Here is a 72,089-nt window from a genome sequence, read left to right as displayed (position 1 = left end):
AAATGGACTAAAAGGTTACAGGATGAGGATGGTTTTCCACAAAAGCAGATTTTTTTTTTTCTGAAATAAGGCAAAATAGTGCAATTCCCCATAGCAATAAATTAGGGGAAAACAGGCTGTTCAAAGGCAAATCATCATCATAATTCATTATTCATGTAAATTTATATTTTTTAAGCAGAGTATTGACAAAAAAGCTACTAGATACTTGGGCAATCATCAAAATTTACTTTCACAGCTTTTAAGCACCTATATTGTTTGTATTCCTGATCACACTTTTAAGTTTACTTCAAGCTAAATGACGGTTTAAAAGGATTTTCTATTGCCTCCTTTGAATTGTGGACAGGAGTTAGTAGGAGAAGGAGGAGGAGGGAGGTAGAGGGGCAGCATCTCTGGTTACTACAAAGCTTCCAATGTTATAAGGAAGATTATATTTTTGATAACACTCAGCCATTTTCCAAACCGATAGTTATTTATATCTGCAATTAGGAATTTAGAAATCCTCTAAAATGAATGATTTTATTTTTCTGATAAAAAATCGAGGGAGGATTCTGCAGATTGCAGCTTTAATAAAAGAGCCCTATCCTTGTATTGGAAGGGCCCAGGAATACTAAACGAAACTGCCAAATAATCTGAGGGTGATTCTAACACCATATGCTCACATCCATAGTTCTTATAATTTGCCTACGTAGAGAGTCCCTACAATGTGCTCCTGAATCCACATGATGAAATGGATCATGGAAGTGGATCCTATTTCCCCATAAGAGCAATGTCATAATTGGGGTAGGGGCTATCACCAAGGACTCAGAAGTAAATAGATTATAGAGGTGAACAAAATGTGTTATGAAGGCAAAATTATAACTATATACATATATATGAATTTAAATAGTTAAATATAGTCCATGTCCTTAAAGAATGGGTATTCATACATTATGTACTTTCCTTATCAAAGTATTGTAATAAAAATTTATTTCATACAGAAAATGAAATTCTAGTGAAGCATATGACTTAAATTTTAAGGCTTTATAATTTTTATTTAAATATTCCATAGATCATTGAAAATTAGCACCAAGATGCCCTGGTCTAACTGATTCATTTTATACATGAGGAAAACTAGAGTCCAGAGAAGTTAAATAAATTGCCAAAGATACCAGAGTCAGGACTAGACTGTAGGACCACTCACTAACTCCTAGGATGAGATCTCTCCACCTTATCCAAGTCAAACAGCTCAGTGATATGTTTATTGGTCTTCATAGCAAATAGAAGAACTGTTGGGAAATTACTTGAATAGCTCAGGTCATCTTTAAAAACTACATGAGAAAGTGTGAAAATATACATTTTTTTCTTAGTCAGTTTCTCCATGGTAAAGAGATGGGATTAAAATCATGGCTATGTTTCAAAAAAAATTGTCTGTTTCAAAAAATTCTTAACTCTTTCCACTAGATGGTAAATTTCTGTATGGACAAATTGTCCAACAATTTAAGCAAAAGCAGAGAAAACTGAGCTACGGGTCTAAATTAAAACAAGTAAAGATTGATGGTGAATGTACCAAAATGGATAAATCTTAAAAATATGAGATTAAGTAAAAAAAAGCAAATTGTAGAAGGCACACACAGTGTGGTGTTAATTTTATAAAAGGTTAAAACATTCATTTATCTATATATTTTTTGTTTTTGTTTAGAAATACATACTTACATTGCAAAATATAAGAACATACATGGGATGATAAACACCAAATTCATGGTAGTGGTTACTTTTAGGGCGGGATGATGGGGAGTGGGGTCGGGAGAGATGTTACAAGGGATTTCATTTGTACCTGAAATGTTTTAAATGTTTTTTAAAAAAATTCTAGGTAAAGAGATCAGGCAAATAAGGAAAATGTTAAAATTTGACATGGCTGGGCTTCCCTGGTAGCACAATGGTTGAGAATCCGCCTGCCAATGCAGGGGACACAGGTTCAAGCCCTGGTCCAGGAAGATCCCACATGCCACAGAGCAACTAAGTCCGTGCACCACAACTACTGAGCCCACGTGCCACAACTACTGAAGCCTGCATGCCTAGAGCCTGTGCTCCGCAACAAGAGAAGCCACAACAATGAGAAGCCCATGCACTGCAACGAAGAGTAGCCCCTGCTCAAGGGAACTAGAGAAAGTCTGTGCGCAGCAACAAAGACCCAATGCAGCCAAAAATAAATAAATATATAAAAAGTCTTAAAAAAAATGTTAAAGAAAAAAAAATTAACTTGGCTGGATGCTGGGTACCTGGAAGTTCATTATATGATTCTTTATAGTTTTCTGTATTTTGGAAACACCTCATTATTAAAATTAAAAAAAGGAAGAAATGATGGACTCAAATTTCAGAAAGAGGGGATAACATATCTCTACCAATACATTAGACATTTAGGAATATTTAAATAAGTTTTTAATCTAAATCTTTACACAAGGCTAGTTATAGATGAAGAATATTAAGATTTAGCCCCGTTCAAGAGTTATGTAACTCAAATATAAACTGGTGTTCCATGGAGCTCAGCCACTGCAGAGCCTGATTCAACAAAACCTAAGTCTAATCCCAGAAGCCTTGGGAGATTATGAAGCCTCTGGGGTGGAAGTGGCTGCTGCTGTTTGGCTCTCACACTCTGTAAATACTCTTTTTTTCAACAGGAGATATAGTGCAATTGATGTATGTGATAGCCAGAAAAGGGCTTTGACCCATGACTGGGCTTGTAGGGTTTTGTGTGGATTTGTCTTACAGTAGGAGGATAGCTGAGATTCATCCTCTCTCCCCGATCAGCAGTCAGATTCTTTACTCCTCTCCCCTTCTGCAGAGAACTCTGAATTCCATGATTTTAATTCTCTAACTTAGGATCCAAGACCCTACCTTACTTCTTACTCATTTATTTGAACATATTTAATTTTATTATTATTTTAAAAATATATTTATTTATTTATTTGGCTGTGCCAGGTCTTAGTTGCAGCATGTGGTATCTTCGCTGCAGCTTGTGGAATTTTTAGTTGCGGCACGTGGGATCTTTAGTTGCTTGCAGCATGTGGGATCTAGTTCCCTGACCAGGGATCGAACCCAGGCCTCCTGCATTGGGAGCATAGAGTCTCAGCCACTGGACCACCAGGGAAGTTCCCTATTTGAATATATTCTAAATGATGTATTCTCTAACTCATGACTGTATTTTTTCCTGATAAGGTGAATTTGATACTTAAATTCTACTTTCCCACTTGGAGTTCTGTAATCTACACCAAGTTCTGTTTTTAGTTACTCTATTTATAGTTTAGAATCAAAAACATGTTCTCTCTCTAATTCACTGTTGTTTGAATTCAAATGTTTTTCATCTGATTCCACCATTCATTGGTTTTCCCCAAGGACATAAGGAAATTAGTTATACAGCTAATTTATTAAAAAACAGTGATTACTAGCTCAAGTATTTAATTGTATTCACATTTAGGGGCACCTCAATCTCTCAAACATTTGTTGGATTTCTGGAATTTCTTTCCTCTGATGGAATGATTCAGGGCTAAAGTAGAATTTTTAAAACAATGACTGTCATTCAGAAATTATGTGTTCAACCTAGCAAATGAAAAGGGACAGGAAAAAAAAAAAAGATAAAAATAGGGATAGGAGATTGCAAAAGGAACCCAAAACACAGAAGTAATAGGTTTAGGGTAGAAAAATTAGAATAAAAGAAGTCAGGATGGAGAAGAAGTTTATCATAAATGCACAAAATGCAAATGTAATAGCATCTAGAAATATAAATTGAGGTCAAGTTTCTAAATTGTGATCAGTCCCAAGGTGTAGAAATGTGACCCCAGGGAGAGTTAGCTTTAGAGATCCCTTATCCAGAGTCCAATTCTATATCTTTGTGGGTTATTTTTATCTCTTTCTTCTATTCACCAGCCCTTACCAGAATACAATGACATCTCTTAAAGATAGAAGCTACCAGCAATGTAGCTTTCTACATTTCCTAAAGGCAAACATACGATATTCCTGTCTAGTGGTAATTTCTTGTTTTTCCTCGAGTCATTTTATTATAGGACTCTGAAAATAATAGCTATCAAAATAGACAAGATGTCATAAATGAAGAATTTTTGGTTCTGATTAAAAAATTAGAATAGGAAATGATGTGATATAAAGGAAAAAAATACAGCTTTGCCTTCCCCTCCCTGGCAAGTCAAATGCCCAGTTATCAAAGAACACAAGAATATATTCCATACATGAGCAGAACTGTTTCTAAATAAAATGTCTAGAATGTAGATGCTGCATCAGTTCCCAATTAAGCATTCTGTAAATAAAGCCTCCTTCATCTCCTGTTTTCATTGGAAACTTCCATCACCAGATAGTGAATGGAGTGAAAAAGTGGAGCCACCCAGTGGCTAACGTGGTTAACCGCAGCAATAGTGCATTTCACGGAGCATTTTGTCCGTTTCCTGTTTTACAAATGAGTGTATTTCCTCTTGAAAATATGACACTAAGTATCTCTAAGAAAATTTAATAATGTAATAGTAAAGATGAAGTTCATAACTTGAATATCACTCCTAAATTAGGTCTTTGTCTAAAAGATTGAAGAATCTGTGAACAAGCAATTTTTAAAAATAGACTAAAAGAAAAATATCACCCAATCCTGCCAAAATTATTTTTTTTTAAACTATAGTTTTTAAAAACATCAAGTAGGTTTCTTTTTTTCAGTATCAATTTTCATTTCAGAAAGCAGTCTTTAAAGAGATTAAAACTTAAAACATGAAATTACCTTAACACTTGAAAATGTCTAATTCCACCCCAATGGTCAATAAACAAAATACATAAATATTTCAAAATATAAGGGCTTGTGAAGAGAACTGATCATCCTTGTAAAATGTATATTTTATTAAAAAAAAAAAAAGATCAAAACTGAGAATAATGCCAACAGGGATTTCTGCTGACTCAAAGGATGAGATTTTAAAAATTAAAAATAATTTTTTTTTCATATCAAAATACTAAAGTAAGTTCATTTAGAAAAATTAGAAAATATAAGCAAAAAGAAATAAAACTCTCGCCACAATTCCAATTCCACTATTTTTTAATTTTTATTTATTTTTTTATACAGCAGGTTCTTATTAGTCATCCATTTTATACATATTAGGTTATACATGTCAATCCCAATCTCCCAATTCATCACAGCACCACCACCACCACCACCACCCCCCGCCACTTTCCCCCCTTGGTGTCCGTACGTTTGTTCTCTACATCTGTGTCTCTATTTGTGTCCTGCACACCGGTTCATCTGTACCATTTTTCTAGGTTCCTCACATATGCATTAATATATGATATTTTTCTCTTTCTGATTTACATCACTCTGTATGACAGTCTCTGGATCCATCCATGTCTCTACAAATGACCCAATTTCGTTCCTTTTTATGGATGAGTAATATCCCATTGTATATATGTACCACAACTTCTTTATCCATTTGTCTGTCGATGGGCATTAGATTGCTTCCATGACCTGGCTATTGTAAATAGTGCTGCAATGAACATTGGGGTGCATGTGTCTTTTTGAATTATGGTTTTCTCTGGGTATATGCCCAGTAGTGGGATTGCTGGGTCATATGGCAATTCCAGTTTTAGTATTTTAAGGAACCTCCATACTATTCTCCATAGTGGCTGTATCAGTTTACATTCCCACCAACAGTGCAAGAGGGTTCCCTTTTCTCCACACCCTCTCCAACATTTGTTGTTTGTAGATTTTCTGATGATGCCCATTCTAACTGGTGGGAGGTGATACCTCATTGTAGCTATGATTTGCATTTCTCTAATAATTAGTGAGGTTGAGCAGCTTTTCATATGCTTCCTGGCCATCTGTATGTCTTCTTTGGAGAAATGTCTATTTAGGTCTTCTGCCCATTTTTGGATTGGGTTGTTTGCTTGTTTAATATTGAGCTGCATGAGCTGTTTATATATTTTGGAGATTAATCCTTTGTCTGTTGATTCGTTTGCAAATATTTTCTCCCATTCTGAGGGTTGTCTTTTTGTCTTGTTTGTAGTTTCCTTTGCTTTGCAAAAGCTTTGAAGTTTCATTAGGTCCCATTTGTTTATTTTTGTTTTTATTTCCATTTCTGTAGGAGGTGGATCAAAAAAGATCTTGCTGTGATTTATGTCAAAGAGTGTTCTTCCTATGTTTTCCCCTAAGAGTTTTAGAGTGTCCGGTCTTACATTTAGGTCTCGTATTCATTTTGAGTATATTTTTGTGTATGGTGTTAGGAAGTGTTCTAATTTCATTCTTTTACATGTAGCTGTCCGGTTTTCCCAGCACCACTTATTGAAGAGACTGTCTTTTCTCCATTGTATATCCTTGCCTCCTTTGTCATAGATTAGTTGACCATAGGTGTGTGGGTTTATCTCTGAGCTTTCTATCCTGTTCCATTGATCTGTATATCTGTTTTTGTGCCAGTACCATACTGTCTTGATTACAGTAGCTTTGTAGTATACTCTGAAGTCAGGGAGACTGATTCCTCCAGCTCTGTTTTTTCCCCTGAAGACTGCTTAAGCTACTTGGGGTCTTTTGTGTCTCCATACAAATTTTAAGATATTTTATACGAGTTCTGTAAAAAATGCCATTCGTAATTTGATAGGGGTTGCATTGAATCTGTAGATTGCTTTTGGTAGTATAGTCATTTTCATAATATTGATTCTTTCAATCCAAGAATATGGTATATCTCTCCATCTGTCTGTATCATCTTTAACTTCTTTCATCAGTGTCTTATAGTTTCCTGCATACAGGTCTTTTGTCTCCCTAGGTAGGTTTATTGCTAGATATTTTATTGTTTTTGTTGCAATGGTAAATGGGAGTGTTTCCATAATTTCTCTTTCAGATTTTTTATCATTAGTGTATAGGAGTGCAAGAGAATTCTGTGCATTAATTTTGTATCCTGCAACTTTACCAAATTCATTGATAAGCTCTAGTAGTTTTCTGGTGGTATCCTTAGGAATCTCTATGTATAGTATCCTGTCATCTGCCAACAGTGACAGTTTAACTTCTTCTTTTCCAATTTATATTTCTTTTAGTTCTTTTTCTTCTCTGATTGTCGTGGCTAGGACTTCCAAAACTATGTTGAATAATAGTGGCGAAAGTGGACATCCTTGTCTTGTTCCTGATCTTAGAGGAAATGCTTTACGTTTTTCACCATTGAGAATGATGTTGGCTGTGGGTTGGTCGTATATGGCCTTTATTATGTTGAGGTAGGTTCCCTCTATGACCACTTTCTGAAGAGTTTTTATCATAAATGGGTGTTGAATTTTGTCAAAAGCTTTTTCTGCATCTATTGAGATGATCATATAGTTTTTCTTCTTCAATTTGTTAATATGGTGTATCACATTGATTGATTTGCATATACTGAAGAATCCTTGCATCCCTGGGATAAATCCCACTTGATCATGGTGTATGATCCTTTTAATGTGTTGTTGGATTCTGTTTGCTAGTATTTTGTTGAGGATTTTTGTATCTATATCCATCAGTGATATTGGTCTGTAATTTTCTTTTTTTTGTAGTATCTTTGTCTGGTTTTGGTATCAGGGTGATGATGGCCTCATAGAATGTGTTTGAGAGTGTTCCTTCCTCTGCAAATTTTTGGAGGAGTTTGAGAAGGATGGGTGTTACGTCTTCTCTAAATGTTTGATAGAATTCACCTGTGAAGCCATCTGGTCCTAGACTTTTGTTTGTTGGAAGATTTTTAATCACAGTTTCAATTTCATTACTTGTGATTGGTTTGTTCATATTTTCTATTTCTTCCTGGTTCAGTCTTGGAAGGTTATACCTTTCTAAGAATTTGTCCATTTCTTCCAGGTTGTCCATTTTATTGGCATAGAGTTGCTTGTAGCAGTGTCTCAGGATGCTTTATATTTCTGTGGTGTCTGTTGTAACTTCTCCTTTTTCATTCTAATTTTATTGATTTGAGTCCTCTCTCTCTTTTTCTTGATGAGTGTGTCTAATGGTTTACCAATTTTTTTTTATCTTCTCAAAGAACCAGCTTCTAGTTTTATTGATCTTTGCTATTGTTTTCTTTGTTTCTATTTCATTTATTTCTGCTCTGATCTTTATGATTTCTTTCCTTCTACTAACTTTGGGTTTTGTTTGTTCTTCTTTCTCTAGTTCCTTTAGGTGTAAGGTTAGATTGTTTATTTGAGATTTTTCTTGTTTCTTGACGTAGGCTTGTACTGCTGTAAACTTCCCTCTTAGAACTGCTTATGCTGCATCCCATAGGTTTTGGATCATCGTGTTTTCATTGTCATTTGTCTCTAGGTATTTTTTGATTTCCTCTTTGATTTCTTCAGTGATCTCTTGGTTATTTAGTAATGTATTGTTTATCCTCCATGTGTTTGTGTTTTTTTACGGTTTTCCCCTGTAATTCATTGCTAATCTCATAGCATTGTGGTCAGAAAAGATGCTTCATATGATTTCAATTTTCTTAAATTTACTGAGGCTTGATTTGTGACCCAATATGTGATCTCTCCTGGAGAATGTTTTGTGCGCACTTGAGAAGAAAGTGTAATCTGCTGTTTTTGGATGGAATGTCCTATAAATAACAATTAAATCTAACTGGTCTATTGTGTCATTTAAAGCTTGTGATTCCTTAGTAATTTTCTGTTTGGATGATCTGTCCATTGTTGTGAGTGAGGTGTTAAAGTCCCCCACTATTATTGTGTTACTGTCGATTTCCTCTTTTATAGCTGTTAGTATTTGCCTTATATACTGAGGTGCTCCTATGTTGGGAGCATATATATTTATAATTGTTATATCTTCTTCTTGGATTGATCCCTTGATCACTATGTAGTGTCCTTCCTTGTCTCTTGTGACATTTTTTATTTTAAAGTCTATTTTATCTGATATGTGTATTGCTACTCCAGTTTTCTTTTGATTTCCATTTGCATGGAATATCTTTTTCCAGCCCCTCACTTTCAGTTTGTATGTGTCCCTAGGTCTGAAGTGGGTCTCTTGTAGACAGAATAAATATGGGTCCTGTTTTTGTATCCATTTAGCGAGCCTGTGTCTTTTGGTTGGAGCATTTAATCCACTCATATTTAAGGTAATTATCAATATGTATGTTCCTGTTACCATTTTCTCAATTGTTATGAGTTTGTTTTTATAGGTCCTTTTCTTCTCTTGTGTTTCCCACTTAGAGAAGTTCCTTTAGCTTTTGCTGTAGAGCTGGTTTGCTGGTGCTGAATTCTCTTAGCTTTTGCTTGTCTGTAAGGCTTTTGATTTCTCCATCGAATCTGAATGAGATCCTTGCCGAGTAGAGTAATCTTGGTTGTAGGTTCTTACCTTTCATCACTTTAAATACGTCATGCCACTCCCTTCTGGCTTGTAGAGTTTCTGCTGAGAAATCAGCTGTTAATCTTACGGGAGTTCCCTTGTATGTTATTTTTCATTTTTCCCTTGCTGCTTTCAATAATTTTTCTTTGTGTTTAATTTTTGCCAATTTGATTACTATGGCAAACATAGTAATAGATAAACCAAGGAGAAACATGCCAAATATTTAAATTTATTTTCAGTTGATTTAAAAATATAATGGACAATGTATATCAAGAGTTCAAATCCTTTGACTTAGTAATGATTCTTCTGGGAATATATTTCAAGTATAAGGGCTAAGCAAACCAAGATGTTTATAGAAGCATTATTTTAAAAAATGAAAAACTGTGAACTCACATATCTAAGACTTGAGAAATGGTTAAATAAAATTATGGCATGTTGATATAGTATTTCATTTTGAAACTTCAGCACTTATAAATACGACTATGTAGAAATAAAAAATAACCAAATAGAAATAAAAAGAATTTATAAAAACACTTTTACGTGAAAAAAGGAATTTCTAAAATTGTGTGTGCATACTACTACAACGTTATAAAACTATATACATATGAATTTCATTATAAATATGCATACAGATATATTGAAAATCAGAAGAAATAAAAAATAATGATAGTTGCTAACTTAGGATGGTTAGGCTACACAAATTAGACTAGAATTTCTTATGAAGTTAAAAAATGTTTTAAATAAAAGAAAATCATAGCTGATTAAAAAAATCTTATGAAATAATAAGAAAAATGGTTTCTATTGATAATAAGTCAAAATGAGACCCCCTATCCAAAATGGGGGTTTCTAAGTGAATTTTGAAAAAAAAAACCCCAAAACAAACAAAAAAAAAACCCTGGAGAACCAATACATAAATGGTGGGGAGCAAAGAAGACCGTCTCTCACATGAATCTGAGAAAAAGTATTAATTTATGCTGAGCTTTCTTTTCCTTCTTTAAGCTTATTTTCTTTCATAGGTTTCTTGGCATCCTCACAAACGCAGGTGGTTATAAGGAGAGTGCCTCAAATATTTCCCTTCCTGAAGTGTTACTCTATAAGCTGCAATTTGGGGTGAGAGTGAATAAAAATGGTTGTGTTAACAAAGAATAACTTTCATAAACACAAAATAAAAAGCTGCAAGTATATAATAATTATAGGAGATTCTAGTCATATGTGCAATAAAATATAATAGATTAAAATACTGAGTTTGGCAGAGGAATTAGCAGGAAAATGCCTGTGGTATAGCTAATCATTAAATGTCAGAGGAAAGTATATAAGAGATAAGACTTAGGTACAATGCTGAAATTCCTGTGGTTTTTTTTCTCTGCTTTTCTGCGTAGTTAACGAGCAAGTTTATAGTTAATCAGGGATGCTGCTTTTGGCTACCTGAGATTCCTAGCAGATGTCTGAAGAGTGATGACCCACCATCACTTCTGAACTTTGTCCCTGTGACGCTTTTGCTGACCTCATAGTACATCTCCTCAATTTGGCCCAGATTTCTGTCCTGTAGTTTTCCCAGACACTCTACTGTCTGCTATTGCATACATGAAAGAGGACATAGATGGTTACCCCAAATCCTACAGATATGGAAGTTAGAAGTGGTGTTAAACACAAACAAATAGGAAATGCCATAAAATTCAGAGGCTTTCGTATCAACAGCTCTATCAATTATTAACTGAGTCACCTTGGGCAAATTACTTATCTCATTTACCTTCTCTGTAAAATGAGTATTATCATTTAGTCAATAATATTCATTGTTATTAAGAAAAAGGGATTGTCCTGGGCAATAGTGATAAAAAATTTGTTTAAGGTATAATATCTAGCCTCAGGGAGCTCACAGACTTATCAAGAGATAATTATCACATGGTAAATGAAATAGATTTCACATAGAAGCACAGACAAAACATCTAAGGATGGGGCAGGGAAAGTTTGCAAGTGAGGGCTCAGGGTTTATCTTGAAGGGAATCAAAGAGATCACTACATAAACACACCTAGCACGCTCCACATTTGTAATAAACACTCTATTAATGTTAAGTTGCTTTGTATTCGTTCTGGAATGATCTTAGTTACAAATTCTTGCAACAGAGCTGAGCATTTTGCACTGGGCAACATCGAAGTTGTGAAACATAAATTCCTTCAGGGAGATAAAATCCTGCATTCTTTAAGAATGAGTGTTACAAAGACTATACTCAAGAAGCTGTCCTATTACTCTCTAAAGCCTGGAATTTAACAAATTTTCTTAGTCAAAGCTAGTTTGCTGTTTCAAAGACTCAGCCTCGTTTACAAACCTTAGGGAGTCATGACACAAAGAAAGAAACTAAGAAGACAAGATTTTTCTCAAGAACTTTGGCCTTTTCTATTGACCAGTTATGAAACGACTTAATTGTTATGCATGTTTTTGGCAATATTTTTCAAGATAAGATAAAAAGTACAAAACCTTTGAAATGTGAAATACTTTGAGTGAATGAATGAAGTGGGTTTCTAGTGCATAGTATTTGAAGCACTTGACTTAGTTGTCATTCCCTTTCCTTACCCATGTCAGTTAAATCCATCAATTATCCCGCTGATCCCAGATCTGGCCTCAGAATCTTAACACAACTAATTAGGAAGCCACTACCAACATAAAGAAATTGCTGCAGTTACTGGAAGTGAAATGGGAGGGATGGTGGAGAGTGTAATGAAAAAGGATGAGGCTGTCCTTAACAATGGCACAGTGAAAAATAGGCCTTAAGAAGGGGGAGGTAGACATGCATGCCTGGTAGTGTGAGGTCCATCTTACCTCCTGTGGCATAGCTAGACCTCTCTGAACTTACAGTGTCGGCTGGGCTTGTGGAAAGGCAGTGGATTGGTTTTAATGAGCATATAATCTGGGGGAAATGTGAGAAAAAGTTGGAAAAAGCTGAGGAAAGGAAGAGTCAAGTCAAATTACTGTTTGCCTTTTGCAAATTGCCCCCAGCCCACTTTGATACAGCAGATCCCTCACTTTCCTCTTCTGCTTTTGGCTGAGACATAAACTGGCTGGGCTGCAGAGGGGCCTGGGATACTGCCCTTACTCTATTTTGTCTTACAGTCATATGTGGGATTGTCTTATTTTCTCCTAAGTTGTAAACCCCTTGAAGGCAAGCACATCTTACTATTGTTTGTGTCCTCTATTATAGTGAGTAGCACAAATATTATTATTGTAAATGGTGAACATTAAGTATTGTTGCAGTTGAGCTAAGAATTGACATTCCTCTGCATATAATGGTCTCTGATCCAAAGGATATACTGCATCCTATGAAACAGATTCTCATCCTTTCAGGGTGCTGTCTTCCAAATGGCACTATAACTAGGGAGTTTATCTCAGTGGCAGCATCCCCTTCAGTCATGCCTGGTCTACAAATGAGAGCAACACAGAGCTTTACAAGGATGTGGGTGCTCCCCTCACTCATGTATTTCTCAATGCCTTAGTGAAGTGAGTGTCTTCTGGGCCTTCTCATGGAACGTTGAAGGGGACAGGTGGGTGTGCAGGTAACACGCAATACATTTAACATACCTATTTCCCTAGGCCCTTGGATTCCTTTATCTACATGATGTAGATAGCTCTGGTATCTCAGCTATATTAAATGTAGGCCATGGTTGAGTCCAAGTTTCAGTCGACCAATCAATCAATTGTGAGAGCTACCTTCAGCTTCATGAACGAACACATCAAGCCTGGAATCTACTAAGTGCACTATATCCATTAATTTGGCTCAATCTAGTGTTGTATTTCACCCTCCGAGGTCTAACACTCTTAGAATATGCTTCCTATTTCTGCTGATATAGATTAGTAAAGTCTTGCAATTATCTTGGTGTGTAAGCTATTTCTTCCTGGGTCACTGTGTGTACCTGTCGCCATGGAGAATGCTGAGATTTAACCCTAGTTTTAGGTCTAGAGGCAATAGCGGGTGGTTATAGTGTGTCTTGTGGAGAATAAATATTCCGTTTTAAGGCATCTTCCCCGGTGAGGTTATCACAGAGTTTTTAAGCAAAGGAAGGCTAGTCTCCAGAGGGCAAACTTCCTTCTTTAATAGAGGTAGCTTAGAGTGACTTGTAGTTTCAAGATGATTAGCTTCATCTGTGTTCAAGCAGCTGTCCCCATTCCAATTTTCAGGGTCTCATTCTTTCTCATTCAATGCTTTAACTTTTATGGAAAAAATGAAAAAAATTTAGCCATTTTATTTTAGTAATAATGATGATGATAATGTTAAAAATGCAGGCTGAATCCTACTTTGGGTTTCCCTTTTTCTTTCTTGGCACACTTTTTCTTCTTGCCTAGTACACTTTGTTTTTTTCTGTAACCCTGGTCCTTCTTCTCTGCCCATTCTTTTCTGTTTTTTCCTTTTAAAAATGTTTATACAATTTTTAAAGGTTACACTCCATTTACAGTTATTACAAAATATTGGTTACATTCCCCATGTTGCATAATACATCCTTGTAGCCAATCTTACACCCAATAGTTTGTACCTCTCACTCCCCAACCTGTATACCACCCGCCCCCGCCACTGATAACCGCTAGTTTGTCGTGTGAAAAATTTGATGGAACTGTGAATACAACTATTGCTACAATTCAGCAATCCATATAATAAAATTTTGTGCTTGATTTTTGACAATATCATCCCTATGTCTGAAAGAACTAAAAGATTCTTTTATAGTTATCATGGAAGCTTTCTGGTCTTAGACTATGACTTGAGCTGAGAGTTGAAAGAAACGAGCTTGTGATTTTCTTTCTATAAGTGCTAAAGGACACTCAAAAGACTCTATGCCATACCATTGTCCTTAGAGACATCTTAACTGCCATAATGGTCAAGTGCAGCATCCAGCTGGGCAATCTCTTGCTTCAGCTGACATGTCATCACGATCAACCACAGATGACAGTTAGATTACTTTAATGCCCTCATCTCACTTCTCAATGGGGAGGAACCCAGCCAAAGGGCATGACCAAGGCAATCCTCAAATTCTTTGTGTGTTTCTCTCCTGGGATCACTACTGATACCAATTCTGTATCAGTTAGGGTCCAATCAAGAGACAGAAATAAAACAATATTTTGAACATGGAAGGTTAAATATAAAGAATTACCATTTATAACAAGGAATTGGAGTGATAAGGAGATGGATAGTAAAGAACTAAGAAAATGCTAAAGAATATAGGAAAATCAGATATAGTGATCATCTACTGCCCTAAGGGCTGAGATAGATCCTCCTTGAAGAAGTCCAGTGACTGTGGCTCATTTGATGTCAGAGAAGTTTGCTGAGGGAGAAAAGCTGCCTAAGGGGTGTGAGGGGAAGCTATTCATGAACAGTGTTGTACTGGTGGTACTGCATGTGAAGCCATTTGATGGGGTTCCAGGGAAAGATGCTCATGGGTGTTGCCTGCAAAGTTGCCTGTTCACGGGAGGTGCTACACACTGCTGGCCACTGGGCACTGCTGGAACTGAGAGCTGCAGAAGCCACACGTGCTGTAAGGGCCTGCCTAAAGGAGCACACTACACTACACAGGTAGAGAATTCTATTCTGCCTCTAGTGTCCCTCCAGTGCTCTTTACTGACAAAGCTTAATATCATGAGAGCGGGAAAAGGAGAAGTATTGATACTTACAGGATTTATTTCTATTATCACAAAGCAGGCAGTGAACAGTGTTTTGGGGCCCTTGAGGCAGTAACTTAGTAAATGGCTCAATAACCCATTTCCTTTAACTGGAAAAACTTTACAATGAGGACTAAATTTTGTTGCTGCTCTGAAAGGCATTACAAATGGCCCCTTCAAGAAGCTGATAAAGGGCTTCCCTGGTGGCGCAGTGGTTAAGAACCCGCCTGCCAATGCAGAGGACACGGGTTCGAGCCCTGGTCTGGAAAGATCCCACATGTCGTGGAGCCACTAAGCCCGTGCGCCACAACTACTGAGCCTGCGCTCTAGAGCCCACGAGCCACAACTACTGTAGCCCGTGCACCTAGAGCCCATGCTCCGCAACAAGAGAAGCCACCGCAATGAGAAGTCCGTGCACCGCAACGAAGGGTAGCCCCCGCTCGCTGCAACTAGAGAAAGCCCGCGCACAGCAACGAAGACCCAGCACAGCCTAAATAAATAAATAAATAAATAAATAAATTTTAAAAAGCTGATAAAAACCATGAACTCTCCCTCCAGATAAATGCACATGTGGACATATGTACACAGTCCTATAGATAATTCAGGGTATGTCTCTGGACCCTGATTAAGAAGCCCTGAGTTAGGCCCATGACTACTCTCCATGTTCAATTTAGTGATTATTCTTACCTTCATTTGAATGTAGTGTAGCAAATTTAATATTCCCAAACTCAGCTAAACTATATTTACTTTTAGCAAAAAAGATAAACATTTATAAACATTTGAGAAATATAGCCAATAGAGTTAGATAGTTCTAATTTTGGGGGGAGGAAATTGGTGAAACATCTCTGGGAAGAGAGAGGCTAAATGCCAGAGGAAGGGCATGCAGTTGTGAACCAACTGCAAGGTTACTGTTGGGATTTGGACTTGGATAGCTGCATACAGAAGGAACAGGGTATCCATTATGACCTGCTATGCTTTGGTAAGGTACATTATGGTAACTGGCCTCCAATATGACAGGAGGTCCTTACCTCCTGGTATTCATGCTCATACTACTCTCCTCCTACAATGACTCAGGGCTGGCCTTTGTGACCAAATAGTGCACCATGTAGGTGACAATGTAAGATTTCAGAAACTAACTCATAAAAGGCATTGCTGCTTCAGCCTTGGTCTCTAGGATTCCCTCATTCTGGGGGAATCCAGCTGTCTGGTTGTAAGGACATTCAAAAGCAGTCCTGTGGAGGGACCCACATGGGGAGGAACAGAGACTTCACACCAACAACCAGCCCAACTTGCCAGCCTTAGGAGTGAGCCATCTTGGAAGTAGATCCTCCAGTTCCAATCAAGCCTTCCGATAACCAAATGCCAGCTGAAATCCTGACTGCAATTTCACGAGAGACTCAAAACCAGAACCAACAGCAAAGACGCTCCCAAAATTCTGACCCAGTTTTAGGGGCAATTTGTTTTGCAGCAATAAATAACTAGTACATACATTTAGGTCAAAATTCTTTAGAGGGTGAAAAATATAAGGGATTTCCCCTTCCCCCCTTCCTCTGATCACCTAAAGAAGGTCAGTGAGATGCTATTTGCTACAATTTTCTCCAAGTGTTATGATAAATAAGTCAGTGGATTAACTCATCAGAGAAATTAGACTTCTGTCTTACCCAAATTGTCACTCTAAGAACTGACTAGACATATAGTTTCTGAAAAGCAGGAAATCCAACTGCTAAACTACCTTATGAAGATTTATATTAATACAGAAATAGAAATATAGATGTGTCCTTATGAAGACTATTCTAGGGAAATCATGTGTTGACATATAGTTTCTGAAAAGCAGGAAATCCAACTGCTAAACTACCTTATGAAGATTTATATTAATACAGAAATAGAAATATAGATGTGTCCTTATGAAGACTATTCTAGGGAAATCATGTGTCGAAATGCTCATTATGGTCACCATAATTGAGGAGGGCTATGCAAACTAGTGTGTTCAAAGGTGAGTCAATGTTTTGAGTGATCTGGAAACTATTCTTAAGGATGGTTGAAGAATCCAGGGATGTTTAGTTTGGATAACATGTAGACAGCATTTAACCATTTGAAGGGCAGACGTGGAATAAAAGTTAACATATTTTGAATTAATCAAGAGGAGAAAAGTGGCCTAATGACAAATTATAGCAATGCAGATTTTAATTCACTTATAATAACCATGGCTGTTTAACAATAGGTCATGCTGTAGTGAAAACTATGGTGCTCCCTTTCCCTGGAAGGGTTTAAGCCAAAGTTGGCTGATTGCCTTTCAGAGATGTAGTAAGAGTGATTCCGGCAGTACTTGGAAAGCTGATCTAGGTGACCTCTAAGATGTTGTTCCTGAAAGCTTTTTCCTCCTGAATGTGTCTTGTTATGCATGAATATCTTTAAGACAGTTCAGTGTAGTGGAAAGAGTGTGTATTACAGAGGAATCAGAATTTTATTTGGAAGTTACTAGCTGTGTGACTTGGGGCAAGACATTTAGCCTTTCTGAGCTTCACTGACCTCACTACCTCTCAGGGCTGTTCTGAAAATTCATTAAATGACACATCACTTAAATCATCCACTTGGCATTCAATGCATGTGTGGTTTTCTTCCTTCCATTTTCTACAGTATGGTTTATAATCAAACATCTGGGGCCAATTAAGATTTTGAAAGTGCAGTGTTGAAATGAGCTAATTTTCCTAGGCTTGAAATGTAGGATTTCACTTGTTTTTAAACAATAAATTTGATTGAGATTTGATTAGATGCTTTGTGGCACAGCATCTTAAAAAAAAAAGACAAGTTTGGTGTAAATAGAAATAGAAGGAATCAGAAGCCAGATGGCTATCATCATCTTTGAAATTTGCAACTGCAAGATCATCACTTGACTAAAGTCTTCCCAAGAGAGTTATCATAAAAACAAAAACAAAAAACCCAAAACACTGAAAACTATATTATTCAACATCATAAAGTATTTTACCTTCCTGGAAGGTATTCCAAATTTTAGTAAGAAAAGCTCAGTAATAAGCAGTTGATTTTCTTTAAAATTTTAAAAGAAACTGGAATCTCACAGAAGGAGTCGATATAAGCTTTTCTAGCTGTCCTCCTTCCCAATTAAAAGAATTAGAAGTAAATATCCCACAAATACTGGAAATCAGTTTTATTATTTACAAATAATTTTCTTTAAGTGTTTTACTTTGTCAACAAAGAAAGTTACTCCATGGGCAGAAATAACCCTGAATTACTGAACTAGCTACTAAAATTATGTGTATTGAATAGTTAATATTGTTAAAGTAGATTTGGCCTTAACAATCACAAATCCTTTATTATCTATTAGCATCCTACCCTTAAGCATTCTCATTAGAGGCTGTCTTTAAGTAGCAAATGGTAACTGAGATGTGTAGTTGTTCTTTCACATTTCCCCTTCTTATGTGCAACATGGACAAAGAACAAACAGCTCACAGCAGCCTCTAAGTAACTGCTATCTTGCATCCCCTCCATACTGTTTTTCCTACTCCAAATTCCAAGTTAAACACTATCAATAGTCTAGGGACTACCCTTTCATACATTTTTCTATACACACATACACGTAATTCAACAAAAATGGGATCATACTTACATACTGCTTTTATTGTGGGCAAGTTCAACAGCATCAAAAGCATTTTTAGGTTGTTAATTCAGGTGGCTGTTAAGCAAAAAAAAAAAAAAAATCATTTCTGTCAGATACTCTATCATCTTTATACTCATACATTTCAAATTCTTGAATGTTCATTACACTTTAAAATGATTTTGTCCATGTTAGTGAACCTTTGATGAACTCTACTTTAGTGTCTATCACAGTGAAATGCACATTCTGTCAATATTAATATTTATTAATATATATCTCATTAATAATGTACATTTCAGAGTGCCAAGGGGGATGGCCACATTACTCTAAGGGGTTCCTGGAAGTGTGAGTCACAGGCATTAAGTGACAGGAGCCACAGGCTTGGGTGGTGGTGCTTGTGGCAGTTGCGGTTGGGGAGACTTCCTGCCTTAAACAGGAATTGGACATCAAAGAATTCTTAGAGCAGACAGCTTGGGACTTATATGGTGGCACACTTATGCCATAAAGGATTCAGCCTCTTTCAGTTGTTCTGCTCTGCCATCCTTGTAATACGGGCCTTTGTTCTCCTGTTTGTTGCCTCAGGACTGAGCTGTGGCTGCCCCACCGCCGGCATCACATTCCTCCAGGAAGAAAGACAGGTGTAGGGCAAGGATGAGCTCTGGTCTGCAGAACATGTTCATCTGAAAGCTCCCCTGGAAGCCCCAGTAGCAACTTCACCTTTCATCTTATGGGCTACAGCTGTGTCGAATGGCTGCTGCTAGATGTAAGGGAGCTAGAAAAAGTACTTGTAGCTAGAATTAAGTTAAGGTTCTATTAAGATGACTAGATACTAGGTAGAAAAAGGGTCTGCTACAGGAAATACAAGTCATAGTAAACTGTTCGCATTCCATGACAAGAAATAAAGGAAACTTCACTCTTATTTTAGAAGAGCATTGAGAGGGTGTGGCTAAGATATAGTAGGTGTCCTATCACAAAGAAAGAGGTGAAGGAGGAGAGGGTGTAAGGGATCCTGGGGCACTAGCTGTTGAGAGGAGGAATTTCCTCTTGGTCTCTAACTTTCACTAACTGCTCTGCAGCTGAGAGGGGAAGAGACCAGGTCCCCAAAGCCCCCTACATTATCTGCTTGTATTCACCTATAAGTGGAAGCCTGGACCTGTGCAAATGCACATCTCAACTTACTGCACTGACTCCTAAACCTGTGCAGAAAATGGAGAGTAAGTCGGCTTTGGGCAATAGCCTGAAACTTCGCATTCCCACGTGTAAACCATAAACCAGAAAAATAACACTGCCAACTGTCTTCATCTCCCACTGTGCTGAACACACAGTAGGTGTTTAGTAAACGAACACTTGCCAACTTCTGAGAAGACGGAGAGGAAATACATGGAAATTAATATTTAGTTGAGAGACTGATATATGCCAGAACTGTACCAGACGGCTTACCTACATAGCTCATTTAATCAACAGCACACAGTCAGGTAGCTATTACCGTCCCCATTTAGATAAGTAAACTGAGGCTCAGGAAGGTTAGCCAGGGTCACACGGAAAGTAGAGGTAGACTTCAGGTTTAACTGAAAGCCTTCTCCTTATGCAATGTACCCACAGTCTCTCCTTCCCCAAAGCTCCAGGTACCGTGCTATGCAGACAGTCGACACAAGAAATTATGGGCAGAAGTCTGAATGAGCATCAGGAAGGACACTAACTTTTGCAGAGACAGCTCTAAGGATGAGGAACACTTCCCAAGTCTTCCGGGTGTGGTCAAAACAGAATGTGCTAACGCCAGCGAAACTAGTGGAGGCCCGAGTGCCGCTGGGGAGGCAAGGCGGAGCCAATGGCCTGGCCGGGCGGGCTCGACACGCCCGATTGGCTTCGAGGCGTCACAGAACTCGGCACGGGCCGCCCTGGGCCGCCCGGGGAGGTCGGCGGCGGGACCTGGAGAGCAGAGCGCCGGGGCGAGCCGCCCCTGACGCACTTCCGCCCTGAGTTTTCCGGCTTAAAGGGGACCCGGACCTTCTTCGCAACAACAACAAAACAGGCGCGCTCGCGGCCGGCGCCCCTATTCTAGTCCCCGCCCTCCTGCCACCTGTCTCCGCCTCGGCCGCGCCCGGCCTTGCGCTCCAGCTGCCCTGCCGGAGGGGTCAGGCGGACAGCCCTTTGGCCAACTTCTCCCGCTGCCGCCGCGCCGCCTCGCGAGATCCAGGGCCGGGCCGTGGGCGCAGCTGAGCAGTAGGAAGGGAGCGGCCGCCGCGAAGGACGCTCGGCCGGACTGTGCGATCGGTGGCCGTGCCCGGGGGCGGAGGGCGGCGGTGGCGGGCCCCGCAGCCATCTCTCAGGTAGCCCTGCCTGTCGCGGCGTCCCCTTCTCCAGCCCGCGTGGCGGGGCCGTCGCGTTGGGGCCTTGTTGCGTTTCAGTTTAAGGGTCGCGGCGGGGGCGGGGCGGTGGCTCGGGCTGTCGCGCCCTCACCCCTCCCTACCTTCTCACCGCTTTCTCTCTCCCCTTGGCCTCCCTCTGCAGTCCGGAGCCCGGCGGAACCCGAACCTGGCGGGGAAAACTGCACCCCCGGCCGGGCCCCCAGACCCCGCCGCCGCCGCCGCCTCTGCCACTGGCCGTCATCCTCGGCACCGGCAATGGCCTTTGTATCACCCGATGCACTTGTGACTGACTTGGACAAGGAATATTAAGAACCCATTCGCTTCCGTCCCCATCCCAGCCGCGCCGGCAGTAACCACCTCGGCTCATTTGGGCTTAACTGCTGCTCCTGTTGACTCTGTTCGCCCTTGGAGGCACCATGGACCAAAATGGGATGGAGATTCCTGTGACCCTCATCATTAAAGCACCGAATCAGAAATACAGTGACCAGACTATTAGCTGCTTCTTGAACTGGACCGTGGGGAAACTAAAAACGCATCTGTCTAACGTGTACCCTAGCAAACCAGTAAGTGTCTAAAAGCTGGGCGCAGCTGCTCTGGCCGGCAGATTTTCGTGTCGTATACTCCCTTACTCCCTGCTTATCCCCACCCCTCTTGAGTCAGATAGGTCTCTTTGACTGCAAAGTATTTTGACCGCGAAGTATTTTGCGTTCCGAGGTTATGCGACTCTCTTGAGTGTCTGAACCATCATTAATATCTTCCTGATGAGGTCCAGTTAATTAGTAAGTGTAATTAGTAAGTGAAATATCAAGGCACATGAGAATTGGCAGGCATACAATAGGACCGTTTTCCTTGGACTCAAAGTCATCAACCTAAAATGGGAATGACAGGTGCATCCTTTAAAAAAAAAAGATAAGCACTGCAATCCATAGTCAAGCTTTTATTGCTTATTAGACTAAAATTCCTTTTTACTTTCAACATCTGGCCCAGAAATTTGCTCATTGCTGAAGAGCGAATTTTGAAATAAGTATGTGACCCCATTAAAGTTACACTTTACACACTAGTATATATGTTTCAAGAAGCAAAGAGTTATACGTTTTAGATTCGCTTTCTTCTGCCCCTCCCTCTCTCATTTTTCTCCTGTAGAGGACACAGAAATTTTCTTCATTTAGAAGAGAACAGTCCTTCCACACCCCCACCATTTGGTGCATCATTTTATTCCTTTCATATAGCCATTTGTAAATCACTGCGGCAGTTTTTCATTCTGAATCACATGTGTGCTGGATATTGCAAAGATAATAAATAAAATAGACAATACGGCTCCATCTGTCCCCAAAGTTAGATTTGAAAGTTATCAATACAGTTGATAACTAAGTCTTGGAATAATTTAGAAAAGTATAATGTTGTGTAGTGTGTATGAAAGTTAGGCTTTCATGTTCTCCATTGTGTAAAAATTTCATTCCTGAATAAGTAGTTTTCAGTGATTACTAAATCTTTTTTTTTTTTATGCGGTATGCGGGCCTCTCACTGTTGTGGCCTCTCCCGTTACGGAGCACAGGCTCCGGACGCGCAGGCTCAGCGGCCATGGCTCACGGGCCCAGCCGCTCCGCGGCATGTGGGATCCTCCCGGAGTGGGGCACGAACGCACGTCCCCTACATCGGCAGGCGAACTCTCAACCACTGCGCCACCAGGGAAGCCCCCTTTTTTTTTAATTAATGAAGAAGCTTGGATTTTTAGGGTGGGAAATATTTTTGGCATCTGGCAAATTTAAGCCAGCAACAAGGATGTGTTGGAAGGCAACTGTGCTTTCTAGGTTTTACTTAACACTTGTTTTATGCAAATAAGTAAGGAAGGCACTTGATCTATATTAAGGCAACTGTGCTTTCTAGGTTTTACTTAACACTTGTTTTATGCAAATAAGTAAGGAAGGCATTTGATCTATATTAAGATGTTAATGAATTAGGACTGTTTCAGTGTTACAGTATTAAGTTTAGTTAGGCATTTAGGCTTCTAGAATAGCTATAGAAATAGGGTGGTTATTGCAAAAACAGGTGGTTTAGAAAAACAACTTAGTTGGCATTAGCTATGTTTGTCAGTACTTTTTGATTACAAATATTTTTAGTAGGAGAAATAAAAACCCTGAAGTATTTAAGTACTTGGAACAAAATAGCCGGAACTCTCATTTATTCAGATCTTTTCTTGAAAGGTAAGATTTACACAGGGGTAACAATTTCTTTTTAAAAATTTCTGCTTTACAAAAGATTTCCTATTGCATATGACTTGTTTTACACATTTTTGAAGTAGAAAATAGCTTTTCAGGATAGGCAGAATTGAAAGCCATAGACTTCCATAGTACTGTTCATAACATAGCCATTCCTAAGTACATTATTGAGCATATATCTAAGTACTTAGTTATATGTTCAAGTGTATACTTATGTGAGGATCTTTTACATTATACGATTAAACCAAAAGGGACTTGGTTTGCACTGTGATAGAACAAGAGTTATCACTTTTCTGAAACTTTTTCTTTTTTAAAAAGTATCTAAGAGAGGAGTGTGAGCCCTATTTGTCTTACCTGCTCTTGGGATAAGCCTGTTTTTGGCAGGAGTTCTGCCATCTTAGCACTTATCTCAGTGGAGTGCTATCAGTGCCCATGTGGATCAGTCAGCTGCTGGAGGACAGATCAGTTGCAAACTTCTCTACACCCCGCCCTCCTAAGCCGCTTGCTTCTAGTAAACACTGGAGGCACTTTTGGAAGGTATACCAAATAATATGCAGCTTATTAATTACCTAACCTTGGGGCAAACCTTTTTTCCTCTTCCAGCAAAAAGTTTTCTCCAAGTGAATTGTAATATCTGAAGTTTATTTCTAGGTTAATGAGGGTGGGGATTGTGTACATGTGTTTCTTTTCTTTTCTTTTCTTTTTTAAATAAATAAATTTATTTATTTATTTTTTAAATTTTTGGCTGCATTGGGTCTTCGTTGCTGTGCGCGGGCTTTCTCTAGTTGCGGTGAGCGGGGGTTACTCTTTGTTGCGGCGCGCGGGCTTCTCATTGCGGTGCCTTCTCTTGTTGCGGAGCACCGGCTCTAGGCACACAGGCTTCAGTAGTTGTGGCTCGCGGGCTCTAGAGTGCGGGCTCAGTAGTTGTGGCACACGGGCCTAGTTGCTCCGTGGCATGTGGGATCTTCCCAGGCTAGGGATCAAACCCATGTCCCCTGCATTGGCAGGCGGGTTCTTAACCACTGCGCCACCAGGGAAGCGCACATGTGTTTATTTTCATAGAACTTCACTGAAAACTTTGTAAGGTTATTGACACACTCACATTCTAACTTTTTTATCAGTTAGAACTGATTTGAAGTATCACAGTTGTTTAACAGACCAACTGTTTACTGATACTCCAAAGCCATAGGTAGTCTTCAGCATAGGAATTGGAGTCCTTAAAGTTTACTTGTAAAGTTGTTATTTAGAACGGAGAAATTTAACAATATAAGCAATATTGTTGATTTAATATAAAGGAAGCTTAGATTCTTATGACCACCCACAATGACTACTTAACATTGATTCTGTTTTTAAGTGTCTCAAGTGCTGTTTGGTGTTTAACAGATCATTTCTTATGCCTGATTCCTTGTGCATAAGAAAGGTGGAGGTGGGTGGACTTGGAAGCAGAGAAGGGTTTAGTGCCTGGTAGAAGCAAGTGTTCCCCAGTGTGAAGTAGAACAGTTCGTAGACACTGCTCTTATTGGATCTGATGGGTCAGGGGAGGTAGAGGGCCTTGATCCCTGTGGACAGTGGCTTCTAGGAAAATAAATGAGAGCTGCTGGAGGGAGAGGAATGGAGATTTGAAGTTGTTCTTTTAGGATCTCTACAAGGATAGGTCACATGCCTACATGCTGTTAATGGAATTCTGGCTAAACTCTGCAACAGTGTGTAAAATCTTAAGATTTTAGCTTTATGGTCAGATATTGACTTCATTTAATCACAGATAATCTCCATTCACATGGATATTTTAAATTCAACCTCCCCTCCCCTCAGTAAACCCACAACAAATATACCCCTCCTTCCAAAGCACACTTTCTTGGGCTTCATTTATTTATTTAGTTAGGAATTTATTGACCTGGCATTTGAAGGTCTAGGTATATACTAAGCAAAAAGGTGGTAAGAGTCCTTTGCTCTTAAGCTCAGGTCTAGTGGGGGATACAGACATATAAGTAAATAACTACAATGTTATGAACTAGTGTTATATAAGAGGGATGTACTTCCAGTGTAGGAGCACTGGAAGGGAATGGTCCACTCTGGAGTGAGGGTAAGGGAATGTGTAGCTGTTTTAAGAAAAGATTCACAGGGACATTTTTCTTAAAGAATTGATAAGTTTTAATCAGATAAGATCATAGTTTCTTTTTCTTTTTTTTAACTGTTCTTTCAGAGCTATTGTTGCACTGATAATTCTAAATGCTGTATATTATTATAGTACTTAGTAGTATAGTACTATGTTAAAGGATTATAGCTCCATAATGGGCTAAAAGGGGAAACTCTTTTCTAGTTAGGAAACAAGGCAATTGCCACATTTATACAGAAGTTTACAAAGTCATTATTAAAAACCTCAGGTGTGAAACTGAGCTCTGGTGGAGTTTTGTTTAACTTTGAATGGTATTGATAATTGGTTTGGTACTTGGTTTAAGAACTGGGGAGTGCACCAGTTCATGTTGATAGTGTATATAATTGTGAATCATATTCTAATATGACATTTGTCATCACTTCATGACTTTAGGTTTTCAGTTCCTAAAATTGGCCTGTAGTGTGAAATAATTATTCTGAAATTTAGGTAATTACTGCTAGTGTGTAAAGATAACCTATCAAGAGGGCCACTTTTACTTGAGTAGTTTCAGACTTTGGTCTAGTTTAGACTTATTTACTAGATATGTAAAAATCAAAATGATTGAACTTAATGTTATCCAGTAGAATGGACTATCCTGGAGAAAACTTTAAAAATAAGAAATAAAATAAAAAATAAGAACCTCTAAATCCAGTTAGGCACCTTTTTCATTATCTTGTTTCTTACTATTTGTTCTTATACACAAACAATAACTACGATGGACCTGACTCACCCTGAATTCAATTTTGAAGGCAAACCTTTCTGGGGCTTGTATCCTTTTGCTTCCCATTTTTGTCTTGAGGTCAAAATGTCTGTTGAACATGTCCCTTAGTTCTGGATAGACCTCCTCTCTCTTGGCACCTTTTCAAATTGTTCCTTTGCTCTGAGATTTGTTAGAATTAAAGAAATAGGAATAGAACCAGTTGCATAGATTCTGTTCTGAGAATATAACATTCTATAACCAAATTGCCTACAGTTCAGATGGAAGTCTTACTTTCATTGTCAGTGGAAGTAGCTTTTATAATATAATTTGAGGTTTATATCTGTCTTATTTTTGTAATTCTCTATTACCTTACTTAGGAAGGTCATTTTTTAAAAAATTGTAAAATATTGGCTATATTCCCTGTGTTGTACAATATACCCCTTATAACTTATTTTATACCTAATAGTTTGTACCTCTTAATCTTCTACCTGTTTATTACTCCTCCCCCTTCTGTCTCTTCATTAATAACCACTAGTTTGTTTTCTATATCTGTGAGCCTGCTTCTTTTTTGTTATATTCACTAGTTTGTTTTATTTTTTAGATTCCACATATAAGTGATATCATACAGCATTTATCTCTGTCTGACTTACTTCACTTAGCATAAGTAAGCAGGTCATTTTTTTTTTTTTTTTTTTTTTGGTGGTACGCGGGCCTCTCACTGTTGTGGCCTCTTCCCATTGCGGAGCACAGGCTCCGGACGCGCAGGCTCAGCGGCCGTGGCTCACGGGCCCAGCCGCTCCGCTGGCATGTGGGATCCTCCCAGACCGGGGCACGAACCCCCGTCCCCTGCATTGGCAGGCGGACTCTCAACCACTGCGCCACTGGGGAGGCCCAGCAGGTCATTTTTAAAATTTGCTTGCTTAACCACCTCAGAACTGTTGATTTAAAGGGGCTATAATCCACACACACACAAATAATTTTTGTTTTATAAGACTCTTGTCAAAGGTTGATGGAAAGTTAAAAGTTTTGAATGAGTGCTGGCTGAAATTTGTTTTGTTTAACTCCTTGCCTTTTTCTAATGTCTTTTTTGGAAAAATAACAGTACTGTGAAGGTAGTGTTTTGTTTAATCATGCATCAGTGCTTTTAAAAATAGGATTTTTCTAGAACTTTAAGTTTCTCTCCTTTACATAATAATTTTTTTTTTTTGGCTGCGCTGCGCTGCTTGTGGGAACTTAGTTCCCCCACCAGGGATTGAACTCGGGTCCTCAACAGTGAGAGCATGGAGTCCTAACCACTGGACCACCAGGGAGTTCCCACACATAATAAATATTGATTTGATGGTCTTAAATGCTTTTTTTTTAATGATTTTTTAAAAAAATATTTATTTATTTTTGGCTGTGTTGGGTCTTTGTTGCTGCGCACAGGCTTTCTCTAGTTGTGGCGAGCGGGGACTACTCTTCATTGCGGTGCGTGGGCTTCTCATTGCAGTGGCTTCTCTTGTTGCGGAGCACGGGCTCTAGGTGCACGGGCTTCAGTAGTTGTGGCTCGCGGGCTCTAGAGCACAGGCTCAGTAGCTGTGGCTTGCGGGCTCTAGAGCGCAGGCTCAGTAGTTGTGGTGCATGGACTTAGTTGCTCCATGACAAGTGGGATCTTCCTGGACCAGGACTCAAACCCGTGTTCCCTGCATTGGCAGGAGGATTCTCAACCACTCCGCCACCAGGGAAGCCCCTAAATGCTTTTATTTAACTGTCATATTTGGTGCTGTGATTTTAAACTGCCGTTTACTAAGAGGTTGCTATGTATACCAGGCATTCTGGTAAGCACTTTATATGTTTATCATACTTACTCTTCATAGACAGCTTACACTGTGAGTTCTGTTATCAGGTCTGTTTTATAGATGAGGAAACTGAGGCTTGGTCATTTTTTTTGCCCAAGGTCATAGAACTTTAAAAGTCGTAGAATCAGAATTTGTACCCAGGTTGGTCTGACTTGGCAAGCCTCAGGTCTTAACCATATGATGGTTATATATAATAAGATGAAGAAAGGCATTTAGGGATTTGGCCAGCTCAGTTATATACTTGCAAATTAAAAAGAAGTAAGTGGACTGTAAAAAGGCATGTGTGTTTAGATGGTTTGTCATCTAAAGGCTACAGATGAATGGGTAACACAGTCTTAATATCGTTCTAATGTATGTCAGCTTAGTGTGTGGTTATTTTTGTTTATTTTGATAAATTATAGGAAAGGTATGGGAACATAATATCTTTAGACTTCCAAGTACATTGCTTTGCCCTATCTTTTCACATTTCCTGCTTGTTTGTATGAACCATAGCAGTCATGTATTTTGGCATCTCTGTTGTATGTATACCTGATTTGGCCTGTCAGTAGAAACAGCTAAGCAGGGAATGTCTCTTTGGAGTTCCAGAGGAAATTGTTGTGTAAATTCTGTAAGCTGGTTTTGTTTACTGTTGTTGCAAGGGGATAAGAGGTAGAGGCAGTTTGGGTAAGCTCTGCTTGCATTTACAGTGTTTCTGAATTTCCCGAGGTTTTAGATTGGGTGGATTTAGTGGGAATGGGAGGGAGATACGTTCAGTACAAATTCACTGGATTCATTTCCCACAGAAACGATATTTTGTGCAGAGAACCAGCTCTTTAAAGCTGTTTGACACTTATGGCTGAACTGTATATAAGAGCTGAAATGTTAATAATTACCACTTTCAAAGAAATTGGGCTGGGCTTCCCTGGTGGCGCAGTGGTTGAGAGTCCGCCTGCCGATGCAGGGGACACGGGTTCGTGCCCCGGTCGGGGAGGATCCCACATGCCGCGGAGCGGCTGGCCCGTGAGCCATGGCCGCTGAGCCTGCGCGTCCGGAGCCTGTGCTCCGCGAGGGAGGGGCCGCAACGGTGAGAGGCCCGCGTACCGCAAAAAAAAAAAAAAAAAAAAAAAAAAGAAATTGGGCTGTAGTTGTTTTTACTAATATATAAGTTAACCGTTGCTTTTACTGCGCTATTTGATTATGTTGAAGTTGGATATACTAAGGACATGATTTTTTAAGCCATTCATAATTACGAAAGACCCATTTAGTCCTTCACGTAAAAAATCTAATCTTTTGATACCAACTAGGTGACTTTCCAGAAATATAAAAGTGTTGTTCGTGTTGTAAACTCATCTGTTAGACTCTTGTGAATATTTTAAGTGCATTAGGGATACATGGTATTTTATCTGTTTTTGCTATCTAGTTAAATAAACATTAAACAGTCAGACAGTTTAGATAAAATATATGTAAACCTTTTAGAAAGAAAACATCTTTTCCCAGTTTAGGATTTATTTTTGCATATTATACTAGAAGGTGAGCTTTCCTCACCTTGGTTTTTAGCAACCTCTGTTAAGTGGGTAGCAGAGTTTTGGGGCCAGCTGGTTAAGCAGCTGTTTATTTGGAGTGGTATAGTTTTGTCTCTGGGCTACTCAGAGTGCCAACAGGATGTTTCCAACTTGGTAATTTAGCTGCCTCTGCTCTACCATATATCACCAGGCTTCATCCAGGGTGGAGCAGGGGAGATGGTAAAGTGCTGTACCTATTAAGATTTGCTGACTGTTGGATGTAGGATGTGAGCAACAGGAAGAATGGTGGTGTTAACAGAGGTAGTCAAGTATATTTATATGTTAATCTGTGTAGCCAGTATCTTAACAGAAGAAAATTTTCATTGACAATTTAATTAGTACTTCATTTTAGATTTTCCAATCCTGAGTCTTCTGAATTCTTATATTTAAAGGATACCATGTAACATTTTTTATTGAGAGAAAAATGAACTTTTATTGTGTTAAGCTACTGAGATCTTGAGGTTCGTTATAGCAGCTAGCATTACTACCCTAACTAATACAAAAATAGATTTTTCATCAAGGTAAAAAATACTGTTAGTAGGTCTGGATAAATAAAATTGTGTCACTTTTACAAGTTAAACTGAATTTGAATTTAGATCTCAAAATCTGTTATTTTCCTAATACTGTAGATTATAATCCAAACCAATTGAAAATTCAGTTGATTACTGTGTGGTTTGTTATCATGTCTAACCACTGGTTTTCCAGATATTTAAATTAAATTAACTGATATTTAAACTGAATTCTTTCACTGTTTTTTTTAGTAGAAAAAATTTCAAATCTTCTTACTTAATTTATGCACATGAAAACTTTTTCTGTTTTCACCCGAAGTAAAATTAAAGAATTCTTTTTCCTTCTGCTTATCTGAAGGTATTTGAATATTCAATTTAAAGCAACAATTTAAAAAATTAAGATATAATTCACATACTATAAAGTTTGCCCTTTAATGTGTACAACTCAGTGGTTTTTAGTAGTTCACAAATTTGTACAATCATCGCCACTGTCTAATTCCAGAACATTTTTATCACCCCATACTCATTAGCAGTCACTCCCCATTCTTTGTCCGCCAGTCCTTGGTCACCAGTAATCTACTTTTTGTCTATATGTATTCACCTATTCTGAAAATTTCACATAAATGTAACTGTAATATATATGGCCTTTTATGTCTGGCTTCTTTCACTTAGCATAATGTTTACAAGGTTCATTCATGTTATAACATGTATCAGTTCTTTATTACATTTTATGGCCAAGTAATATTCCATTATATGTAAATGTCACATTTTGTTTATCCATTCATCAAAGCATTTGAGTTGTTTTGACTTTTTGGCTATTATGAATAATGCTGCTGTGTACATTCCTTTACAGGTTTTTGTGTGGATGTGTTGTTTTCAGTTCTCTTTGGTATATACCTAGGAATGGAATTGGATGTATATTGAGTCATATGGTGGCTTTCTGAGGAACTGCCAAGCTTTTCCAGAGGCTGTTCCACTTTACATTCCCACCAGCAATGTATGAGGGTTCTATTTTCTTTATCCTCATCCACACTTGTTTTTGCGTCATGTATTTTCGGAAAGTACCATGTAATTTTGTTATATTCTGCTTTTTTGAAAATTGATGTTCCCTTGCTGTGAAAAGATGTAAGTTTACTTGAAGTTGACTATTAATTTAGAGTAAAGTTAATACTAAGATACTAACATATGATTGCTCCTTCAATAGTATAATAATATGCTAATATCAGTACCATTTGCAGAAATGAACCAAATGAATTTAGCACCAGCAAGTGTTTTAAACTAGTATTGTGATTCACAGACTAAATACTTCATTTCCATTCTAAATGATTACATGTAAAATAACTGATATTATGAACTTCAAATAAGTTGTGTCTTCCAAATTTGTGTAAGCCCTTTTGGACTCATAACACTTCATTTAATAAATTGGCATTTAGCATCTGCTCTGCAGGACACAGTGCTAGGCTCTGGGAGTAAAGGGATGAGCTAGACAGACATGGACCCTCGTTTATTCTTAGCACTTACATTCCACTTAGGGAAATAAACGTGCAGATAATTACAGATTATGGCTTGTGTTATGAAGGAAATAAACCGGGTGTGTGAAAGGAAATACTCTACTTTAAATTTGTAAATCAGATAAGACCTTTCTGAGGAGGTCACTTTAAAGCTAAGACCCAAAAGGTGATTAAGAGCTAGCCCTGCGAGAGCTGGGAGAGACTGTTGCAGGTAGGATGTCTGAGTTGGGGAGGAGCTTGGCACATTTGGGGATCTAAGTGAATGCCACTTTGGCTAGTGAGTGAGGAGGAAAGATTATGATCAGAGGAGGTTGGAAAGAGAGAGAAACCAGATCTGCTGGGACCATCTGGTTATGGTGTGGAATTAGAATTCAATCCAGAGTGGTAGGAATCCATTAGAGAGTCACAGGAGTGATTCACATTTTTAAAAGATCACTCTGTTTACTGACTGTAGAACACAGTGTGAAGACCAGTTAAGAAGCTATTACAGAAGTTCAGGCAAGAGGTGATGGTTTTAGGTTAGGGTAATGGCAATAGAGATGGAAAGAAATGGACTGAGAGGGACTTCTGGAGATAGAGTCCGTAAGATTTGCTGATGGTTAGATATGTTAGACAAGGTGAGAGAAAAATTGAGGATAATGCCCAGATTTTTGGCTTAAACAACTCGTGGCAAGTTGTTATGGAATAGGGAACAAGCAAGAGGAAAGATCTGGGGAACCAGGAATTGAGAACATACTGTAGATGTTTTTATTTTGAGTTGCCTATTAAGATATCTGAAGGTGGAGATTCCCTGGTGGTCCAGTGGTTAAGACTACGTGCTTCCACTGCAGGGGGCACGGGTTTGATCCTTGGTCCAAGAACTAAGATCCTGCATGCTGCCTGGCGTGGCCAAAAAAAAAAAAAAAAAAAAAATGAAAGTGTCAGATGTCTAACAGGCAGTTGGATATCTGGATCTGGATCTGAGAGGGAGAGAGAGGCCTTGGATAGAAAAGCAAATTTGCATCTTAGCTGAAGAAGCTTCCTTAACTTTTAGAATTGGATGGAAAAGTTAGCCAAAGACACTGGAGAGGGACAGTGGCTAAAGATATGAATGAAATGTACAAATGCCTCTTAATGGATTTTCTAAACCTTGATTGCTCTTCCAGAGGTGCAAATGGTGAATGCTGTGGTCTTTTCTTCTTGCAAACCTTTTGCAGGGTGCTGTTGGTCATGCTGTTTCCTCATCCTGCTGAGGGACTTGCTTAGCCATTGCCCAGCTTTTCTGTTCAGTGGGTATAGGCTTTAAAAAACTAGGACATGGGGAAAAGGGATTATCAGCCTCTGGGCTTCTAGTAATGCTGTTTCAATTGGCTATATTTTGGGTTAAATAGATTATGTGCTATTAGGTTTAAAGGTTTGATGAGTATTTGTATTTCTGAAACTGGGATTCATAGTTTTAGGACTAGGAGTTTTCAAAACGTTTAATTTTTTTTAAATTTATTTTTTTATACAGCAGGTTCTTATTAGTCATCCATTTTATACACATCAGTGTATACATGTCAATCCCAATCTCCCAGTTCATCACACCACCCCCGCCACTTTCCCCCATTGGTGTCCGTACATTTGTTCTCTACATCTGTGTCTCTGTTTCTGCCCTGAAAACCGGTTCATCTGTACCATTTTTCTAGGTTCCACATATATGTGTTAATATACGATATTTGTTTTTCTCTTTCTGACTTACTTCACTCTGTATGACAGTCTCTAGATCCATCCATGTCTCTACAAATGACCTAATTTCGTTCCTTTTTATGGCTGAGTAATATTCCATTGTATCATGTACCACATCTTCTTTATCCATTCGTCTGTCGATGGGCATTTAGGTTGCTTCCATGACCTGGCTATTGTAAATAGTGCTGCAATGAACATAGGGGTGCATGTATCTTTTTGAATTATGGTTTTCTCTGGGTATATGCCCAGTAGTGGAATTGCTGGGTCATATGGTAGTTCTATTTTTAGTTTTTTAAGGAACCTCCATACTATTCTCCATAGTGGCTGTATCAATTTACATTCCCACCAACAGTGCAAGAGGGTTCCCTTTTCTCCACACCCTCTCCAGATTTGTTGTTTGTAGATTTTCTGGTGATGCCCATTCTAACTGGTGTGAGGTGATATCTCATTGTAGTTTTTTTTTTTTCTTTTTTTTTTTATTAGTTTCTGCTTTATAACAAAGTGAATCAGTCATACATATACATCTGTTCCCACATCCCTTCCCTCATGCATCTCCCTGCCTCCCACCCTCCCCATCCCACCCCTCCAGGCGGTCACAAAGCACCGAGCTGATCTCCCTGTGCTCTGCGGCTGCTTCCCACTATCTATCTACCTTACGTTTGGTAGTGTATATATGTCCATGCCTCTCTTTCCCTTTGTCACAGCTTACCCTTCCCCTTCCCCATATCCTCAAGTCCATTCTCAAGTAGGTCTGTGTCTTTATTCCCATTTTACCCCTAGGTTCTTAATGACATTTTTTTTTTTTTAAATTCCATATATATGTGTTAGCATACGGTATTTGTCTTTCTCTTTCTGACTTACTTCACTCTGTATGACAGACTCTAGGTCTATCCACCTCATTACAAATAGCTCAGTTTCATTTCTTTTTATGGCTGAGTAATATTCCATTGTATATATGTGCCACATCTTCTTTATCCATTCATCCGATGATGGACACTTAGGTTGTTTCCAGCTCCGGGCTATTGTGAATAGAGCTGCAATGAACATTTTGGTACATGTCTCTTTTTGAATTATGGTTTTCTCAGGGTATATGCCTAGTAGTGGGATTGCTGGGTCATATGGTAGTTCTATTTTTAGTTTTTTAAGGAACCTCCATACTATTCTCCATAGTGGCTGTATCAATTTACATTCCCACCAACAGTGCAAGAGGGTTCCCTTTTCTCCACACCCTCTCCAGCATTTGTTGTTTGTAGATTTTCTGGTGATGCCCATTCTAACTGGTGTGAGGTGATATCTCATTGTAGTTTTGATTTGCATTTCTCTAATAATTAGTGATGTTGAGCAGCTTTTCATGTGACTCTTGGCCACTTGTATGTCTTCTTTGGAGAAATGTCTATTTAGGTCTTCTGCCCATTTTTTGATTGGGTTGTTTGTTTTTTTAACACTGAGCTGCATGAGCTGTTTATATATTTTGGAGATTAATCCTTTGTCCGTTGATTCATTTGCAGATATTTTCTCCCATTCTGAGGATTGTCTTCTCATCTTGTTTGTAGTTTCCTTGGCTTTGCAAAAGCTTTTAAGTTGCATAGGTCCAATTTGTTTATTTTTGTTTTTATTTCCATTACTCTGGGAGGTGGATCAAAAAAGATCTTGCTGTGATTTATGTCAAAGAGTGTTCTTCCTATATTTTCCTCTAAAAGTTTTAGAGTGTCCGGTCTTACATTTAGGTCTCTAATCCATTTTGAGTTTATTTTTCTGTATGGTGTTAGGGAGTGTTCTAATTTCATTCTTTTACATATAGCTGTCCAGTTTTCCCAGCACCGCTTACTGAAGAGACTGTCTTTTCTCCATTGTATATCCTTGCCTCTTTTGTCATAGATTAGTTGACCATAGGTGCGTGGGTTTATCTCTGGGCTTTCTATCCTGTTACATTGATCGATATTTCTGTTTTTGTGCCAGTACCATATTGTCTTGATTACTGCAGCTTTGTAGTATACTCTGAAGTCAGGGAGTCTGATTCCTCCAGCTCCATTTTTTTCCCTCAAGACTGCTTGGCTGTTCGGGGTCTTTTGTGACTCCATACAAATTTTAAGACTTTTTGTTCTAGTTTTGTAAAAAAATGCCATTGGTAATTTGATAGGGATTGCATTGAATCTGTAGATTGCTTTGGGTAGTATAGTCATTTTCACAATATTGATTCTTCCAATCCAAGAATATGGTATATCTCTCCATCTGTTTATATCATCTTTAATTTCTTTCATCAGTGTCTTATAGTTTTCTGCATATAGGTCTTTTGTCTCCCTAGGTAGGTTTATTCCTAGATATTTTATTGTTATTGTTGCAGTGGTAAATGGGAGTGTATCCTTAATTTCTCTCTCAGATTTTTCATCATTAGTGTATAGGAATGCAAGAGATTTCTGAGCATTAATTTTGTATCCTGCAACTTTACCAAATTCATTGATTAGCTCTAGTAGTTTTCTGGTGGCATTTTTAGGATTCTCTATGTATAGTATCATGTCATCTGCAAACAGTGACAGTTTAACTTCTTCTTTTCCAATTCGTATTTTATTTCTTTTTCTTCTCTGATTGCCATGGCTAGGACTTCCAAAACTATGTTGAATAAGTGGCGAGAGTGGACATCCTTGTCTCTTTCCTGATCTTAGAGGAAATGCTTTCTGTTTTTCACCATTGAGAATGATGTTGGCAGTGGGTTGGTCGTCTATGGCCTTTATTATGTTGAGGTAGGTTCCCTCTATGACCATTTTCTGGAGAGTTTTTATCATAAATAGGTGTTGGATTTTGTTAGAAGCTTTTACTGCATCTATTGAGATGATCATATGGTTTTTCTTCTTCACTTTGTTAATATGGTGTATCACATTGATTGATTTGCATATATTGAAGAATCCTTGCATCCCTGGGACAAATCCTACTTGATCATGGTGTATGATCCTTTTAATGTGTTGTTGGATTCTGTTTGCTAGTATTTCGTTGAAGATTTTTGTATCTATATTCATCAGTGATATTGGTCTGTAATTTTCTTTTTTAGTAGTATCTTTGTCTGGTTTTGGTATCAGGGTGATGGTGGCCTCATAGAATGAGTTTGAGAGTGTTTCTTCCTCTGCAATTTTTTGGAAGAGTTTGAGAAGGACGGGTGTTAGGTCTTCTCTAAATGTTTGAGAGAATTCACCTGTGAAGCCATCTGGTCCTGGACTTTTGTTTGTTGGAAGATTTTTAATCACAGTTTCAATTTCATTACTTGTGATTGGTCTGTTCATGTTTTCTATTTCTTCCTCGTTCAGTCTTGGAAGGTTATACCTTTCTAAGAATTTGTCCATTTCTTCCAGGTTGTCCATTTTATTGGCATAGAGTTGCTTGTAGTTGTCTCTTATCATGCTTTGTTATTTCTGCAGTGTCCGTTGTAACTCTTCCTTTTTCATTTCTAATTTTATTGCTTTGAGTCTTCTCCCTCTTTTTCTTGATGAGACTGTCTAAAGGTTTATCAATTTTGTTTATCTACTCAGAGAACCTGCTTCTAGTTTTATTGATCTTTCCTATTGTTTTTTTTTGTTTCTATTTCATTTATTTCTGCTCTGATCTTTATGATTTCTTTCCATCTACTAACTGTGGGTTTTATTTGTTCTTTCTCTAGTTCCTTTAGGTGTAAGGTTAGATTGTTTATTTGAGATTTTTCTTGTTTCTTGAGGTAGGCTTGTATTGCTCTAAACTTCCCTCTTACAACTGCTTTTGCTGCATCCCATAGGTTTTGGATTGTCGTGTTTTCATTGTCATTTGTCTCTAGGTATTTTTTGGTTTCCTCTTTGATTTCTTCAGTGATTTTTTGTTTATTTAGTAACGTACTGTTTAGCCTCTATGTGTTTGTGTTTTTTACATTTTTTTCCCCTGTTTTTGGTGTCTAATCTCATAGCGTGTGGTCGGTAAAGATGCTTGATATGATTTCAGTTTTCCTACATTTACCGAGGCTTGATATGTGACCCAAGATGCGATCTGTCTTGGAGAATGTTCCACGTGCACTTGAGAAGAAAGTGTAATCTGTTGTGTTTTGATGGAATGTCCTATAAATATCAATTAAATCTGTCTGGTCTGTTGTGTCATTTAAAGCTTGTGTTTTCTTAGTAATTTTCAGTTTCGCTGATCTGTCCATTGGTGTTAAGTGAGGTGTTAAAGTCCCCCACTATTACTGTGTTACTGTCGATTTCATCTTTTATAGCTGTTAGCAGGTGCTTTATGTATTGAGGTGCTCCTATGTTGGGTGCATATATATTTATAATTGTTATATCTTCTTCTTGGATTGATCCCTTGATCACTATGTTGTGTCCTTCCTTGTCTCTTGTAACATTCTTTTTTCTGAAGTCTATTTTACCTGATATGAGTATTGCTACTCCACCTTTCTTTTGATTTCCATTTGTATGGAAGATCTTTTTCCATCCCCTCACTTTCAGTCTGTATGTGTCCCTAGGTCTGAAGTCGGTCTCTTGTAGATAGCATATATATGGGTCTTGTTTTTGTATCCATTCAGCGAGCCTGTGTCTTTTGGTTGGAGCATTTAATCCATTCACATTTAAGGTAATTATTGACATGTATGTTCCTGTTACCATTTTCTTAATTGTTATGGGTTTGTTTTTGTAGGTCCTTTTCTTCTCTTATGTTTCCTACTTAGAGAAGTTCCTTTAGCGTTTGTTGTAGGGCTGGTTTGGTGGTGCTGAATTCTTTTAGCATTTGCTTGTCAGTAAAGCTGTTGATTTCTCTGTTGACCTAATGAGATCCTTGCCGGGTAGAGTAATCTTGGTTTTAGGTTCTTCGTTTTCATCACTTTAAATATATTGTGCCACTCCCTTCTAGTTTGTAGAGTTTCTGCTGAGAAATCAGCTGTTAACCTTATGGGAGTTCCCTTGTATGTTATTTGTCATTTTTCCCTCGTTGCTTTCAGTAATTTTTCTTTGTCTTTAATTTTTGTCAGTTTGATTACTGTGTGTCTCAGTGTGTTTCTCCTTGGGTTTATCCTGCCTGGGACTCTCTGTGCTTCCTGAACTTGGCTGGCTATTTCCATTCCCATGTTAGGGAAGTTTTTGACTATAAACTCTTCAAATATTTTCTCGCATCCTTTCTCTTTCTCTTCTTCTGGGACCCCTATAATGTGAATGTTCTTGTGTTTAGTGTAGTCCCAGAGGTGTCTTAGCCTTTCTTCATTTCTTTTCATTCTTTTTTCTTTATTCTGTTCCATGGCAGTGAGTTCAACCATTCTGTGTTCCAGGTCACTTATCCATTCTTCTGCCTCAGTTATTCTGCTATTGATTCCTTCAAGTGTATTTTTCATTTCAGTTATTATATTGTTCATCTCTGTTTGTTTGTTCTTTAATTCTTCTAGGTCTTTGTTAAACATTTCTTGCATCTTCTCGGTCTTTGCCTCTATTCTTTTCCCGAGGTCCTGGATCATCTGCACTATCATTATTCTGAATTCTTTTTCTGGAAGGTTGCCTATCTCCACTTCATTTCGTTGTTTTTGTGGCGTTTTGTCTTGTTCCTTCATCTGGTACAAAGTCCTCTGCCTTTTCATTTTGTTTATCTTTCTGCATGTGGTTTTGCTTCCACAGGCTGCAGAATTGTAGTTCTTCCTCCTTCTGCTGTCTGTCCTCTGGTGTCTGAGGCTATCTAAGAGGCTTATGCAAGCTTCCTGATGGGAGGGACTGGTGGTGGATAGAGCTGATTGTTGCTCTGGTGGGAAGAGGTCAGTAAAACTTTAATCTGCTTGTCTGCTGATGGGTGGGGCTGGGTTCCCTCCCTGTTGGTTGTTTGGCTTGAGGCGACCCAGCCCTGGAGCCTACCTGGCTCTTTGGTGGGCTAATGGCGGACTCTGGGAGGGCTCACGCCAAGGAGTACTTCCCAGAACTTCTGCTGCCCATGTCCTTGTCTTCACGGCGAGCCACAGCCACCCCCACCTCTGCAGGAGACCCTCCAACACTAGCAGGTAGGTCTGGTTCTGTCTCCTCTGGAGTCACTGTTCCTTCCCCTGGGTCCCGATGCCCACACTATTTTGTGTATGCCCTCTAAGAGTGGAGTCTCTGTTTCGCCCAGTCCTGTTGAAGTCCTGCAATCAAATCCCGCTAGCCTTCAAAGTCTGATTCTCTAGGAATTCCTACCCCTGTCGCTGGACCCCCAGGTTTGGAAGCCTGACATGGGGCTCAGAACCTTCACTCCAGTGGGTGGACTTCTGTGTTTTAAGTGTTCTCCGGTTTGTGAGTCACCCACCCAGCAGTTACGGGGTTTGATTTTATTGTGATTGCGCCCTTCCTACCGTCTCATTGTGGCTTCTCCTTTGTCTTTGGATGTGGGGTGTCTTTTTTGGTGAGTTCCCAGTGTCTTCCTGTCGATGATTGTTCAGCAGTTAGTTGTGATTCCAGTGCTCTCGTAAGAGGGAGTGAGCGCACGTCCTTCTACTCTGCCATCTTGAACCAATCTCCAAAATCTTTAATTTTGGGTTTTTATCTTGATGTAAAAATTATCATTATAAATAACAGGATGATTACTTTGTAGCTGACTCTCATGAGATTTAGTACCTGCATTTTAAACTAAGTGATCATACTAAATATGTTTAATTTGTATGGTTAAGTTTTTCAAGCATGGGCTTCTGGAATCTATGAGGTTGCTGACTGATGGTGATCTGTATTGTTTCTGTGAAAAAAAATTGTTTTAAACTTATCTACTAAATAATTACGGGAGTAAACTGTCTAAGTTGGTTGCCATTGTAGTTAATTTATATATATATATATTTGTCAGTAGTCTAAAATAATGAGTGTTGTCGCATATTTTTATGCCCCATGTTGTTTAAAAGTGATACTTGTGATAAAGTACATGATTAATTCCATTACCATTACAATTTAATAGTAAAATGGAGATAACCTATGTAGAAAGCATGTAATATATATAGATTTCTTACATTTTGAAGCAGTAGTTGGTAAATACTTCTTTCATTTTAACACCCAATACATCCTTTCACTAAAAGTCTGAAGGTAAGTAACTTATATTTTGGACATGGACTTCTTTTTACCAATGTCAAGTTACTTTTCTCTCTGTGTAGAGAAGCTAAAATTAATTAAAAGCTTTCCTTTTGTTATTTATAAATGTCATTTTAAACTGATTCTTGAAAGCTCTTCAAACATGGATGAGGGCTTGCTTTTTTAGTCATTAAAACTGATAGTTATTGCAACTTTAACCAAACCTATTTAGCAGTGTCCTAATCATGTTCTTATACATAATGAAGATAGTCTGCTATTAGTCATACAACTTATCAATACTTTCACATAATCTCTCATTAGATCCTCAGGAAACAGCATGATGTAAGATAAGCAGGTATTAGAGATTAGTATCACATGCTTATTGAAAGTTTACTAGGTGTTCTGCCCTGTTGTTAGAGGTTTGTGTGCATTTTCATTGTTGTGAAAATTCAACCCTGTGAAATAGGTACTATTATTGCCCTCATTTTTCAGTTAAGAAAGCTGAGACACAGACTGGTGGTAGTGGAATCATGTACAAGTTTCTCAACGTTTCTTCACCTATCTGCCATATTCTTCTGTAAGTCCAACTCCTTCACACGAGATTCTACCCTTTATTAGCTACTTAAGGACATTGCTCTTGAAATTCTCTATTTTTCTCTCCTGCATCCTCAGTTTTTCCTTTCTACTGGATTATTCCTGTTGGCATACAAACATGTTATTTCTCTCTTCTTAAAAAAACAAAAACATGAAACAATAAAACAAACAAGACCCTCTTTGATTCCACTTCCCTTCTAGCTGTTGCTTTATTTCTTTCCTGTCTTTAGTGCACAACTCCTTATAAATTATGAATATTCACTGTATCTGTACTCCTCTCCTGTTCTCTTGAATCCATTCCAGTTAAGTTTTTACCCTACTGTTCCACCAAGATTGCTTTTATGAAGATCACCAGGGAGCTCCATGTTCCAGGATATGGTGGGGGAATAGAGAAATAAATAGAATAGTATGAAAGAAGGACACTACGATTAATAACAAAAGCCTGGAAACACTCAAATATCCATATTGTAAACTTTAGTATTTCTGTGTAATGGAGCATTATGCATCTGTCAAAAAGAATGGGGAAGACATCTTTATACTGCTAAGCAGTAATCTCCAGGGTACAGTAAGTGAGAAAACAAGGTACAAAGGAGTATTGTGTACTATCTTTTATGTGAGAAAAGAAGGGAAATACAAGTGTATTTGTATTCAGGTTTGTTATGTTGTTAAAAAATGATGAAAGGGTAATTCAGAATTATAGAGAAAGAGGGTAGGGACAGAAGCTAAACCTCTTTGTACCTTGTTCTATAATTTTTACTTTGTTTCCAAGTGTGTTAAATATAATTAAAAAAAAATAAATAGAAAAAAATTCCTAAATGGTAACAAAACAATTTAACAATGTCAGGATGGTGACAAAACTGTAAGAAGAATTATTAAGAGTAATTTCAAAACAGTATTTTGACTGCATATCCATAATGGGATATATCTAAGGATGGAAAAAAGTGACAAGAAATCTTAAACCTCATCCAATATTGTTATTATTATTTGAGATTATACATAGTAGGATAAAGCATGTAAGTACTTTTGCTAATGGCATACGTTTGTTAATATCATTAGCAAGAAAGATTTTCAGGGTGATAGAGATACAAATAAAAAACCATGGGCCTCCCTGGTGGCGCAGTGGTTGAGAGTCCGCCTGCCGATGCAGGGGATACGGGTTCGTGCCCCGGTCTGGGAGGATCCCATATGCCGCGGAGCGGCTGGGCCCGTGAGCCATGGCTGCTGAGCCTGCGCATCCGGAGCCTGTGCTCCGCAACGGGAGAGGCCACAACAGTGAGAGGCCCGCGTACCACAAAAAAAAAAAAAAACCATACACTGTTTAATTAAAATTGGAAATATAAATATATACTCAGGGTTTAAGTTTCTCTTTCTCAAAAATACATATTTTCTAGCTCTCCTCAATGAAGAATCTTAGAAATAATAGCAAGTAACAATAAGCACTCTTAGACCCCAGATTTTGTCTCTAGATGCCATTTCCCATTAAAAGGAATCAAGGCCCCTGGAACAGTGGCTGATTCCAGGCCTGGGGAAAGAAATGTGGAAGATGAACCTGGTGTGCCCCATGAACCTGGTGTGTAGTCTTAGAGACTACAGAGGTCATGTCAAAGTGACATAGGATCCAACCTGAAGGGACTCCTACTGGCCAAAGATGGTGCAGTACAATTTGAGGATTAACAAAAAAACAACCAGGTGGCAGTACATTGAAAAACATAAAATTCCACAAGCTCATAATGATACTTAAACCAAAACTTTTTGGTCACTTCTGGAGGTTGCTTGGGTACTCATTCTGAAAACTGATAAAGGGAATAAATTGAGCATTTTTGCTGTCTTTCTTGTGTAATCTAGGTAAGCAAATGGTCGATGAGGTAAAGTTCTTTTAGAAGAAGCACAGCTAATACAGAAAAGAATTAGAGAATTAGAAAATATTTTCTACCCCTAATGAAACAATGGATCTAGGCAGTTGGATCTAGGTTGTTAATAAGGTGAATGTCTGATGGCAGACTTTATAAGGGATGAATTCGGCCGACAACATTTGAACCCACTGATCAAATTTAGCATGACTAAAAGTAAGTCACTCAATCCAGTGTGCTAATAATGATGTGATGCAACAGGAAGTTCTCTTGTCAAACAAAAAAGAACCTGAATTTAATCAACCCTCTAGATCTAACTGCATTATACAGAGAGTACAGAACATGCTGTACAATACCAGGAGGACATAGTCACCCAAATCCAGATTGCAACATGTTTTCTTCAACAAATAGCTAGGGAAAAATTTTAAAGAAGTGGAAGCTGTTAAAAAATTACAGGAGATATAACAGCCCCATCCCATGTGTGAACCTTGTTTGTATTCTGATTTAGACAAACCATTCCTAAAAAGACATTTTTGAGCAAGTGGGAAAAATTAAGCTGTGCTGGATATCACATTATAAGGAATTAATATTTATTTTGTTGAATGTGGTAATATTGTGGGTAGTTGGAAAAAAAACTGTTACAGATACATTCTGTTTTTTACAGACAAAAAGAAATATGTGATATTTGCTTTAAAACTCTCTTCCTTGCCAAAACCAAAATGGGGGTAGGTGGGTAAATGAAACAGGAATAGCAGAATGTTGATAATTGTTGGAGCTGGATATTTGGGAATTCTTGAAGATGGTAAGGGGTTTCATTTTATTCTCTCCACTTTGTGTATGTTTGAGAAGTTTCATAGTAAAGTAAAAAAAATTCGTAAGGAAAGAACTGATAATTTTATACAGAATGATATGACATAGAAGTATCTATTAAATGTTTGGACTGGTGAAAGAATGATAATTTATGATGGCTGTAGTATTTATCAAAGAAACTTCTTTAGGTTGCAGCTGAAGTAATAAGTATATTGTGGAAACTTAAAAAGCATTACATAATTCATTTTTCTGGGGATTAAATCAATCATTATCTACTTAGCATTTGACTCATGTTATATAATTTACTGTTTGTGCTCCACTAAATATTTATATGTATCGATTGAAGTTTCAAGACTTGTGATATGTATTTAAAAAAAATCTTTTGTTGTATTTGGTTGTTAATATAAGAATTTTTATATGTGCATTTTAGGAATGGTACACTCAAAAATACTTCCAGGGGAAGCTAAATTATGCCTAAAAGCTAAGTATCTTGGAAGGACAACTATACCTTCCCTTGATCTTTGGTACCTAAGGACCCCTGAATCACAGATATTACTCAGTATGACTCTTTATACTATGGTTATTTTTAATGTAAGACTTTTTTTTAGTAGCCATGTTGCATATGTAGTCTGTTTGAAGATTGTTATAGTTATTGCTTGGATTTGGCATGTTTAGTAATTGTTGATATAGCTAATATTTAACTGTTTTAATAGAATTCAAGGAACATTTGCCTGTTTCTCAGTTATGAAATAGGAGGTCTTATGGGGACTCTACATAAATGCTTTTATTTTAAATACTTAACGCTTGTAGTGTGAGCACTTAGCAGATTTATTTTAAGTACAAAATAAGGCAGAGATAACCAGAACATATTTCCTATTTTGGGTTGCATATGGAGATGGCACTTGAATCTCCATGCACGTGAGTTGATTTTTCTTTAGTCTTGTGTTTTTGAAAAATGTACGAAGGTATTTATGAGAATGGCAGGAATAATAAAAACAAGAATAGTTACCTAAAGCTGTAACTAAATCCAAATGGCTTTGGAATTAAAACCAATAAATTGTCCTGCATGATGTTACTAAAGAATAAAATAAACCTTATGTTTACTTTTGATTAAAAATACTGACAAACAATGCAAAATAACACTGGTGACCTTGGAATTTTATCCCATTGTTGACTGTTAGTAGAAAGTCAGCCACCTTCTCATTTATAATCTTGAAGGTTTTTAATGACAGTCACACATGGATTGTATTATGGCTGAAAAGACAAACTTCCAATTTACCTTTTTTTCCTCGTTTTAAAAATAATTTGGTAATTATCTGTATTTTATTATATCTACAGTAGATATGCTACCATTTGCTGAACTTTTAATGTCTTAAGTGGAATTTGGAAAAACAAAATTCTTAAATTATTTCAGTTTTCTGCTTATTTGTACCTAAAGGGAGTTTTACTTTACCCATTGTAAGGCATCTTATTCCCAACCTTCAATTTGTATAATTAGAAAAAGTTGAATTCTTTTCTTTGTCCCATTTCTTAGTTGACAAAGGATCAGAGGTTGGTGTATTCTGGCAGACTGCTTCCCGATCACCTGCAGCTGAAAGACATTCTCAGAAAAGTAAGCTTTTCTACCACTATGTGATACCAGATACTCAGAGTGCTAGAGGAGATATGTTCTGAAGTTTTATTGATATCCAACCAGTTTAGTTTTTAGTTACTTAAAATCAACTCTTTTGGGTTTAGGTAACAGTTTTGTATATCCATCTGATAGCCAAATCTGAAATAGGATTATATATTTGTGTTCAGGGATTTGTTGTGTAAGAAAGCAGTACTGAGTTACCAGTAAACTGTGCAGGAGTAGAGTGCTCAAGTAGTGGTGAAGGATTTTCATTGATAATCGTCTCCTCTCTTAAATACCCTTTTGACCAAACTACGTTTTAATACAAGTTAACTTGGGTTAGGAGTTTAATTTCAGGACAGAAAATCGAATGAAGCCCAATTGGTCCATCAGTCAGAAAACTTTGAATGCTGGTACTCAGAGTTAAATATATTTGAATATAGTTTTTTTGACAGATTGAATGCTAGTTATTTTAATGGCAGCTTTTTAGCTCATGTTTATTTGTGGAATTTATACTTTTAGAACTTTTCTATGTTTGAGATTCTTTTTGCTTGTGAGTGTAGCAGAATTGAATATATAGCTGTTAATGTTTTGCTTTAGATCTTTGACTTAACTCAGTGTTTTCTGGATATCCCTAATCTCTCTATCCTCTCCTGTATGTTTATTGATCACCTGTGGGAAACTTTAAAAAATCTTACACTGGTGTGTTCCTTCTGTTAGATAGTTGACATTTTAGTTTTGCCAGTGTGACTTCTTGCTGTCATTTTCACTTTAATCATGTAGTTTCAGGTTGCCAAAGTGGTTTAATAACCTCTATGTCTCCCTCTCTCTCTCTCCCTCTCAAAAATAGTGGAATTTGCAGCAGATTCACCCCCCTCTTTCTTTTCTTAATAGACTTTGTTTTTTAGAGTAGTTTTAAGTTTACAGCAAAATTGAGCAGAGGGTATAGAGATTTCCCATATACCTCCTGCCTCCACACATACACAGCTACCCCCACTAACAACATCCACGTCAGAGTGGTATAGTAGTTACAGTTGATGCCTACATTGACCTCATTGTCACCCCAAACCCATAGTTTCCATTAGGGTTCACTCTTGGTGTTGTACATTCTGTAGATTTTAACAAATGTAAAATGGCATGTATCCACCATTATAGTATTGTACAGAATACTTCACTACCCCCCAAATCCTCTGTGTTTCACCTCTTCATTCTTTCCCTGTTTTTATCCTTAAAAACCTTTTTGCTATATGGTCTTTGAAATATATATTTATTATTTTACCCAAGTATAGCTAGAGGCTGCACATGCATACATTTAAAAAGGCTTTTGCTGCCAGAAATCATTTCCAACCAGAAGACTTAAAAGAAGAATGCCTCAGGACTTCCCTGGTGGTCCAGTGGTTAAGACTCTGCGCTTCCACTGCAGGGGGCATGGGTTCGATCCCTGATCTGGGAACTAAGATCCCACATGCTTTTTTTCTTTTTTTTAAATTTTGGCTGCACCATGCTGCATGTGGGATCTTAGTTCCCGAACCAGGGATTGAACGCACGCTCCCTGCATTGGAAGGTGGAGTCTTAACCACTGGACTGCCGGGGAAGTCCCTTTTCTCTCTTTTTTAAAATTGCTGAGCCATCCTTTGTTATTCTCTGCCCCCCTTTATTCTCTTTCCTTTCTCCACCTTACCACCTTATTTACTTGCTTTATGCCTAACTATAAATATACTCATGAAATCGCTAAGCTAAAATGCCAATTCTAATCATTTTTAGAACATTTTCCTTCAGTCGTAGTTGTAGATTTATGGCAACACATTTGGAATATTTACAGAATATAGTTCAAATATATGCTTTATGTCTGTGCATAAGTGTTATAGATAAAAACGGTATTTGACTTAAAAAAATAAAACACTATTGCTAAAACTAAGACAAATTAGATTATAGTGAAGTTATTTGAGTTTCTTTATTGCTGTAAGGTCTCAAATAATGAAAACATTTCACAACTCAAAGTGTGTAGGCCTAAACTTCAGTGTGACTATCACAGTTCTGATATTAACATGCTAGATGTTTTTATATTGAAATAATAGATAGTGCTGACACAACTTTACAGCAGTGTTTGCTTCAAAACGCCTTGGTATACAAAATAATCATTTTTTTCATATAGCAATTCCTGAGTATTGAGACCATTTTCTAAGCATGGACAAAATATTGAATTCACAAGGGTCCTAATGACAACAATTTATTACTAATAAAATGGCTGTGGTAGGAAGGAACTTAAGTTCTGAATTAAGTATTTCTGCTTAGCTACTGACATTTTTGAGCTGAGTATTTTCCAGTACTACTCTTTAAATGTAATCTTCTTTAATTTTAGCAAGATGAGTATCATATGGTTCATCTAGTATGTACTTCTCGGACTCCTCCCAGTTCTCCAAAATCCAGCACCAGTAGAGAAAGTCATGAAGCACTGACATCCAGCAGCAATTCTGTGAGTTATTTTGGGCAGAGTAAATGTTGAAGTTTTCTGATTATCCTTTTTTGCCTCTAAAAACTAAGTGGAAAACAGAACAATTCACTCTTGTGGGTTGTGAGACTGTGTTTTGAACAGCTCAAGTTAAGCATTTAAACTTCATTTTTAGAGATCCCATACACAGTGTTATCCCCTGAAACCTGTTCCCCATGAGTTATAATTTGCTATATGGCAGGTCAGTAATAGATCCAATCTTCAGGGGTTTAATTACTGAAATACTCAAAAAACAGAATTATAATATGGTTATATAATATAAACTCTAGGGCCAGTATTTCAGAAATATTTAAAGTATTTGATATAGTATATTTAATCAAGGTAGATTAAATTATTTAAACTTTAAGTTTGCTAAATCTTCTTGGTAGATTGCTTAGTCAAGAAATTTGTTTTTTAAAATGATTGCATTTGAGCCTATATTCCAACTGTGGGAGGAATAATTACTTAACCTACTCAGTTCTTTCAGACTTGAGTATTCATTTCTCCCTTCTTATTTTTTCATCTGCTTAAAACTGTTTTGGAAATTTTAAAAACCAGTTGAACTTTTCAACTTAGATATTGTCGACAAGTTTTAGAGACACCGTCTCAAATCCTTTTATATTAAATTATTTTTGGTTTCCCGTAAAAGCTTTATGTGACACTTTTGGAGGTGAAAGAAAAGGACTGGATGAGTGGAAGCTTGCTTAAAACTTCCTGGGCAGAGAACTTTTGTACTGCTAAGTGTACTTTCCTTCTTGTCAAGAATCTAGCCAAAACTTTAAGGAGGGGATGAATGGCATGGGTGATATAGATACTGCCAGTTAACTGCTTCTTTAAAAAACTAGATCTTCTAGTTGCTGTATTTAATTAGCATAGCCTCAGTGGTATTTTCTAGTACCAGCCATGGGAGTTTAGCTTACATTAAATTGAGATATGTTTTGTCAATAAACCTAAGGGTCTTTCTATGTTTCCTACCTTGCATAAGAAGGGACAAAACACTGGCATTGGCATAGAGTTCTGTATATAGTCTTTGGACACAGTTGTGTTGCTCCTGTTTTTGTTGACAAAGAACCTTCTCACTTTTCTAGTGGTTCCTCGTTCATGATTTCATGTCATTAGTATATATATTCAGTTTTTTTAAGGTGTGTTTTAAAAATCTAAAAAGTATCAAAGAATTAAGTTGAATTCCTCTTAATTTTTTATGGCAGATAAATTTCAGTGGGACTTGAAAATGTCTTAAAAATCTGTTCATGAAAGAGTTATCCAATAAGGGCCAGAAATAATTAGTTCTAGAGAAATTAGGCTGTGCTGCCAAATGGCTAGGCCTTTCTTCTATTAATTTTTTAATGAACACCATATTTTGATGGTCCCTTTTACAAGAAATCATGCCAAAAAAGAACACTTTCCAGGTTATGTGCCTAACAATCAGGCTCCCTAGTAAGGTTTCTGGTGTCTGTGTGGTGTGGAATAACATCTTAAACCTTTTGTTAGTTTTGCAAAAGACCAGTGTCCTTGGGACCTTTCACATGGCAGGACTAAGGAAGGTAGAGAGGCAAAAAGACATGCTGTAAATAGGAAGGCAGTACAGGTAAATGCAATTTTAATGAACCTGGAAGGATGTTGAAATTATTTTGTACCCAGCTTTTTAAAGTGGGTAATTTATATAAAATGTAATTGTGTTTTAAATTTACATAAAACACTTGACAAAATATTTTCAAGCAGCAGCAAATTGAGGTGGTCTTCAAGAGATTATATTGTTTGAGGTTATTGAATCTGTGAGTTACTGACATCACTGAAGCATGAGAATTTTAAAATCCCGTTTGGTATCTTGTTCATGTTGTTAAAAAACAATACTTGGTGGTGGTATCTATAAACTAATAGAATTTTAGAACTGAGAGAAATCTTGAAAATGTAGTTCAATCTCATTTTTTATAGGAAAGCTGAGACTCAGGGGTTAAGTGAATTTTTTTTTTTTTTGCGGTACGCGGGCCTCTCACTATTGCGGCCTCTCCCGTTGTGGAGCACAGGCTCCGGACGCGCAGGCTCAGCGGCCATGGCTCACGGGCCCAGCCGCTCCGCTGCACGTGGGATCCTCCCGGACCGAGGCACGAACCCGTGTCCCCTGCATCGACAGGCGGACTCTCAACCACTGTGCCACCAGGGAAGCCCCTAAGTGAATTTTAAGGTTATGTTCCTTGTTAATGTCAGAGATAACACCAAATTCTAGCATGTTCCTCAATATTTTAAACAAATGTACTACTAATATAGCATGTTATACAGTAGCTGTTATACAGTAGTAGTTCATAGTAACTGTTTAAGTGACAGTTACTAGCACCATTTATTAAACACTTCCTATGTGTTAAGCATCATGAAAAGAGCTTTATATGAATTTAATTTTCACAAATTTTGTATGCTATTTTTTTTGTATATAATTACTACTCAGCCTTTTATAGTTGAGAAATGGACTAATGTTGTATAATTAAAGTGATTTTGATTTTCTAAACTCTTCAGTCTCGTAAGAATTAAAATATCTACCTGTTAAGTTGGGCACAGGAGTCAAATCAGTAAATTTCTAAAATTCACTTTTTGCAGAGGGATTTCATAAGTACATTTTTAGCAATGTGTCTATAATATTGTGATTGTAATGAATTAAATCTCCTTGAAAAAATAATTACATTTTTGTTTGTAGAGTTCAGATCTGTCAGGATCATCAACTCCATCATCCAGTCAAGAAACCTTGTCTTTAGCTACCAGTTCGTCCTCAGAAGGATTGAGGCAACGAACCCTTCCACAAGCACAAACCGACCCAGCACAGAGTCATCAGTTCCCATATGTAATGCAAGGGTGAGTGAAACTGATAGCTGTGGGCCTCTTAAAAATCTGTGACTCCAGACTTTCATGGTAGCCCCCTTCAGTAATCAAAGTACATTTGAAATTTACTCATATACCTGATTATATGTTTTGAGAATTAGAGGGTTAGGTGGAGCAGTGTTTTTTTTTTTTTTTTTGGCTGCCCCACACGGTTTGTGGGATTTTAGTTCACTGATCAGGAACTGAACCCCGGGCCCTCTGCAGTGAGAGCATGGAGTCCTAACCATTGGACCACTAGGGAATTCCCAGGAGCAGTGCTTTTTTTTTTAAAGTGAATGGTGTTTTTTGTTTTGTTTTTTAAATTTATTTATTTTATTTATTTTATTTTTGGCTGCGCTGGGTCTTTGTTGCTGCACGTGGCATTTTATCTAGTTTAGGCAAGCGGGGGCTACTCTTCGTTGCAGTGCACGGGCTTCTCGTTGCGGTGGCTTCTCTTGTTGTGGAGCATGGGCTCTAGGCGTGCGGGCTCAGTAGTTGTTGCCTGCAGGCTTTAGAGCACAGGCTTAGTAGTTGTGGCGCACGGGCTTAGTTGTTCCATGGCATGTGGTGTCTTCCCGGACTCGGGCTCGAACCCGTGTCCCCTGCATTGGCAGGCAGATTCTTAACCACTGCACCACCAGGGAAGTCCAGGAGCAGTGCTTTTGAAAGCTGGCTGTACATTAGAATTGTCTAGGGCAGTACTTTTCAGTCTTTAATGTTTGTGCTAATCACCTGGAGATCTTATTAAGATGCTGGTTCTGATTCAGTAGGTCTTATGGGGCCTGAGATTCTGTATTTCCAGCAAGCTCCCCTGTGATGCTGATGCTTCTGATGCTTAGAACATACTTTGAATAACAAGGATCTAGGTAACTAAAATTTTTGTTTTTACTCAGTCTCACTATAGGTCTATGCAAATTAGTCTTCTGGGGAGCAGATGGGTGAGTAAGGGTGTTCTTGGAAGACTATAGGGCCCAGTAATATGCTTTTAAAAACTTCCACTGGTGTTTATGATCAGCCAGGCTTGGTAACAACTGAGGTAGAATAAAACTGTGATGTATTATGAAGATATGCTAACCATTGCATGTTATCCAGAGTCTTTCTTAGAGGAGGTTACTCAAGAAGCTTGCTATGGCTACCTTATATTTAGCAATTACAGCAGGCCTCTTGGGTTAGGTAGTTCCAGGGGGGCCAATGCAGTCGACAGCCACAGCATATCTTTCAGACAGCTCAGAAAGGAAGATCTTGGAGAATACAGTTTAGACCTGAGTTATGTCTGAAACCAGAGTACTTTTGAAGTAAAGGAAACATGAATAATAGGTAGTGATAGTTGTTTTGTGTTGCATATCATGCTGTGGGACTGCAGTGTGTGACAGTGCTCCAGATCCATGATGGTGAGGCTGGAAATAAGGAAATGGCTAGGACCCCTCAGAATGGTAGTAAGTGATATAACCAAGGAGTAGCCACTGACTGTTATGCCAGACAGGATGTAATAACATACAGGTTCTTTCTACTTAGAACTTTAAACTTAATTCAATTCTTAATGCAGAAAAACAAAGCAGAGTATATAGCAAAATATTTAAAAGACTCATTTGTCTCATATTCTTGAGTTTTTCTTCTAAAAATAAGTGTTTAGATGAGGCTGATTGTAGACTTTTATGAAGCATCCTATGAAACTATCAATATTTTTGTTTTCAGAAAATGATTATTACAAACCAAAATTTAGTTATTTATAAAAAACAGTGTTGTCATTGTTTACATTATAGAATAATGGCTTAAAATACTTTCTGTCTTATGACAGTGATTCCTTTCCTGTCTTTTTTGCAGAGTAAGACAGTTCAGTTCCTCTCAATTTATACAGAGTGATTTTACTAATATTTTACCAAATACGGTGGTAGTGATAGAAAGTGAGAAAATTATGGATATAATAAACCTGGAAGAATATGTAATGATGTTAATAATAGTTATCTCTGCACAGTAAGATTTTTAACTCTTTCTCATACTTACAGTGAATATATTTTGTAATAAACAAAACAAAGTGTGTAAAGTTGCACATCTTCAGAATAAGACATGGTTATCTTGGGAAAAGATTAATAATTTCTTTAGGCTGTTGCGAAAATCAACAAACTTTGGAGACAAAGGCATTTAGCTCTTAGAAGTATATAAAACAGATTAGAAAAATCTGAAATAGTGTTTATTTTGCTAAAAATGAGTATTAAGATGATAAGCAATAAAATCCTTAAAGATTTGAGCTTTACTTAGGGAATCTATTACTAGATGAATAATGTTTTAAATCAGGAGGGCAGTATAGCTTAGTGGATGTACAGATTCAGGAGCCAGCCTGCCTTGGTTTGAATCCTGGCCCTAACCACTGACTAGCTTGGGCAAGTCTCTTCTCTACTTTATTTCAGTTTGCTCATGATCTGGAGATAACACTACTTATCATACAGGATTTCTGTGTGGATTAAGAGTTCATGTATGTAAAGTGTTTACTCATGTGTTAGCAGTTATTTATAAATTCATTCATATTTATAAATGAATGTTGTACATTCATTCAGCAAACAGATCTATAGTCATCTATGAGTCTGATACACTGAAACATTTGAATGAATGCCAGTGCTAGGTGCTGGAAAATGAATCTGTATTTGGAAAGAGCACTTCGTGATTTACAAAACAATTTAAGTGAAAGTTCAGTAAATAGGTTATTCAGTTCAACAATGAACGTGATTTAATTTCATCTTATAGTTGTAATTTTTTACTAATGAAGACTTTACATCTGTCTTTAAGTAAATTTTATTGAACATAGCCTTAGCCTTAAATGTACAAGAGCAGTAATTTAGTGACCTTGAAGAATTCACCAATGAAATATAATCTCTGCACACCTTTTTTAGACTTCAGTATATGTTTAACTAGTCACATGTGTTTTCCACCATGTAGGTTAGTACTCTCAATCTTTAGTGAACTTGTTAAAATTGGTAAATTCTGATCCCTACTCCCTGAGTTTTTGAATCACTAGGTTTAGGGTAGTGCTTAGGAATCTGCCAACTTAACAGCATTCTGGGAACCTCACTTTTTAACAAGCTCTAATGCAGGTGATTATTTGCCCAGCAAGATCTTGAGGAAACATGAGAAGACCAAACAGTACATGTATATCACCACATTGGCTATCCATTTAAAATGTCATGTTTATAAATCTTGACTGACTGTTTTGGACTCAGTGTGCTGTGCTGTCATATTTATTTAACTCCAAAAACTGCTGACTGGTTTATAGAATACCCACTGTTTTGTACACTCAATTTTCCCCCCTGAAATAGTAACAACCTTGTTTTATAATTACTAAAACTGAAAACCTATTCATTGTACCCTTCTGTGTTATCCGATTTTTTAATAGTAAAAATTGCTTATAACCCACCACCCAGAAATAACTATTGCTAACATTTTTGTAGTTTCCTTCCAAATAATTTTCTAAGTATACTTTTTAAATAGAAATATCATACTATTTTATTTTATGAACCTTTTAAAAAAGCATAATGTAGCCTGGACATATTTCCAGATCAAATATAAATCTACAACATTTAAAGTCTGTATTAGGAATAAGTTTAGCCAAGGAGGTGAAAGAGCCATGCACTGAAAAGTATAAGACAATGATGAAAAAAATTGAAGACACAAATAAATGGAAAGATATTCCATGCTCATGGATTAGAAGAATTAGTGTTGTTAAAATGTCCATACTACTCAAAGCAACCTGTAGATTCAGTCAATCCCTATCAAAATTCCAAATGATATTTTTCACAGAAATAAAACAAACAATCCTAAAGTTTGTGTGGAACCACAAAAGACCTCAAATAGCCAAAGCAATCTTGAGAAAGAAGAGCAAAGCTAAAGGCATCACACTCCCTGATTTCAGACTATACTATAAAGTAACAGTAATTAAAACAATATGGTATTGGCATAAAAACAGACATATAGATCAATGGAACAGAATAGAGAACCCAGAAATAAACCCATACATATATAGTCAATTAATTTATGACAAAGGAGGCAATAATATATAATGAGGAAAAGACAGTCTCTTCGATAAATGGTGTTGGGAAAACTGAACAGGCCACATGCAAAAGAATGAACCTAGACTACTATTTTATACCATACTTAAAAATTAACTCAAAATGGGAATTCCTTGGCAGTCCAGTGGTTAGGACTCCGTGCTTTCACTGCCGAGAGCACAGGTTCAATCCCTGGTTGGGGAACTAAGATCCTGCAAGCTGTGGGGCATGGCCAAAAAAAAAAAAGTTACCTCAAAATGAATTTGACTTGAATGTAAGACTTGAGACCATAAAACTCCTAGAAGAAAATAAGCTCCTTGACACTGGACTTGGTGATGATTTTTTAGATTTGACAACAAAAGCAAAAATAAATGGGATTACATCAGACTAAAAAGCTTCTGCACAGCAAAGGAAATCATCAACAAAATGAAAAGGCAACCTACTGAATGGGAGAAAATATTTGCAAATCATATATTTGATAAGGGGTTAATATCCAAAATATATAAAGAACTCATACAATAGCAAAAACACAAGCAATCCAATTAAAAAATGGGCAGAGGATCTGAATAGACTTTTTCCCAAGAAGACATACAGATGGCCAGCAGGTACATGAAAAGATGCTCAACATCACTAATCATCAGGGCAGTGCAAGTCAAAACCACAATGAGATACCACCTCGCACCTGTCAGAATGGCTATTATTAAAAAGACAACAAATAACAAGTGTTGGTCAGGATCGTGGAGAAAAGGGTACCCTTGTGCACTGTTGTTGGGAATGTAAATTGGTGTAGCCACTATGGAAGACATTATGGAGTTTCCTCAGAAAATTAAAAATAGAACTACCATATGATCCATCAATTTCACTTCAGAGTATTTGTCTGAAGAAAATGAAAATACTTAATTTGAAGAGATATATGTACCCCCATGTTCACTGCAGCATTATTTACAATAGCCATGATAAGGAAGCAGCCTAAGTGTCCATAGGTAGATTAATGGATAAAGAAATCATGGTACATATTTACACAATGGAATACTATTCAGCCATAAAAAAGAAAAGTTATACCAGTTTACTTTTCCAATAGCAGTTGTTAAAAGAGCCCGATTCACCATACCATTACAGATATGTACTTCCCAGTATGATAAGTTGGGATGTCCTTGTTTTAACCTGAGATACGATAAAGAGACATTCCTTTTGTTTTGTGAAATGCTTATTTGTTGGCATGTTGGTATTTTAAAAAGTTCATTTGTGACAGTTCTTTATCTAAAAGGATATTAATAATTAATGCTTATTGAGCACTTAGCTCAGGCTAAGCATTGTATTAAGCACTTATACATGCTTTATTTCATTGAACTTTTTACCAACTCTGTGGTCTAGGTACTATTCTCTCCCATTTTACGGATGAGGAGAAGAAGGATGAAAGGTTATGTAGCCTGCCTAAGTTCACAGAAGTGGTCAGTAGCAGGACTAAAATTCAAATCCATATCTGACTTGAAAGTCTGTGTTAACTGTCTTGAAGTGAATATTTTGTATGTCATTTGTTTCAATATAATTTCCTAGCTTACCATTTGTATTTTGACTTCATTTATAATGGTGGTTCTCTCCCCTCTGCTCTCCCGTTTAAAACTTTTCCCTAGTAAGACCTGTTGGCCAGATTTTAAGTATTGGTGACTGAATAAGCATATTTGTCTGTATGAGGACCTTGTGGCTTTATTCAGGAAAAGTTTACTTTAGAATTTGCTGTAGCTGGGCAATGAAGACAGGAAAATGAATTGTGTAGTTGCCCTCAATGGAAGTAGGTCAGATCGGCAAATAAACTGACATTCATTGATGTGCTATCATGGTCTTGAAAAAGTTCTGCAGGAGCCTGGAGGAGGGAGTGACTGTCTCTGCTTGGAGGAAGGGGGAGGGCTTCATAGTTGGTAACATTTTGGCTGATTTTAAGGGAGGTTCAGCAGAGGAGAACAAAGCAGTGTGGAAAGTCTTGAAAAGGCATATTCTGGAAACGAAGTGGGGATTCCATGCAGGTTTTCTATGAAAGAATTTGTCCCTGATTGTTGAAGTTTCTAGTTCCTTTCATCTCCTCTCCTTTATAATTCTTAACTTTAAAAAGCATACTAATGAATGTCTATTATAAGAAACCCTTACTTACCTAACATCCAGCTTCAGCAACTATTAATAGACTACGATTCTTCAACCATTCCGCCTTGCTCCTCCTTTTTTTCTTGGGCTGGAGTATTTATTTCTAAAGTAAAATGTAGACATCATATCACTTCATCTGTAAATACTGTGTATCTGTAACAGACGTGACAGATATGGACTAAGAATCACAATACCATTAGAACACTCAACAAAATTTTAAAAAATTTAATATCATTTAATATCCAATTCATGATCCATTTTCCCTGATTGTCTCGAATGTCTTTTTATGGTTGTTTTGATTGGATCAGTATTGAAAGAGATTGACCTACTGCATTTGGTTGATGTTTCTTAAGGCTCTTCTAATCTAATCCCTATCCCTACCTTCTTTGACTTTATGCCTTTTCTGTTGTTCTATGTAATTTCCCATAGTAGTCTAGATTCGGCTCACTACATCCTTGTGGCATCATTAATATTTTCCTTTGTTTTCACAGGTTGCCTGTAAACTGGTAGTTAGATCTAGAGCTTGATTAAATTCAGTTAAAGTTCAACTTATTTTTATTTATTTTTTTTTACTTTAGTTTATGTGGAAAATATGAATTTTATTAACTCACTTTTATAAAACATTTTGACAGATGATAAATAATAATGTAATTAACAAATCTTAGAATCTTAACATCATAGAAGTTTGCTTCTTACTCATGTAGTAGTCTGATTCTAGTGTTTAATCCCCTGTAGGTGATTTTTCACCATCTGGTGATTCAAAGACCCAGGGTTTTTTCACTTTCATGGCTTTTCAAGACTCATAAGGGAATTCCCTGGCAGTCTAGTGGTAGGACTTGGTTCTTTCACTGCCAGGGCCCGGGTTCTATCCCTGGTCGGGTAACTAAGCTTTCCCGCAAGCTACACTGCCAAAAAAATAAATAAATAAAAAATAAAAAAGGGAGGGATAGATTGGGAGTTTGGGATTGACATGTACACATTACTACATTGAAAATAGATAACCAAGAAGGATCTACTGTATAGCGCAGGGAACTCGGTTCAATATTCTGTAATAACCTAAATGGTACAAGAATTTGAGAAAGAGTGGATACTTGTATGGGTATAACTGAATCACTTTGCTGTACACCTGTAACTAACACATCATTGTTAATCAACTATAATATAAAATTAAAATTAGAAAAAAGATTCATAAAATCTTGGAGTTCATCTGTTCATCTGTATGTACTTGGCAAATGGAGAAAGGAGCGTAGGGAAACACACCTACTTTGTAAATACCTTGGCCTAGAAGTGATATATTCCACTGTCACTGATTACATGAGCAAGAACTAGCCACATAGCTCAATGAATTGCCAGAGGACCTAGGAAATGTAGTCCCTAGCTGGGGAGCCACAGTTCCCAGCAAATACTCAAGGTGTTAAACTATAGGAGGAAAGCACAGATTTTGGTGAACACATCATTATATTTCCCTCCCTAGCAATGATAATAACAATATTTTATTAATATTTCCTTACTTTGTACCAGACATTGATGTGCTTAATATATATATATAATTTAACAACCCTATGGGATAGGAAATGTTCTCATACCTATATAAGGAAACAGGCACAGAGGATGCTCCAGAATGTATTTTACAAATGATTTTCTTATGACAGAAACTGAATCTTACTGTGATTTTTTTTTTTTTTTTTTTTTTGTGGTACGCGGGCCTCTCACTGTTGTGGCCTCTCCCATTGCGGAGCACAGGCTCTGGACGCGCAAGCTCAGCGTCCATGGCTCACGGGCCTAGCCACTCCACGGCATGTGGGATCTTCCTGGACCGGGGCACGAACCCGTGTCCCCTGCATCGGCAGGTGGACTCTCAACCACTGCGCCACCAGGGAAGCCCAGTATCTTTAAATTTTATGTTGTCAAATTCGTTATCTTTTTTGTGCTTTCTTCTATTGTTTATAAGTTAGGAAAGTCTTCCTCCTTCCATAGTTTTGGTAAATAGTCAATTCTAATTGCATCTAGATTATCTGTGGTTTAACTCAATACTTTTAGTCTACTTGAAACTCATTTGAATATGGAATGAGGTGAACCTTTAAACTCCCTTCCCCCAACCACCAATTTGGTCATCACTTTTCTCAGCTCCAAATAATAATTCTCTATTGTGGTATTTAATGATGCATCCTCTAGAATATATTAAATTCTTATGTAATATGTTTCACTACTCTATTATTATGTGCTTTAACAGTAACTTTATAATTTCATATCAAATAAAACTCTTTTTTCTTGTTTTCTATAGAGTACCAAATATATAACATCTTGTTTGAAGGATAATTAACACAGTGGAAAGTTGTAGTATACCAACCTGGGCCTGGAATGTACCTTAGCAATTATACAGTCCAGTAGTTTTTAACTTATTGGTGAGAAAGGGAAGAAGCATATGGGAATCATCTAGGGGAATTTATTTATTTTCTTGACAACATAGTTTCAGTAATCACATTTATGTTTTTGGCTGCAGGAAGGTGAGGTGGGAAGCTATAGTAATTTTTTCTAAGTGATTGTTAGTGGCCTTTTCTTCCCTTGACCTTTAAAAACAGTGACAAAGTCCAGCCTTCACATTTAACAGTTGAAGTAATGGACTTGTGTGAGGTTATATTTCCTCTTAGTGGTAGAGATTGGTTGAGTTCTATTTTAGGGGGATGAGTTTTTTCTTAGTTGGAAATACAAAGAAAATTTAAATATATACCTAGATACTGACTAATATTATGGCTAATACTTGATTTAGATAGTTTTCATTTTGCTTAGATGCGTCAGTTCACTGGGGGAAATGCTAACAGCATTTATACAAATGCCAAAACATTTATGTAAATGTTTTATAATATGTCTCTGCTCCAGTGGTATGGCTTTCTCTCCAGATTTGATCCCTAATTGATATCTTTTAAAATGTATAGGTGGGGTAAGGTTCTTTTCCTCTTCTTATACAGGACTTGTTTATCAAGAGCTGGGAGGAACTCTCATGGAGGATTCTCTGCTTTTCCTTCTTCATTCAGTATGTGGGAAAGCTTGGGAAGTAGTGGGGAGGGCTGCATTCAGGAGGCAGGAGCATCTTCTGAGGATGGGAGCCACTGTATGGCTCCTATTATTCCTCCAAGGATGAGGAAATTTCAGGTTACATGCAGGAGAGTTGATGCCTTAATCTAGCACCAAGTTGCCTTCAGTACAGTTTGTTGATAAGTCTTAGCCTCCCAAGCTCTTCTAAATTAGGTTCTATAATCAATTTTTACTAATTGCATGTTAACAGTCTTTAGAATATAAAATTAAACTTCATGGGGCTTCCCTGGTGGCGCAGTGGTTGAGAGTCCGCCTGCCGATGCAGGGGACACGGGTTCGTGCCCCGGTCTGGGAAGATCCCACATACCGCGGAGCGGCTTGGCCTGTGAACCATGGCCGCTGAGCCTGCGCGACCGGAGCCTGTGCTCCACAACGGGTGAGGCCGCAACAGCGAGAGGCCCGCGTACCACAAAAAAAAAAAAAAAAAAAAAAAAAATTAAACTTCATGAATTTGTTAATTATTCTTGTCTCACCCTGGATAGATCAAACTAATATTAGCTAAGATAAAATTCAAGTAATATGAAGAAAAGGAGAGTTACAAAATTCACAAATTCTGCATTTACTTATATGTTTATCCCTGTAGTTGTCTTGAGGTATGCGTATTTCTGCAAACCTCACATTACACACTTTGAAGTCATGTTCAGAGTTAGTGGTAGGGGAGAGTAAAAATAAAAATAGCTAACATTTACTGAGTACAGACTAGCGACCCTGTGAGGAAGAGTATATTATTAGCCCCATTTTAGAGATGAGGAAACTGAGGCATAGAAAAGTTAAATGTGGGCTTCCCTGGTGGCGCAGTGGTTGAGGGTCCGTCTGCCGACGCAGGGGACACAGGTTCTTGCCCCAGTCCGGGAAGATCCCACATGCCGCGGAGCGGCTGGGCCCATGAGCCATGGCCGCTGAGCCTGCGCATCCGGAGCCTGTGCTCCACAACGGGAGAGACCACAACAGTGAGAGGCCCGCGTACCACAAAAAAAAAAAAAAAAAAAAAAGGGAAAGTTAAATGTGACCACCCACAAATTTTACTGAATTAATAGAATTTTAATCTACTTTAGGAATGCATGTATAAATATGTTCTGCTAATCTTGGTTATTTAACTAAAAAATATTTTACAGATTTTAATAATGTTCATTTTTTATTTTACAGTTGATAGGTGCTATGTTTTAAATAATATTTTATTACTAATGTAAAATATCCTTTTGCTAACTCCCCCAAGTTTAGGGTTTTGGTTCTCAAGAAGAATGTACTAAAAATGTAATGAAAGTATTTTTTGACTTCTGTGCTGAAATGAGAAGATAGCAGATGTTTAATCTGGCCACACATTTGCTTTATTTTTCCATTAAAATTGGGCTGTGATGTTACTTGTTCTGTATACTTGGGGTCAGGGTCATCTTACATAAGCTATAATGTCTTACTTGAGGAATGCTGAAAATAAGTAGTTTTCATTAAGATTTAATACGTTTTGTCAATGGATTACTTGTTCAGAAATAAAAATGTAGAGAAATGCTTTCAACTTCTTCTGGAGCATTAAAAGGCATTTCTTTATTACTCTATTTCAGAAATGTAGACAACCAGCTTCCTGGGCAGGCTGTTCCGGCTGGATTCCCAGTGTATCCCGCTTTCAGCCCACTGCAGATGCTATGGTGGCAACAGATGTATGCGCATCAGTATTATATGCAATAGTAAGTTAATTTGAGTTTATTTTTTTTACTCATTGTGCTATTTGCTTTATTTTCTTTTTGATTCTAAGTATAAGTTGATTTGGAATTTCATTTACTGATGTGTTTCATTGGTTTTTAAAAATTATTTTAAAGTATTTGGCTAAAGGAAAAAGGGTTCACATCCTGTTCACATCAACTAAACCTATTCTGTGCTTCTCTCTCTCTCCCCTAATTATATTTAGCAGTATTCAGGTGCTTTCTTTAATAGAACATTTTATCTATTTAAGAGGAGAAAACTTAGGAAAGTTTCACTGGAAGGCAGCAAATCTACGTGAAGGTAGGATGTCGAATAAAAAAGGGAATAGAAAGAATCATATGTCAGGGAGGCTCATATTAATGTAGGGCTCAGTTGTGGCTAATATGCTTTCTGGACTGTTGGTATTTTAGTAAGTCTTGCTTCTGATCAGCATGGAACAATCTTAGTACCAAATACAGTTTCTCGGTTTTCTTTCTTCTGGACTTCCTGTGTGTTCATTTAACATTTCTAGCTTCTCTTTAACGTTTTCCTGTCCTTGTTTCTGTGATTCTGTCATCCTCTTCATTCTTTTTCTCTTTCTGATCACTCATTTTGTGTCCTTTGCTTTTCCCCTTTTTCTAAATGGTAACATTTCTTGTTCAGTTACGTATTTGTATACCTACCATGTGCCTTGTGATACTCAGTCTGGTAGGGAAGATAGGATTCAGTCCTGGGCCAGTCATCTTGGATTTCCTTTTTCCGTGGCCTTAGTTGTTAGCTTTCTGTGATGACTCCCGTTCTTCATCTCCTGTGCCTCCTCTTGTGTCTCCACTTAATTGTTGGAGATTCCCATAGAGAAATTTGCCTTTCCCTTAAATGCAGTATGTCTGAAATTTAACTGCACCATCCTCTTAAGTGCATTCTCCTTCTTGACTTCCTTGTCAGTGATACTGTCTCTTCTTAATCATCCTCCAAGCTCTTCACCTTAGTGAGCTTTGATTCTGGCTTCTATTATCCCTGAATCCAACAACTTACCAAGATGAGTTAGTATGTTGTTTCTAGCTTCCGTCCTTCCCTATATCTTACTTCCAATATTTTGTGCAGATCTTTTCTAATATTAGACCCACTTTACTGCAATCGCTTTTTCTCCTTTTAGGCTCTTTACTATATTTCATTGTACTACTGCCAGGTTAATTTGTGTAACACATAATTGAGTCTGTCATTCTCCATCCCCTAAAACATTTGATGGCTCTCTTGCCTACAGTGTGAAGTCTGTATCCTTATCCTTCCTCTAGACCTTACCCCATGAAGCTAACCTGCTTTATTAACTTCATATCCTAATGCTCTCCTGTATAACCCCTTGGCTCCAGGAAGGCTCTTTATACCTTACCTGTCGCCATAGTAATGGTTATCATTTGAGTGACTGCTTTGTCCTTAGTACTCCACTAGATGCTTTACACCCCTTGTCTTGTTTATAACCTCAAAAGAACTGTGTAAGATAAGTGGGGCTTATCGTAGTTTGCTACTGAATCATATAACCTTATGTACATCATTTAACTTCTGAGCCTCAAGTTTTCACATTTAATGAAATAACTCACCTATGAATCAGAATGTCCATGAGATAGGAAGTATTTTGGAAATGAAAGAACCCTCTACATATACAATGTATTAGATAGCTGGCTTAAATAGGCTTTTGTAGCCTGGAAAACTTCTATTTTATTTTATTTTGCTATCTTGATTTTAAAACTTTATTGTAGAAAAATTTCAACATATAAAAAGATAGAAGAGTGAAATGAATCCCTGTGTTCTCATCACCCAGCTTTTCAACATTTATCAATTCATGACAATCTGGTTCTACGACTTTCCCCCCTTTGCTAAATAATTTAAAGCAAATTTCAGATATATTATCATTTTACCGGGAGTCTTTTACAGGAAAATTTGTTCTGACTTTTAAGCAATCAAATTATAAGCAAACTTCAGGACCACAGTTCTTCATAACTTAATAAGGACCTACACCAGTGTTCTCCAGATGGAGTTCCCAAAAGTCAGGATTGGGGTTGAGGGATTGTTACCTGGATCTCGTTAATATCTTAAAATACTAATACAAATCTTTTATCACTGAGAGTGGACACACAGGGTAATGATTAATGTACTTTTTTTTTTTTTTTTTTGCGGTATGCGGGCCTCTCACTGTTGTGGCCTCTCCCGTTGCGGAGCACAGGCTCCGGACGCGCAGGCTCAGCGGCCATGGCTCACGGGCCCAGCCGCTCCGCGGCATGTAGGATCTTCCCGGACCGGGGCACAAACCTGCGTCCCCTGCATCGGCAGGCGGACTCTCAACCACTGCGCCACCAGGGAAGCCCCGATTAATGTACTTTTTTAGACAAATCTTTCAAAACAAGGGTCTAAGGAACAGGTGGTGGGTGTGTAGAAGAGCAAAAGAGGCCATTAGTGAAAAGTTTTGGAAAAAGATCTGGTCATTACCTTACAATTTAGTGAAAGAGAGAAACAGTAGTGATCACATGGCTGTTCTTATCTCTTCCACCTCTCCCCTGCTAACCTAGACTACCAAGCTGGGAGAACATCCTTCCCTGAGCTACTCCTGCCGTCCATGTTGGCTCCACTTTTCCACTGGGAATTATGCTTACCTAGGAAATGAGGTGCGGGAGTTGTGATATCCCATATTAGGTTTATGACAAATACATATGACTTCCCAGGAAGCTTTGAAAAATATAGTATATAAATGTTTTTTTCTTTTTAATATTTATTTTGGTGAATATTTCAGTCAAGCTGCAGTTTCAGCTCAGGCCACATCAAATGCCAACCCAGCCCAGCCTGCTGCTTCACAGCCTCTAAATCTGGCACACGTTCCCGGAGAAGAACCCCCACCAGCTCCAAACCTAGTGGCCCAAGAAAATCGACCCATGAATGAGAATGTTCAAATGAATGCACAGGGAGGTCCAGTGCTAAACGAAGAAGACTTCAATCGAGACTGGCTAGACTGGATGTACACGTTCTCACGAGCCGCAATTCTCCTTAGCATTGTGTACTTCTATTCTTCTTTTAGTCGGTTTATCATGGTAATGGGAGCCATGCTACTGGTTTATTTGTGAGTGATCATTCACTTTTTGTGGTTTCTTTTAATTACTTTCTAAAACTGTTCAGCACGGAATCTGGCATGTGGTAGTCTGTTGTGAATGTTGAGTGAAGGAATATGAATGTTGGCCTTCAGATATCTGGCATCAAAAGCAAAGCAGGTTATGTTACGTAAGAACGTTTATCAGAATTGTCTAGAAGCAGATTTTTTCCTTTACTGTCTTTTATAAAAATTGTTAGTTCAGTTAGACATGCTCTATCAATTATTTAGAACTTGAGGTGTGTATGATGCAGTCTTGCAAAAGATATGCTTTTTAATTAATTATAGTTATCAATAGTAAGTCCTATAGGTTTAGGTCAGATTTTTTTTCATAAGCAGACTAACTGTCCCTTGCCCCCTCTTTGTCCCAAGAGGCAAACAAATATCTAGTTGAATTTCATTTTGAAAAATATCAAAAAATGATTTTATGACTCCTGATATGTCTTAATATCTAGCATAGAGTCAGTTAAGCTCATGATAAACTTTAGATTTAAATTGATTCCTGTTTTCCTGTCACTGCTTTGAGAGGGGTAGTTCTTGGCCTGAAGTAGATTTGGTCTTTTCATTTATCATAGTTCTAATCATTTTTCTCTTGTAGGACACTAATGTTTGATAGTGTTACAAATAAAAACAGTTGTGAATTATTTTCTTTTCTCTTTACTGAGCAGACACCAAGCTGGATGGTTTCCTTTTAGGCAAGAAGGAGGTCAGCAACAGGCTCCCAACAATAATGCCGAAGTCAATAATGATGTGCAGAATGCAAACAATCTAGAACTTGAAGAAATGGTATGCTAATGAGGTTTTCGTATACTTTAAATATAGATGTTTCTTCAGCACTGTATGAGACCAACATAATAAAAGACTCAGGGTATTCCATAGTATTGAAGAAAAGTTAACATGTAAACGTGTGGTTTCATCTAGGAGAACTTATAATACTGTCAATCATATATTAAAATTAAGTGGAAAGAACTAATATCATTCTCCCCAAAAATAGTCTAAAGAGAAAATTATGCACACAGTGAGAATTTATTGTATTAAATTGGCAGTAATCCCTTTGAACTTGAACGAGGAATTTATTAATTTTGGATTTAATGAAGATTTCTAATGACCATGAAGTTCCACTTCCTTATTATATGCTCATATTCCTTCTTTGGGAAGAATTTAGCTCTCTCCTTTTCTGTCATGAGTTAATGGTAGCTGTTCAAATCACTTAGGAATATGTTTCTTCTTTTGTTTGAAAGGAGCGTCTTATGGATGATGGGCTTGAAGATGAGAGTGGAGAAGATGCAGGTGAAGATGCCAGTGCAATTCAGAGGCCTGGATTAATGGCATCAGCTTGGTCTTTTATCACCACCTTCTTTACTTCACTAATACCAGAGGGGCCTCCCCAGGTTGCCAATTAGACCTGAAAAACTGTGCCAGTTGCAAAGGAGGGTCTGAATTTAGGAAAGTGTTTTAAATAACAGTGCAATTTCAAAAAAAGTTTGTTACTTTCTTTTCTTCATCATGTATAGAGGTGTTTTTTTTTCTTTAAGCTTCTCATGCATATGAATATTTTAAGCACAAATGGACTACTAAATGTTTGATTTTTTTTAAGATCTTAACATAGCGTAATATTGGTCTTCCAGGTTTTATTAATTTCAATTATGTATATTATACCAAGACAGACCTGTTTGTGTGTCTTCTTTAAAGAGCTGCTTCACATATAAATGTCTAGCTAATATCTCAGCCCTTCAATGTATAATTTGAATACATATAATATCTATTTTCTGTGAATTATCCTGAAAGTTTTAAACAGAATGACCTCATAGTTTTTAACAAAGAATATTTACCTAAAATGTGCTAGTAGCATCTTGCCCAGCCATAAAGCAATAAACTTCTCAATAATCTTAATTTTGACATTTGAATAAATGGAAACTTTCTATTTTAAGGGCATATCCCATCGATTGAAATTAGTACCTTAAAAAAAAAAGGCAGCTCTTCAATGGAATTAATAGTGATATAAAATGTTTGATATAGGCAGTACTTTTATAAAATAAGATTCTGGAAATTGCTCCCTGTAATTTTTTAAAATAAAAGGTCAATTATGGTAAACTGTCTTATGGGCTATTTATTCAAACTCTTCCATAATGTACCCATTACATGCAAAAATCTATGTAAATTTCAGTAGTTTTGGGGTTGCTAAAGTCTTCAAGGTCATTTTCACCTCTTTCCATTCCAGATGGATATCTTCTAGTTCTCAGGTAGTCTGAAACCTCATTAGTTTATTTAAAAATCCCTGTGAAAGTTAATTCAGTATTTCTTAAGAAAGGAGTAAGTCTCTTATAGGGTAGCTAATTAAAATTGAATAAATGAGGATAGGAGAGCTTACTATGGAAGAACTTTTATCTCACATGATATGTATTATAAAGTAATACATGGTACTGGTACAGTAATATATGATTAGATAATAGAACAAAATATAAAATTAAGAAGACTCCATGAATTATTCTCTAAGTTTTTTACTTCCAGTGTTAAAGGTGACATTTCAAGGGTAACTGGTTAACCCTTTGAAAAGTAAAATTAGGTTTCTGTTTATAGATGTCAGTCAAAACATCATGATTGAATACGAGCAGTTCAACCATGAAATTACTAATAAAAAATATAGATGAATACTTATATAATATTGGGAGGAGAAAATACCTTTATGGCAGAATCCCTCAAAGAAAAGGTTGCTTATGTATATAATGTTTTGACATATAATTAAAAGGCAAACAGGAAAAAAATATTAAAAAGGTAATAAGCAAGTCTTAAATTTACCTTAAAAAAAAAGACAAAATCCCAGTAGGAAATGGGCAAGGGCCGTCTCTTAGCTTGGGCTGCCACGCTAAAGTACTGCAGGCTGGGGGCTTAAACTACAAGCATTTATTTTCCACAGTTCTGGAGGCTGAGAAGTCCGAGACCAAGGTGCTGGCAGATTCAGTATCTGGTGAAGGCCTTCTTCCTGGCTTGTAGATGGCTGTCTTCATGTGTCCTCCATGGCAGAGAGTCGAAGCAAGCTCTCTGCTGTCTCTTTTTACAAGGGCTCCAGCTCTGTTCACGAGGGGTCTGCCCTCATGCCCTAATTATCTCCCAAAGCTTCACCTCCTAATTGGGGGGTTAGGATTTCAACATATGAATTCTGGGGGGACACAAGCATTAAGTCCATAACAGATACAAACATGGGAAATAAACTGTGAAAAAAAATGTAATGTGGACAAGTGAAAACTACCAAATTGGTAAGATAATAATACTCAGTGTTGGTGAAGGTACAGAGGAATGTAAAATACTACATAGCCTTTCCAGCAAGTATCAGATTTTCAAAATGTGCACAGAATTGCTGTGTTATCCTGTTGGTCGTAGAATAAAATCAGACTCCTAAAAACGGCTTTATGATATCCTGAAAGGTTGAGTCCTTGCAACCTCTCAATCTGTGTTTCTCCTTAATACCTCTGTTCTAGCCAGGCTGGCTTTCCAATTCCGGCACTCTCCTTCTAGCCCCAGGACATTTAAAATGACAATTCTTTTTGTTTGGAACACAGTCCCGTCCTTCTTTGCCTTGTTACCACTTACTAATCATCAGCTCTCAGCTAATGGCCTTTGCAGTTAGCACCGCTGGTAGTTTACATTTATTTCCTTATTTGTCCTACAAAACATGAGAGCTATAAGGTTGGGGAGTGAATTTATGCTCATTAATGTATCCCCCCCATACCAGAAGAGTGCCCAGCAGTTAGTTCAGTACTGCATGAGTGATTGAAAATGTACACACCCTTTGAATCAGAAAAGGTTTGGAAGGGTATCATGCATGTATGATTTAGCTTTTAAGATCTTCTTTTTTTAAAAAATAACTTTATTTTTATTTATTTATTTTTTGGCTGCGTTGGGTCTTTGTTGCTGTGCGCGGGCTTTCTCTAGTTGTGGCGAGCAGGGGCTGCTCTTCGTTGCGGTGTGCGGGCTTCTCATTGCGGTGGCTTCTCTTGTTGGGGAGCATGGGCTCTAGGTGCGCGGGCTTCAGTAGTTGTGGTATGCTGACTTAGTTGCTCTGTGGCATGTGGGGTCTTCCCGAACCAGGGCTCGAACCCATGTCCCCTGCACTAGCAGGCAGATTCTTAACCACTGCCCCTCCAGGGAAGCCCACCTTTTAAGATTTTCATTGCATTGTTTATAATAGGAAAAAATTAGGACTGACAGATGTTCAACAGGGTGAGCTATGGTACATTTGTACACTGTTTGGGTCCATAGTTAGGGATGGCTTGTTTCAGGGCTGAGGCAATCATTGCATCCAGAGGGAGGGTCTGGATTTTAACCTGGGAACTAAATAAATAAACTGTCAAAGCTGGAAGAAGTGTTCCATAGGTCACACGCTAAAATAGAGCAGGCGAGTAGAGTAAGAATGCAAAGATAATTATGAGATTATCAGTCTCTTTTCTTCTGTTGGGAGTTGTGATCAGTCTCTTTTCTTCTGTTGGGAGTTGGACAGGGGAGAATTGGAGCCATAGAATTCATAGAGGGGAGCATTATTGTGGGGGACACCCATCTGAAGGAAATGAGCAGGTCTCTGCATCCTAATAGTAGGTTGGAGCCTAAGGAAAATGATGCTGGTCATAGACTCCCCCTCTGAAGGGCTGTGGCTAAAGGTTCTAAGAACAGGGGAATGTGTTACTCAATTTTATTATTTTCCCTACATTGTTAATTCCCTCATGTTAGTCTTACTTTCAGTAAGTCTTTGTCAGAAACTACAGCCCAGTGTCAGCTGTGTTTTAGATGTTAAGGGAGGAGCTGTGTCCATGCTGGAGCCAGATGGTGCCTAGAGGGCAGTGGTAGCTTGGAGATGGTTTCCAGATGGCAAAAGAGCAGCACAGAAGCCCAGATACTGGTCTTCTAGGCTAAATGGTGACTAGTAACAACCAGGATGGGATATAAATACTTCCCAGGACTTTTCCCATTTCTTACACATCACAATAAAGACTAGACTTTCTACAGTCAAGCAGTATGGGTGAGAGGGTTGGATTTTATTAGCTGGGTAAAAGGAAAGAGTGATCTGAGGGCTGAAGAATTGGAGATATTTTCACTATAGTTTGATGCTACCACCCATCATTATTCTAACTGGTTTCTCTGGCTCTGGCTCCATCATCACTTGAAATTTGGCTTTTCAAATTAAGGGAGAAGAGGCCACATTTGGAGTCTCATTAGTTTTGGAGCACCATGGCAGTTTTTAATTCACTGAGAAAAGACTGAGGTGTGCTGATTTGTATGTCAGCTTTCTGTAAGTCTGGTGTAAATCAGACCTTAAGGCCTGTTGTATCTGGAATTGTGTTGATGGATCTGCAAAACTCCACCAGGCTCTGGAATGTGCTATTCCCAACTACCAATCTCTCCTGGGAGCCCCAATGGGGCTGGCTGACTCACCTCCCCACGTGGCATCACACGCTCTCACTGCAACCTGGGAAACTGGCTGCACGGTGGGTACAAAGCATGTTTATTGTATTTTATATCTTACACATAAACAATATTTTGGATGTTTCAGTATTTGAACATTTAAAAATACTTAATTTTTTTTGAATTAAAAAAATTGTGGGGACTACCCTGGTGGTGCAGTGGTTAAGAATCCACCTGCCAACGCAGGGGACACGGGTTTGAGCAAGCCCTGGTCCGGGAAGATCCCACATGCCGTGGAGCAACTAAGCCCGTGTGCCACAACTACTGAAGCCTGCGCACCTAGAGCCCGTGCTCCGCAACAACAGAAGCCACCACAATGAGAAGCCCGCGCACTGCAACAAAGAGTAGCTCCCACTCACCACAGATAAAGCCCATGCAAAGCAATGAAGACCCAACACAGCCATAAATAAATAAATAAATTTATAAAAAAAAGAATTGTAAGAATGTTTAAAATGAGGTCCACTCTCAACAGATTTTTAAAGTGTATAATAACAGTAGCATTTAAAAACATTTAAATATTTAAAAATGAGGAATAAATGATGACGCTTCTTAAACATAAGTGTTGTGGAGCAATGCAAGCCTTTTTTATTAAAACACTATGGAATCTTTTAAATAAAGGTTTTTCTTATAAAGAGAGCCCAGAATAATTAGGGTTTCTGGAGCTTCTCTACTGTCCAGGAGTCTTAGTAGATAGAAAGCTTTTCCCAGCACAATGGGGTCTCAGCCCTAATAGGGGGAGGGCAGCAAAAGATCTGACTCCTTCCAGAGCAAATCTTGGTGGTTACTGTCTTGCATCACACTTGGGGGATAAGCCTTGGAGGCCCCAGTCTAGGGTGTCAGTTTCATGAGTCTTCTTGCCAAAGCTTACTTCCTTGATCCTGCTGCTAAATTCTAACTCTCTTACTCCAGTTGATCTACTTTCCAAAATGAACATACTGATGCCTGCATAAACTATTTCATGTGGTACAGTAAGCCATTCCACTCAGGTATTCCAAAGCCATAGGAAAGTTGGAAATATTAAGATCTGTATAGGGTCTTTACCAGTTACCACTCTTCACAGAGGGTGCATAGGGGAGAGGCTGCCATTATGTGTTAATTTATATAATTAACAATAAAAACCATTATAATGCTTTAAAAATTGTTATTACTAACATATGAACATTTGTTATATTCCTGGCTCTGTGCTGAATACTATACCTGCATTTTAAAAAAATCCTTAAAACAATTCAAGGTAGGTGCTACTGTTACTTCCATTTTCCAGATGAGGAAACTAAGACTCAAAGAGGTTAAGTAGCTCACTTAAAGTCCTATAGGTAGTAAGTGACAGAATAAAGTCTATTTTACTTCAGAACTTGAATTCCTTAAAATTAATCATTCAAATAAAGCATGTAGAGACTTTAGCTTCCAGCAATGGGTGATTAACTCATTTTGCACCAAACCCTCTGCTGAGAAAACCAGAAAAGTCAGGATATAGATATCTATTAAGGCGTCAGAAAGCTATCAACAAAGCAGGGACCAATATTCCACACAGATGAGACCTACATTTGGTGCCACATTTTACCCCTAAAACCACTTGCTAATTCAAGAACGAGAGAAGCTGTGCAAAATTTTTGGTAGACTCATAGGAAACAAAAATTACGAGTTTGGGCTGCACCAAGAAGAAGTGTCCTTTAAACACCCTAGGCTTTTTATTCAATCCCCAAAGGGCTACACCTTGAGTGAACGTGAACTGGAAATGGATCTGTCCTCACAAGGACTGAAGCCCAGCCTCAAATCATCTCAGTCCCTAATTGAATGAGGCAATTGGCCCCAAACCTAGTGGACAGCCACAAGCAAAAATAAATCCCCTCTGAAGAAAGATAATATGCAATTTCTCAAATTTTCTCTATCATTTTTTCAAAGTCTATTCAGCAATAAAAAAGAATAACTAGGAATACAAAAACATAAGATTTGACCAAAAAGGAGAAAGTAAAACAGATAAACCTCAGAAAATTAAGATATTTAGCATTGAGGAGAGGAACCAAGATGGCGGAGCAGAAGGACGTACTCTCACGCCCTCTTGCGAGAACACCAGAATCACAACTAGCTGCTGGACAATCATCGACAGGAAGACACTGGAACTCACAAGAAAAGATACCCCACATCCAAAGACAAAGGAGAAGCCACAATGAGATGGTAGGAGGGGCGCAATCACAGTAAAATCAAATCCCATAACGGCTGGGTGGGTGA

At 37.8% G+C, this 72,089-nt stretch overlaps 1 protein-coding gene across 1 annotated transcript; it reads left to right on the top strand.

Annotated features, from left to right (window-relative positions):
* Nucleotides 1-21,331: 21,331 nt before the first annotated feature.
* On the top strand, nt 21,332-65,806 carry HERPUD2 (HERPUD family member 2; the record flags this gene model as incomplete). Its single annotated transcript, XM_079711198.1, has 8 exons — nt 21,332-21,478; nt 44,897-44,974; nt 47,337-47,450; nt 50,155-50,309; nt 61,150-61,272; nt 64,053-64,376; nt 65,072-65,189; nt 65,645-65,806. The coding sequence occupies 8 exons, from the start codon at nt 21,332-21,334 to the stop codon at nt 65,804-65,806; spliced, it is 1,221 nt and encodes a 406-aa protein (XP_079567324.1).
* Between the last annotated feature and the right edge of the window lie 6,283 nt (nt 65,807-72,089).

The sequence above is a fragment of the Hyperoodon ampullatus genome, assembly GCF_949752795.1.
Source record: "Hyperoodon ampullatus genome assembly, chromosome: 9".
In the NCBI taxonomy this organism is placed as follows: domain Eukaryota; kingdom Metazoa; phylum Chordata; class Mammalia; order Artiodactyla; family Ziphiidae; genus Hyperoodon; species Hyperoodon ampullatus.
Note: the sequence above shows the minus strand (reverse complement) of the source record. Positions and strands in the feature narration are given on the sequence as shown.